Source organism: Capra hircus, assembly GCF_001704415.2.
Source record: "Capra hircus breed San Clemente chromosome X unlocalized genomic scaffold, ASM170441v1, whole genome shotgun sequence".
Lineage (NCBI taxonomy): Eukaryota > Metazoa > Chordata > Mammalia > Artiodactyla > Bovidae > Capra > Capra hircus.
The window spans coordinates 32704626-32765573 of NW_017189517.1; the positions used below are offsets into that span (position 1 = coordinate 32704626).

General features: G+C 40.2%; 1 protein-coding gene across 1 annotated transcript; it reads left to right on the forward strand.

The window, feature by feature from the left end:
• Positions 1–19408: 19408 nt before the first annotated feature.
• Positions 19409–59347, forward strand: DCX (doublecortin). Its single transcript, XM_018044095.1, has 6 exons — positions 19409–19577; positions 24236–24390; positions 27459–27561; positions 29548–29685; positions 44328–44422; positions 58152–59347. The coding sequence occupies exons 1-6, from the start codon at positions 19409–19411 to the stop codon at positions 58206–58208; spliced, it is 717 nt and encodes a 238-aa protein (XP_017899584.1). The 3' UTR covers positions 58209–59347.
• Positions 59348–60948: the final 1601 nt, after the last annotated feature.

The window sequence follows — 60948 nt, forward strand, 5'->3', positions numbered from 1 at the left end:
CATTCACTGAGGGACAAAAACAAGTCAGATATGATAAGGGTAAACCCTGGATTAGCATTGTGTATTGTAGCTGTAAATTTTGCTGTAAATGAAAGGTACAAATGATTTGAAATCAGTTATAGAGGAAACAAGAAGCTACAAATGAACCTTTGATGGAAAATAACTTGTTTATTTCCTTAGCTGGGTATTTGGGATTGGTTTATGTTTCACATTTTATAAGGAGATAGTTCCCAATGGACCTGAAGATTGGGTTTATAATAACAGTTTAAGAGCTTAGCTGAAATTAATAAAACCAAACTTCAAAAGGTATAGAAATAAAAGCAAGAGTTTGAAGTCTAGCTATTTTAAAGATACTGACAATTTCCCCTCTTAGAAGCATGAAACTTTTTAGGGCCAAAGACTTTACTCATCACCCACTTTCATTTTCCATGCAAAACAAAACCTCTTCTTATTGTAAGTTATCTTTTAAACTTTGAACATCTCCCAAGCAAGAAACTCATTGCTTTTCATTGTCTAAAAAAAACACATAATATGTTAGCTCATTATCATTTCTGGGTGATTGAAGCAACCCTAAAGCATAAATAGAATTTTGTATTTATTTATGTATTTTTTTTTAGAAAATGAAATTAAAATATTTTAATTTTGGCAAAATCAAATTTATTATTGTTTCTATTTTATGGCTACTGTGTTTTGGGTCTTGTTGAAGAAGGCCTTCTTTACCCAAAGATGATAAAAAGTATTCTTCTATATTTTCTTCAAACATTTTTTTTTCTTTTATGTTCATCTTTTTTGTGTATTTTTGGTGTAAGCTGGGAGGAAGGGTCTACCTTTTTTCAAATAGATAGGCAAGGTCTCAATCAAATTTATGAAATAATTACTTGTTTCTTTATTGACAAGAAATTTCATCTTAACTATCAATTCATCTATAAGTTCCATTTATATACTAATTTCTCTGTTCCTGTCCTAATATTACCCTATTTCAAATAGTATAGTCTATTTTGACATCTGATATTATAAGTTCCCACTTCTTGGGAGTTACCCCCCAGTATCATTTGCTATCCTTGTACATTTTATCTTCTATATGAACTTTAGAATTGGTTTGTCAATTTTCATACATGTTTTATTGAGACTTTTATTTGCATTGCTTTGAATTTTATATCTATATTTAGGGAGATTTGAAATGTTTAAAACCTATTTTTAAATGAAAATCTCTTATTTTATTCAATAAAGACTTTATAGTTTTCAACCCAAGTAAGTCCAATGCATTTCTGAAATTTATTCTTTGTTGTTGTTCTGTTACTAAGTAGGTGATACCATCCAACCATCTCATCCTCTGATATCAAGGTATCTTATAATTTTGCTTGCTTTTGTGAGTGGAATGCTTTTATTATAACTGTTTATAAATGACTATTCCTGGAGTCCAGAAAACTATTATTTTTGTAAAGTTGATCTTGTTTGTGGCCACCTTGCTGAACTCTCGTTCTGGAGCAAATGGTTTTTGGTTAATTTTCTGAGTAGACAATCATACAGTATGAAAACAGTGATAATCTTTTCTCTTATTTTGCAAAATTTATTCCTCATTTTCTACTCTTATTGTAATCTCATTACTTTGTAAAGCTACATGTTTAAAAGTTGCTTCTTATAAGTCAAAATCTCTTCTGAAATTTTTTTGTCCAATAGTTCCAGTTCAATTTTTTAGAACTAAACAGAATAAGATAATTCCTTCTTCTATAGGATAACCACCCAAATATTTGAGTATGTTTATCATACTCTCTACATCTTCAGTTTTCCAAGAAAAGCAAGTCAATTATTTTCAATATATATACCTTTCCCACCCTGAGTCATCTTTCCTTAATTGCACTCCATTTTGTAAATGTCCCTCTTAAAGCATAATGTCCAAATTGGAAGAGAGTTCAGATATCGTCTGACCCTTGCAGAACATAGAGAAGCTATACATTGCAATGTTAAAGCTAAATGCTTTATTTATTTATTTATTGCAATGGAATCCTTTTATAAATGAAGTCTTAGCCAGAACCCTAATCCTTAAAACAGCTAACTGTGAAGTTTCTCTTTGTTGAAACGAAAGGAGGGTGAGAAGTTATAGAACCTTTATCATTTCAACTTCCTTTTTGTTTCCCAAGTAGCCAGCCCAAGGAGATTCCTGAGAGTCTGAAGAACATTTGAAACCACGAATTGAGTCCACCTTCTTCAGAGACGATGTGGACTAGAAAAGAGAAATGACTCACTAAGGCCACACAGTTACTTAGAAAAACTGATAGAACTAAACTTTAGGTCTCTTAACTTCCATTCCATAGATCTTTTAATGATGTCATACTGTTCCTCACTATTAGCCATCCCCCACTGTAATGACTCATATTAACCTTAAGATCAACTAAAATCCTAGGGCCACTGTTAAATCCATTTTGTTCCATCTTATACTGTTGAATTTGGAGATTTAAACGTGGAACTTTATTAAATGCCTTAAATATACTCTCTCCTAGAACTCAAAGGAGTGTTAGAAATCCTTTGTTTTGGCCCATCAGTTCTGCCTTTAAACTTTTTTCTAAATCTTGATTCTGTCATCCAACATCAATCTGTTTTGGCAAGGCCCTTGACATAAGACTTTAACTTGTACTGATATTCAACCCCCAGTTCTTCAATTTACCAACAAATACAAAGACTTACAAATACAAGACTTAACTTCAAAAACTTCAGACTCACATTTTATTTTTGTGGCATTTCTCCTCCCTTACCTGGAGAATTCCTATTCATCTATTGAGACCCATTGCAATTGCTACCTCCTCTGTGAAGTGTTGGGGCTTACCAGGTGGCTCAGCACTAAAGAATCTGCCTGCAATGCAAGAGACACAGGAAATGTGGGTTCAATCCCTGGGTGGGGAAGATCCCCTGGAGGAGGAAATAGCAACCCACTTACGGTATTCTTGCCAGGAAAATCCCATGGACAGAGGAGCCTCATGGGCTACAGTCCACGGGGTCATGAAGAATTGACATGACTGAGGGGCTGAGCACTGTGAAATGTTACTATGTCCAAATTCCTCCTCCTTTAAGCAATGTTGACAGGCCCCATTTCTATACAGTATAATTATATTAAATAACATACTTCCTCTGCTATTTTATGAATTCCTTCAGGTCTTATATATTCTTTGTATCCCCAGGACCTGAGCCTGGGTCAGCAGGTGGACTGTGGTGACTGTCTACTGAGGAAGACTGTGAGGTTGGGTAGGAGCTCAGTGCAAGAGTGTTGTGAGGCATGAGCCATGAGCTCAGGAGGCAATGTTTTGCCAGCCCTGGCCCAGGGCATAGTCAGTACTCAAGTATGTTTTTAAATGTATTTTTGCATCCACACCCTGAGATGCCTACTTTATCAAAAGAAAAGTAAAGTGGGCATAGCTTGTGTCAACCCCTGTTTGTGTCTACTATCATAATTTCTCTTGAGTATTCACAAACAATATTCTAATAACTCTTTTAAGATTTTTTTTTTGGTACCAACATCAAGTTAATTATTGGTTTGTATTTTCTGAGATATACTTCTTGCCCTTTTCAAAAACTAGGACAACATTTTCTCGTCTTTAGTCTTCTGGCGCCTCTTCCATTTTCCAAGAACTTTCCAGGTGGTGGTGACTCATTTGGAGAAAATGGCCCTTTTCACTCGGACCTTTCAACAGCATTGTTTGTAATGGTCAGGGGCCATGACTAGGAGAGCTGTTTCTTGGAAAATGTCTATTTGAATTGGGCAAATCAGAGGCTGAAGTCAGGATGGCCAATAAATGTGTTATTGACAGAGGCCTGGCCTAGAAAGACAGCCAAGTCTAGGGAGGCAGTTTTCTCTGAACCTTGGCCCAGCAAGCATTTCAGATGGCTCTTCCTGTCTCTCTTCCCTTCCCCTTCTCTTGGCTCTATATTCTCCTCTTGCTCTAGTTTGTCTCCTCTGAGCTGAATTTGGATGGCTAAAGTGTAACCTCAGCACAAAAATGACCAGAAAAATGCACATCTGCCCTTGAGTTCCAGATGAGGACCTAGGTCAGTGACTGTTAGTGACAGAGAAAATAAACAAAACAGTTGCAAGAAATTGCAGATATTAGGTTAATAATAGATACACTGCAGCTGTATATATGTGAAAAAGAATATCAGCTATGTAGATACACACAAAAAGTATGGTAAAATGATGATTCATTAGAATACTAAAAGCAACAGATTTTTTCTGAACCTACCATGTGTCCAGTCCTGTGCTAGACACTGAGAGAAGACAAGGAAATGATCTTAAAGATGTTGCAGTAATTTTGTAAAATCTTCTGCCTTAATAAGTCTTCCCTCGTAGCTCAGTTGGTAAAGAATCTGCCTGCAATGCAAGAGACCTGGGTTCGACTCAGAAAGACCCCATGGAGAAGGAAATGGCAATGCACTCCAGTATTCTTGCCTGGAGAATCTCAAGGACAGAGGAGCCTGGTGGGAGCCTGGTCCATGGCATTGCAAGAGTCGGATACAGCTTAGGGACTAAACCACCACCTTAATAAGAGAGTGGCAAATAGCCAAAATCCGGTGTTCAGGCTTTTTTTTTTTTTTTTTTTAAGAAGGCTTTTCTTGAACAAGATTGGAACCAAAATGTAAGTGAATTTTTAAAAAGGCTAACCTTCAATGACCGGAAAATGAAATTCATCTAAACTCTTTGTTCCAACTATGAATTAGTTAAATGACCCTTGATCTGTGTACACACAAAGAAAATGACATTGCTGTGACTGCAGCTTGTCTCCCCACCCAGCACTGCGATTGCTTTGCAGAAGCTGCAGCATGTCTGATTTTTATTGGGACTGGGAAATCTTATCATGCAGGTTCAGCCCAGCTCAGGTTCTTGTCCCTGTCAGTGTGAATCTTACTACTTATTTGGTCCGAGGTACAGTGAGAAGTGGGCCTTCAGCCCTCTAAGGGGCTGTGCCCTGTTGCTATAAACCACTGAAAGCCCGATTCCTGATCCCAGCAGCTCATGCAAGGGACAAATGTAAACAGAAGCTGCTTTGCTCTCAGTGGAAAGGTTTGAGTTGATCTCCTTCCAGGCGATCACACGGGCTGCCATTTTATACAGTCTATTTCTGTCTTCCTGTACACATCCCTCAATTTGCATTCCTGCTTAAACTTGCCACTAGTCCTGCCTCTCTGTGTGGGAGGTGGAATGGATTTGAAGAAGGGAAAAGAAAAGCCTTTTTGTGAGGAGGGGGAGAATACAGGACTTTCACCGGCTGTTCCTCCTGGATATCTTGAGAGAAGCATTTTGTCTCCTGACTTCCTTGAGGGTTGTCATAGAAGCACTCATTTAGCATGGGTATAAGCCTTACTTCTTTATGCATTTGACTTTTGGCTGAGTTTGAACCGATTTGGCTCATTAAAAAAATGGTGATTTGTGTAATGGGAAGGTGAATGGCAAGAAAAAGGTGGAAACAACTTTAAAGATGGTTTACATGAAGAGAGTGTTTCAAGGGACCATCAAAAGCCCTCAAATATCTTTCAGCAGATTTTAAGGAGTATGAATTGTCTACTATTAGAGCTTTATTCCTAAGGGTTCAGTTATGGTCTTCTCTAGGCGTTACCTCCAAGGCTGGGTGGGATGCACTATTAAGCTATGAACACTCTAGCATGATTTAGCTTATCAGAAATTTGCAGGCAACTGATCCTTTCCCAGCAACCAGTCGGCGTTCCTTGCCAGTACATTTGACTTGGATGATGTCCCCCATTCTTAAGGGAACTAATTTAATTGTGTAAATTCGCAATCTTAACAGACTCAAAACGCAATTGGTTTGAGTAAAAACTTGGAATGGCTATGCAGTTTAAATGCTTGTATAAACAAGGTCCAGAAGTCAATTTTTCAGGCCATTAAATGTAGGTCAGATGCAAGAAGAAAACTAAATTGTGACAGAAGGGACTCAACCCAAAAATGTCTACCAGACTAGCAGCTCCTTGAGGATGGGAGCTGTGTCTGTTGCTTTCTGTATCCCTGACAGTTACCATGGTGGCTGCCTTCTCACAAGCATTCAGTGAGTGCTATTCAGGAAGTAAACACAGTCAGAACAAAGAACAATTTTTTGATGGAAGAGTTGATTCTGGAATGTATTGCCAAATAATTTTGGGGAGCCCTGTATTGCAGAGATTTTATGAAAGAAGGTAGTTACTACTATGCACAGAATGTGAAAGTAAAGTGCTCTGTGTTTCCCTGAGTCAATAAATTATTTTCTTCACAAAAAAAGGGCAGAGAAAAACAATGGATTTTCCTTCTAGTTCTTGAGTGCTATGAAATAGGGTGAAGATAGTTTGTATCGGGTGTCTCTTTTTGTCTGTCTCTCTCTGTTTTTTGTTTCTTTGCCAAAACCTAATTTACTTTACCAGCTTTTCTTTTTTTAAATTTTCTTTTAATTAAACTACAGTTGATTTACCATGTTGTGTTAAATTTTGCCTACTTTTCTTGGCCCTACCTTATTTCCCCTTAGGTCACACAGCTTTTGCAAAATAATTATAATAATTTGCATTCATATAGCATTAGTGCTTTTCAAGGCATTTTCATACACACTTTCTCTTTTTGTTCTGAATTTGAAAAAAAAAAACCACTATGAAGCAGTCAAAGTAGTATTAGTTCCATTTTTCAGATGAGGAATCTGTGGTATAGAGTATGTAGGTGACAATCATGATCACATTGCAATGTGTGACTGAACCAAAACTAGAAGTAAATCCCTTGGTGCAATATCACTCCAAGTCTCAAAATTCAGGAATGGAGGTTTGTTAGGAAAACAGCAGATAGTGCTACTGTCTTCATGGTTATAATCCTCATACTTTTTATATTGTTTCAAATTCCTTCTTTATACTCCTTTCTAGGCCTATGAGCCTGACATTTGAGAAATTGCCAAATCAGACATTATAGCAACTGTAAGGTATCAATTTATCCTCAGCTTTTTTCCCTTCAAATATGAAGTGCACACTTAAATACATTTCAAACAACATTGGGTAGGACATCTTTCTGTCTCTGCTTAAGCCAGCTGACACAGAAGTCTTCTGAAATGTATTGCCCTAGAGTATATCTTCTCTTTCTCTTACAGCTTTCTTTGACAGTTATGGCAAGAGGACCTCTTGCTGATATTTCATTGAGTCTTTTCCTTCCTGGAGTTGGCAACTTTCTCACACAGATTCAAGAGGCAGCAGGTCTAGTGTAATTACCAGTCCAAACTCTATTTGGTGTCCCAGAATGGAATGAGTAAGGCAGTGTTGTACTGGAACCATGGATGAAGCTGGACCTCAGAGCCTGTGAAGGATGCCAGGACTAGAAGAGCCAAGAACTTTGCAAAAACCAGAGGTCTAGGCAGGCTGTGAGTCATTAACCAAAAAAAAACAGTTAGGAACTAGGAAATAAGCTTCTTACTGGGGTTAAAGCAAGGCCAAGTGTCAAAAACTCTAAACAGCAATGAACAATGGTAACAACAACAATACCACCCTAGAAAATGAGATAAATTCGGCTTTCACCCAGAATCCTGCTAAAATTGAACTGATTTTAGGGAGTGGCCAGCCTGAGATCCATAGGTGGGAGTAAGGAAGCCATCTTTACAGGTGGGGAGTGGAGAGTGTGGTGGTCACAGGAAAGGTGCTACCTTGACTGTCAAGAAATGTCCTAGAGTATGGTTTCTCAACCCTGGTACTATTGACATGTTTGGTGCAGGGATAGTTCTTCTGTTGTGTGGAGTTGTTCTGTGCATTGTTGGATATTTAGCAGCATCTCTGACCTCTACCCACTAGATGTCAGTAGCATCCATCCAACCTGTCACAACCAAAAATGTCTCCAGATAATGTCCTTGGGGAGTTAGGAGATAAAATGGCCCTTGGTTGAGAACCACTGCTCTCGAAGCTATGGATTGTGAAAGCTTTTTGGTCTGAAGCCTTCTAGGGTCCACAGACTTCTAAATTATCTTCAGAGCAGGAAATCTAAGGTAGCAGGTCTAAGGATCTGTTGGGAAGTTAATCCCAACACATGTTCTTTCACATCCAGTGCCAGGCTCAATCTCTCCCATTAGGCACTATTGCAGTTCCTAAGAATATTGAGCCCTCAGAATTTTCTTAAAATCCTACTTAATTGCAAACTGAAGGGTAGATTTCCTCATGGTTTTCATTCCTGGTTTACATGCAAATTGGGACAAATGTGAAAATACTTTTTGCAAATGAGTTCTAAAAAACATGTTAAGTTCCTGTACTCATTTTGCCTTGAACTTAATTCCTTCATTTCCATTTCTTTTTACTTTCATTCAACCATATCATTTACAGTGGAAGTATATAACTGATGAGGTGGAACACCCAGAGGCTAGGAATAAAGGAGAGAGGCTAGAGAACTTTGACTGGGGTCATTTGGTAAGAACTAGGTCTAAGAACCTCTGTTCTGGGAAATACTTGCAAAGAATATTGTACTCACTTCTCTGTCTTCCAACTCAGCCTATTTTCTTACCACTTTTTTTTTTAAAGAGTAAGGAAGAACTCTATGCACTGTTTTTCCTCATTTTTGCTCATGTGGTGGATTTTCATGTCTATCAGAAGTAAGAGTCCTCTGAAGGCCTGTCAGAACAGTTTTGTGGACAGGGTATAGTGGAAATGACCTTGGACCAGGAGTCCAAACCTAGGTTCTAGTCTCTTTCCCTCTTTATAGATATTTGATCTTACAAATCACCTTCCTTTGGCTGAACCTCAGTTTCCTCACATGTAAAATAGAACTACCCGTTTGCCTCCATGGTAACTATATGGTTCCAAAGAGACAATGGGATGGAAAGCAGTACGCAACATGGAAGAGCTTTTACAAATGCAAAATTATATTAGTATTATCACATAATTATAGTTCACACATCTTCAGTTATCCTTCCCCAAGTGTCACAGTGCCCACCAGATAGATGTCATAGTCAAGGCTATAATAACAGTTCTTTTCTCTTACCTGCAGCAGCAGACCTACTCTCTAGGCCTTCCTCTCCAGATCTACTCTCTCCTTTCTACCCTATTCCACCCTGCTCTGTGCCCTGCGAGGCTGCCCCATATCAACAGGCTCCCTTGTCTCCAAAATTCCGGTTGTGTTTGGTCAATGGGAAACATTGGCAAGGAAGAGAGCAGTGAGGTTAGGCTGTTTATTCCCTGGTACCCTGCCAGCAAGGGTGCTGGTCATCCCTTCACTGAAGGTCACAGCTCCTATCAGGAAGCTCTCTTTGTATAATTGTCATGTTCTCTCCTGGGTTCTGGTATCTATTACCTCTCCTCTATCTTTCAGCTCTAAAGGTGGTAATGGATCCCATTATTACTAGTCCTGAGATACTTCAGCATGTCCTATGGTTTCTTTATACCCTGCCCAAATCTGTTGCCTTTATTAAACTCTATCTACTCTGATTATGTCATGTGTTTGTTTGTTTGTTTTTACTAATATCCTGACTGATATACCCACCAATCTCTTTCTTTACTTCTCCCCTGACTTTTTATTGTAGTAAAATATATACTTATAAAGGATTGAACATTATAGAAGAAAATGCAGTAGGTTTCTGGTTGTTAGTATTCTGTGCAGCCATGTGGAGAGTTAGCTCCTAAGTCACCACCTCTGAGCATCTATAATCAAGCTATCTGTTCCCTACCAATTGCACCATGCATTCTCTTTGTCTTATCCACAACCAACTACAGAGGAACATTTAGAGGCCACAAGTCTCGTGCCTACACTCTCCCACAAAGTTTGTATCCTTGCTAAATTCCAGCATCCTGGGAGGCAACTGTCTGATGCTTACTCCAGACTATGGTTTGCTGTAAATCAGCTTGCACCCCTTTGCTTCCCTTGGACTAAGTTTGCAGAGAATGAGCTTATATCCTTTTGCTTCCCTTGGACTGGAGTCTCAGGAAGCCTGGGAAGGGGGGTACAGTTAAGCCTCTGGGATTCCATGACAGCTGCCAGCATTCTGGCCCTGATGTCTCTGCTTATTAACCGTGTCCAACCTGGAATGTTTTGTAGACTGTCAGAGCTAGAAGATACCTCAGAAATCAACTAGTCCAGAGGTTCTAAACTTAAGGTCTATAGATTGGCCACAGGGAAATCCTCAAACTCCCTACATTATGTGCAAAATTAGCTATTTCTGTACACACATGTATTTTTCTGGGAGGAAAATTCATAGTTTTAATCAAATTCTCAAAAAGGCTTATAACAGAAAGAAACATAGACCACAAATGGCTCTAGAACAGCATGCTCACCTTATAGGAGAAGAAACTGAGGCCCAGAGAGATAGCAACTTATTGGAGATTTTAAGTTGAGTCTAAGCTTTAACCTTAGAACCAAGGTGGAGATTACGTATGGCTCAGGAAACTCAAACAGGGACTCTGTATCAACCTAGAGGGGTGGGATGGGAAGGGAGATGGGAGGGAGGTTCAAAAGGGAGAGGATTATATGTGTACCTATGGCTGATTCATGTTGCAGTTTGACAAAAAACAGCAAAATTCTGTAAAACAATTATCCTTCAATAAAAAATAAATTTTAAAAATGCAAACCCTTCCTTCCTCTACTTAATTCCAAAGCCATATTCCCATTCTACTTTGTGCCCAGTAGACACCAGATAACTGTTAACATGCAACTGATAATTGCAGTGGGCCCTATAAGTACACTAGCTTCTCTTAATTGACCCTACTGAACAGAATCTGGTGCTGTGTGGGGCTCAGGGCCAACCTGAGAGCTTAGTGGTGCCAAGGGATCAGGCAGGGTTTTTCCATCCCAGTTCCCTCTGATGAATGGAGTTCTGTCTCGTCCCTGTTTCTCGGAGCCAACTTGTCCCCAGGGCCCTGTGGAGGGGCAGGTGTCGGTCTTGGGCATGGACTCAGAAGCCCAACTCCAGAGCCTCTGCAGCTGTTCTCATCCCTGTGAGGCCCCAAGTGGGAGCTGACACAGAGACTCTTGGAAAATGGCAAAGAAAAGCTAAGGGAAAAACACCCTTTAGCACTGAGGGGTTGCCAGGCTTCCAGGGGATCTGGCACAGCCTTGCTCAAGTTATTAAATCACACTAGCGCCTGGTAAAACAGAGGATAAAGTCTTATTCCTTCCCATGTCCTCTTCTATGGCTCTCCTTCCCAGGTCACATTTCTTTTTCATACTATCCAGGATCCCCTACTGTATTTCCTTACCTCTGTCTCCCCATGTAGGAAATGAGTACCTTTGCCATTTAGCTTAGATACCCAGTGTAGCAGAATAAAAGCAATCTGGAGTTCTAGTATCAGCTCTGTAACTAACTAGCAATGTGATCTTGTCCAAGTTGCTTAATCCTGATGGGCTTTCATGCTTCATTAATAAAACATGAGGCTGATGAACCAAATGAAGTAATGGAGGTGATATCACTTGACAAATGCAATATACCAAAAGATGTGTGGGGTCATTATGACCTCTCACCACTCAAAGAGAAATTATTTTGAAAGTTGAAAAGAATAACCCTGAGGGCTAGTAGCCCAGCAGAGATCTGGCTGCCTTGATTTCAGTCTAACTGGGTTTTCCGGGGGGAAATTCTAGAATAAGTGGGATGAAAAGTCACCATTGGCTTTGAGTCCAAGACCAGTGGAAGGAGTCAGTTGACAGAAGTGTGATTTATTCCTAGAGTTTCACATGATACTTTACTTCCTAGACACCTGTGAGAAGAGCTTCTAAGGACTAGTCACTCTTCACCAGGAAAAGAAGAGAGATCCAATCAGATCTGGTGCTGGAGTCGATAAGAGGGAGTCAACCTTAATATGACTTGCCATAGGAGTAGTTAAACTAGCTTGCAGAGAATTTCCAGAGGGTGGCGCAAGATAGCGGGAAGAGACTATCAATCCTTCCCTGCACAATCAGCCAGTCCACACTGTTTCCTAAGGTGTGCCGTGCTTTGCTCAGTCATGTCCCACTCTTTGCGACCCCATGGACTGTAGCCCACCAGGCTCCTCTGCCCATGGGATATCCCAGGCAAGAGTACTGGAGTGGGTTGCCATGCCCTCCTCCAAGGGAGCTTCCTGATCCAGGGATCGAACTCAAGCCTCCTATGTCTCCTGCATTGGCAGGTGGATTCTTTACCACTGAGCCACCAAGGAAACCCTAAGGTACCACAAGGCAAATCATGGTCAGTGCCTTCAAGAACTTTTCAAGTATCTTTCAGGGAACTCGCCTCAATACTCTGTAATGACTTATATGGGGGAAGAATCTTAAAAAAAAACAACAACGAGTGGATCCATGTATATTTATAACTGACTCACTTTGCTATCCAGCTGAAACTAACACAACATTGTAAATCAACTATACTTCAATAATTTTTTAAATGAAAAACAATATGCATGAATAAAACTTCTTGAAAAAAAGAAAAGAAATGCATGCTTTGATGGCTGAAAGAGAGAGAAAAGATAAAACCCACAGGGTAACTAAGGTGCTTAAAGAAATGGTCTTTAGTCGGGGAGGGCATTGACATTGTGTTTCTTAATGCATATAATTAGAACACAAATAGATCTAGAATTTAGTAAACAAGTCAATCTTTTATCTCTTACGATTTTCTCTAATAAGTGGTGCTAATGGTCACTAGTAGTCTAGAATCACCTTATTATACTCTAATATCCTTAATTATGACACTAAGTTTTAATTATCATGGTTCTTAGACTTTTCCTACTCTTGTTATTACAAGATATTACAACAATATTTTTTAAAATATTTGACATTTTAAACTTAGTGGAGATACAACAGTGAACAAGACAGATGAGGCTCTACTCACTTAGATCTTATATTGTGATGCTGGTAGTGGTGGTTCTCTTAGACTGGTAGATAAGGAAGACTTCACAATTGAATAGGTGAAATTTGACTTCTGCTTCTGCAATATGGCAGACTAAGTATTCCACAAATCTTCCTGCTACAACTAAATCCTGGATAAATTATAGAAAAATTTTTCTTTACATTTCTCTCTTTTTGACAGCTTTATTGATATATAATCTATATAATATACAACTCATTTAAAGTAAATTCAATAGTTTTTATATACTATATGATTAATGTTTTTAATTCTGGTAAAATGTATATTATAAAAATTTATCATGTAACCACTTCATATGTACAGTTTAGTGGCATTAGTTATATTCACAGTGTTGTTCAATCATCACTACTACCTAGTCCAAGAATTTTTTTCATCACCCAAATAGAAACTCTATTACCTTTAAGCAATAACTCCCCAATCCCCTTTCTCCTAGCCTGTACTAACCTCCAATCTATTTTGTGTCTCAATGATGTTGTCTTTTCTATATATATCACCTAAGTAGAATTAAATATAATATTTGTCCTTTTGTGTCTAGTTTATTTCATTTAGCATAATGTTTACAAAGTCCAATCTGCATGCATCAAAACTGCATTTTTGTGGCTGAATTGTATGAATACATCAATACAGTACAACTCTATTGTATGTATATGCCACATTTTGTTTATACATTCATCTGTTGGATATTTATTTCTACGTTTTGGAAATTGTGAATAATGCTATAATGGACATTACATACAAATTTATATGGAGTTACTACTTTCATTTTTTTGATATATATACCTAAAAGTAGAATTGCTGGGCCTTATGGTGAACATTAACATTTTAGGAATCAATTAACTAAAATGGACTGGAATGGGTGAATTTAATTCAGATGACCATTATATCTACTACTGTGGGCAAGAATCTTGTAGAAGAACTGGAGTAGCCCTCATAGTCAACAAAAGAGTCTGAAATGCAGTACTTAGGTGCAATCTCGAAAACAGTAGGATGATCTCTGTTTGTTTCCAATCACAGTAATCAAAGTCTATACCCAACCACTAATGCTGAAGAAGCTGAAGTTGAATGGGTCTATGATGATCTACAAGACTTTCTAGAACTAACACAAAGAATGATGTCCTTTTCACCATAGGGGACTGGAAAGCAAAAGTAGGAAGTTAAGAGATACCTGGAGTAACAGGTACATTTGGCCTTGGAGTCAAAATGAAGTGGGGCAAAGGCTAACAGAGTTTTCCCAAGAGGGCACACTGATCATACAAACACCCTTTTCCCAGAGACGACTCTACACGTGCACATCACCCGATGGTAAATACCAAAATAAGACTGATTATATTATTTTCAGTTAAAGATGGAGAAGCTCTATACAGTCGACAAAAATAAGACCAGCAGCTAGAGCTGACTGTGGCTCAGATCATGAACTCCTTATTGCCAAATTCAGACTTAAATTGAAGAAAGTAGGGAAAACCACTAGACCATTCAGGTATGGCCTAAATCAAATCTATTATGATTATACAGTGATAGTGACAAGTAGATTCAAGGGATTAGATCTGACAGACAGCGTGCCTGAAGAACAATGTGCGAACATATGTAACATTGTACAGGAGGCAGTCAAGATCATCCCCAAGAAAAAAATGCAAAAAGGCAAAATGGTTATCTGAGGAGGCTTTACAAATATCTGAGAAAAGAAGAGAAGGTAAAGGCAAAGGAAAAAAGGAAAGCTATACCTATCTGAGGGCGGAGTTTCAAAGAATAGCAAGAAGAAATAAGAAAGCCTTTCTAAGTGATCAATGCAAAGAAATAGAGGAAAACAATAGAATGGGAAAGACTAGAGATCTCTTAAAGAAAATTAGAGATAACCAAAGGAACATTTCATGCAAAAATGGACACAATAAAGGACAGAAACAGTATGGATCTAACAAAAGCAGAAGATATTAAGAAGAGGTGGCAATAATACACAGAAGAACTGTACAGAAAAGATCTTAATGACCCAGATAACCATGATGGTGTGATCACTCACCTAGAGCCAGACATCTTGGAGCGTAAAGTCAAGTGGGCCTTAGGAAGCATCACTATGAACAAAGAAAGCTAGTGGAAGTGATGGAATTCCACCTGAGCTATTTCAAATCCTAAAAGATGATGCTGTTAAAGTGCTGCACTCAATATGCCAGCAAATTTGGAAAACTCAGCAGTGGCCACAGGACTGGAAAAGGTCAGTTTTCATTCCAATCCCAAAGCAAGACAATGCCAAAGAATGCTCAAACTGCCACACAATTGCACTCATCTCACACACTAGCCAAGTAATGCTCAAAATTCACCAAGCCAGTCTTCAACAGTATGTAAACCATGAACTTCTAGATGTTCCAGCTGGATTTAGAAAATGCAGAGGAACCAGAGATCAAATTGCCAACATCTGTTGGATCATAGAAAAGGCAAGAGAATTCCAGAAAAACATTTATTTCTGCTTTATTGACTATGCCAAAACCTTTGACTGTGTGGATCACAACAAACTATGGAAAATTCTTCAAGAGATGGGAAGGGAATACCAGACCACCTCACCTGCCTCCTGAGAAATCTGTATGCAGGTCAAGAAGCAACAGTTAGAACTAGATATGGAACAATGGAGCCGTTCCAAATTGGGAAAGGAGTATGTCAAGGCTCTATATTGTCACCCTGGTTATTTAACTTATATGCAGAATACATCATGCGAAATGCCAGGCTGGATGAAGCACAAGCTAGGATCAAGATTTCCAGGAGAAATATCAATAATCTCAGATATGCAGATGAAACCATCCTTATGGCAAAAAGCAAAGAGCTTCTTGATGAAGGTGAAAGAGGAGAATGAAAAAGCTGGCTTAAAACTCAACATTCAAAAAACTAAGATCATGGCATTTGGTCCCATCACTTACTTCATGGCAAATAGACAGGGAAACAATGTAAACAATGACAGAAGTTTATTTTCTTGGGCCCCAAACTCACCGCAGATGGTGACCACAGCCATGAAATTAAAAGATGCTTGCTCCTTGGAAGAAAAGCTATGACCAACCTAGACAGCATATTAAAAAGCAGAGACATTACTTTGCTGACAAAGGTCCGTATAGTCAAAGCTATGGTTTTTCCAGTAGTCATTTCTGGATGTGAGAGTTGGACTATAAAGAAGGCTGAGCACTGAAGAATTGATGCTTTTGAACTGTGGTGTTGGAGGAGACTCTTGAGAGTCCCTTGGACAGCAAGGAGATCAAACCAATCAATCCTAATGGAAATCAATCCTAGTGTAAATCAATCCTGAATATTCATTGCAAAGATTGATGCTGGAGCTGAAGCTCCAATACTTTGGCTACCTGATGTGAAGAGCCGACTCATTGGAAAAGACCCTGATGCTGGGAAGGATTGAAGGCAAGAGGAAAAGGGGACAACAGAGGACGAGATGGTTGAATGGCATCACTGACTCGATGGAAATGAGTTTGAGCCAACTCCAGGAGATAGTGAAGGACCGGAAAGCCTGGTGTGCTGCAATCCATGGGGTCACAGAGTCAGACACAACTGAGTGACTGAACTGAACTATGGTTCATAGTTCATATTGTGATTCATAATAATAAATGAATCTTTGGTTTTTGTCCCTGTTTTTTTTTTTTTTCAAGGAGCTCTAAAAATTCTTGGAATTTTCCAAATGGTGAGAGCTATAAGGATGTTTCTATCATGTCAATGAGGTGACTTTTTGAAAGCAACTGAGGTTGGGGGCTTGTTGCTAGGAGAATCAGTCATGTGATTAAGGGGTTGGAATTTTCAGTCCCACACCCAGACCTCTTGGGAGGGGAGAGGGACTGGGGAATGAAAGGATATCCAATTACCAATGATTTAATTAATCATGCCTATGTAATCAAGCCTCCATGAACACCCAAAAGAGAGGGTTTGGAGAGCTTCTGGGTTGGTGAACACATGGACAGCAAGGGAGATTGACACCTTCAGAGAAAGCATGGATACCCCATGCCCTTTCCCCATACCTTGCCCTAAGCATCTCTTCCATCTGGCTGTTTCTGAGTTATATTCTTTTATTATAAACTGGTGATCTAGTAAGTAAATAATTTCTTGAGCTCTCTGAGCCACTCTAGCAAATTAAACACACGGAAGGTCTTGGGAACCTCTGATTTACAGTCAAACATTTAGAAGTACCCATGACCACCTGGACTTGTGATTGGCTCAGGAAATGGAGGAGTTGGGGGCAGACTTGTGGCACTGAGCCCTTAACCTGTAGGATCTGTTACTATGTCTGGGTAGTAGGTAGTGTGAGAATTGAGTTGAATTGTAGAGCACCCAGCTGGTGTCCAAGAGTTGTTTGTTAGTGTGGGAAACCACCCCGTCCCTGCCAACACACACACACACAGACACACACAACAAACACACACACTTTAGGATTGATGACTGGTGTCAGTGAAGTGGGATTTGCTAAAAGAGCCCTGGCTCACAGAAACTTGTGATTTGGAAAGAAAAAGGATAAAAGGATAGGAGAACAATGTGGAATCAAAGGTCATCTGGTCACCCACAGTACAGAGCAGCCACCATGCTGCAATCATTTCCTAAAGGTAAAAGTTACCAATGGAATTTAGAGATGGATCCAACTCTTGGAATTTAGTCACTGGACGCATAAGGAAATGTAAGCTAGTAAGACAGAGGCAAAATATTCACTCCCTTGGTTATTGTGATCTATAGTAGATAAACTAAAAGTAAACAAGAATAGTGTGTCAGATTTTGATGCTAGACGAAAAGCAGATTTCAGTGACTCAGAGCTGCAACTGCACCACCACCGTCACCACCAAGGTTAAAAATTGTGCAAGGACAACAGAAAGTACCTTCTAAGACCTCTGGCTACCAAGACAGGTAGTCAGTGTGGAAAGAGGGAAAAACCAAGAAACTACTGATACTAGGAAGTGTAGTGTGAAGGAGTTGTCTCATTTTATGAATCAGTATCATCAGCTTCCTGAAAAATCTTTACCAAAATGGATTATGAGAGTGACTAATTTAGAAACTGTGTCTTTGTCTTTGGTTTTAGTGGAAGAGCATGCTTGCGTTGACACAGGACCTACAGGTCACTATGAAACAATCACCAATGTCTATATGTGATTCAGACAGAAAGCAGGTTCTTTCCAAGGGAACAGCCATTCTGGTGAACTGGGTAAAGTGCACTGTAAGGTCCATTTACCCTGAAAAAAAGGGCTGTCCATCTCCCCCGTGAATGTCAAGTAGAGTACTCCAGATTAAGCAGCTGATGCTTGTATGCAAGCCATGGAGGACTGGCTTTGTGATGACAGGAATATCCATTAGCTGATTATGCCCATTATCCAGGGCTCTTTCACATGGATACCCCTTATAATCTTACTGTTGAAAAACTTACAAAAACAGTTCTGGAAGCCTTATGGAATTTTCTGCCTCAGTTTCCCCGCAGGGGTATTACAGATGCTAATAAAAACATTAGGTTTGGGCTCCTCGGTGGCTCAGTGGTAAAAAATCCACCTGCCAATGCAGGAGACATGGGTTTGACCCCTGGTCTAGGAAGATCCCATATACTACAGAGCAACTGGGCTTATGTGCCACAACTACTGAGCCTGTCCTCTCGAGCCCAGGAGCACAAGTCCTGAGTCCCTGTGCTGCAACTACTAAAGCTCTCGTGCCCCACAGCCTGTGCTCTGCAACAAGAGAGACCACCTAAATGAGAAGCTCTCACACTGCAACTAGAGAGTAGCCCCTGCTCACCCCAACTAGAGAAAAGCCCGCACAGCCACGAAGACCCAGCACAATCAATAAAGAAAGAAAAAAAATTTTTAAATCATTAGGTTAATTAACAAGGGATTAGAGAGGGGCTGAGGGGAGAGTCAAGGGACTCTTTCCGACAAGGTGAACATTTTGAAATGGTTATTGAGAAATGAGATGTATAAAGTAAATATTCATAGGAGTGAAACAAAGAAGAGACAGGAAGGTGGAAATCTTTAGATGGTCATTAAGAAATGAGGCTGACATTGATGGGGTCAAAGTGTCCTCCTGCTGGTTCCCCAGCATTAGAAGACCCCAAACAAGTCTGCTCTGTTTACTCCAATGGGAAGAAATTTAACCCCTGACCTATAGCCAGTTGGTCAGAAGTATAGGTAACAACAACCTGGGCTTGTGACTTATCTCTGAGGGGTTAGGGGCAGTCTTGTAAGACTGAACCCTTAACCAGTGGAATCTGATGCTATCTCCAGATAGTGTCATAATTGAGTTGAACTGTAGGACACCATGCTGGTATCCAGGTTTTACTTATTGGCGGTATGGACAAACAAAACACACACATACACACACACACACCCTCAGAAGTTGAAATTGGTTTCAGGAATCCAGTTGTATGTAATTCTATGTTTAGTGTTTTGAGGAACCTGCAACACAATTTTAAAAATGTTTTTCTAAACTTTCGGGAAAACAAACCAAAAAAAAAAAAAAAAAAAAACAACCCAGGAGAGGGAAGCGGCAAGAGATTTTAAAACCAGAACAGCAGGCACTATGTAAAAGTTTAAGCGTCCCTGAGGGTAAAACCCCCATCATTGGAGCCAGTGCTTTAGATATTATCGGAAATGCAGGACATGCAGGTGCAAACTAAAGAATGTACTTATCATCTGGGTCTACAAGGGGAGTCATTAGCCACTTCAGTCACTGACCTTCAACCCACCCTAAATGGAGTTCCTGACAGAGATCAAGATGAGGCATTCAGTGCTCCAGGAAACTGGCAGATCAAGCCTTCAGGTAGATTATTTTCATGAGCAACTTTTTATGAACCTGGCTTCTTGCATCTTTTTGTTTTTAGAAAAGCACGAAAACCATTAACTCTCTGTTCCTTGTGACTAGCAGCAACTTTCTACCAAGATGTGTGCATAGTTGCACATACCTCCTTCCCTGAAATCACCTATCTGCTAACCTCCTCCCTTACCTATTTAAAATAATTTCTCAGAGCTGTCTGAGAGGCTGTCTCCTGGGCTATAGTCCTCAGTAAGATACTGAATAAACTTGACTCATACTCTTATGTTATGCAGGGACTGTATTTTTTTTTCAGTTGACACAAGGTCCTTGAAAAGTGAGGGACCTGAAGCTGCAATCTCTGCATTAATCAGGACCCTTAAAAGTGAATACTCCCAAAACCTACACATAAACTGTTTGTCTCTGTCATGACCGTATGTAAGAAACAAAATAAACAAGAGCACTACTCTTACTGCTGCTGTGACTGGTGCTACTGGAAGTACTCACTTGAGAATTTGCAGCCCAAAGCTTGCTCTGGCTCAGGTCTAAAACAAATTCATACTATTCATGTCACTAGGGAAACCATAGGTGAATAAAAAGTGCCCCCACATTGTTAGTGCCCCTGGCACCCAGCAGAAATAAATTGCCATCTTTTTCAGAGGAAAGCATCCCCAATCTAGACCCCTCAGGGGTCCCAAAGATTTAACTTAATCAAGTGGGAGCTCCACATTTTAAAAGTATCAAACACACAAGGAAACAAATCAACATGAGGGAGAGTTAGCAGAAACAACAGATTTCGGTTCTGTAGGACCGAAGATACTAGAATGATCAGGTAAGGACCTAAAGGAACTTAATATGGATTGTTTAGATAAACAAAATATGTAATCAAAATGGGATAAGAAAAAGGGACTCACCTATGACCTGGAAAATCTGGGTAGAAAAATAAAATAGAATTTCTAAAAGTCAAAATTATTGTTGTTGAAATTTGAAGCTGTTTGAGTGGGTTAAAACAGCAAGTTAAATATATCTGAAGACAGAGAAAACCTCAGATTTGGAGATATTTTCCAGAATGTTGCCCTAAGAGTTAAGAAGATGGAAAATATGGTGAGACTCAGATATGGAAGATAAGAGTAGGTAGGAAGGTCAAACAGGTACATAATTTTAAAATGGCCCCAGAAGAAAGTCCTGAGGCTTAACAATAAATGGTGATCAAATAAACTGGCAAACATGTATGTAGATAAATTTAAACAATATTAATTATTTAAAATAGTGACTAATTTGTGGGGCTAAATAAAAGATCTGATACTCTAAGCGAGAATGGCATGTGGGCTGAAAAATAAAAGTGTTAGTTGCTGAGTTGTGTCCAACTCTGTGACCCCATGGACTGTCACTCCCCAGAGGAGCCGCTAGGCTCCTTTGTTCGTGGAATTCTCCAGGCAAGAATACTGGAGTGAGTAGCCATTCCCTTCTCCAGGGGATCGTCCCAATCCAGGAATCAAACCTGAGTCTCCTGCATTGCAGGAAGATTCTTTACCTTCTGAGCCACCAGGGAAGCCCCAAATTGAGGGTTGCTCAGGCTTAAATATAGTATATGGTACTTTATTTTTTCATATATATTTTTGTTGTTTTTGTTTTGCTCTGGCTGAGCCCCTCAGCTTGTGGGATCTTAGTTTCCTGATGAGGGACAGAACCCAGGCTTCCAGCAGTGGAGGCTCTGAGTTCTAACCACTGGGTCACCAGGGTAGATTTGCTGGTGAAGAGGCAGCTAGGTCTGTGACTATCTGGGACGAGTACTTTCTACATAGAGGGACCTGCAAGAGGGAGGCTCTGAAGCATGAAAGTTCTTGATGTGTTTGAGAAGAAGAAAGAAGGCCAGTGTGACCAGAGCTAGCTAGCACATGTGATGTAACAGACTGGATAATACCGAGCCAAGATACAAAGTGAATTTTATTCTACCTCTGGTTGACAGGCTTTGGAGGATTTTTCACAGAGAAGTGATATGCCTTATTAAAATTTTTAAGTATTACTCTGCCCACAGTAAGAAGAGTTGCGAGTGTATGTCTACTGGGTGGTGGGGGTGTGCTGCCAAGAGTGGGTGTACAGAGGCTGGTTACAAGGCTACTGCATTGTATCTTGGACTAGAAGAGTGACAATGGACAAAGGTAAAATGTGACTTCTGGTCAAATGTGACTCCCAGGTTTCTGGTTTGGGAAGCTAGGGGAATTGTGGTACCAGTGCATGAGATGAGGAAAGCGGAAAGGGAAGTAGGGTTTGGAGAGGGAGCAATGAGAGTTCTGTCTTGGGCTTATTAAATCTGAGATGCCTCTCAGATAAACAAGTGGAACTATCAAGCAAGCAGTTGAATATAGGAGTCTAGAGATAAGGAACAGCATCTCAGATCACCACACCAACCCTGTGCCAGCCTGTGATTGGAGCCCATCCAAGGCAGGCAGGCAGGAAATGTTCCAGAATGAGAGTTAGCAGTAACTTTTAGAAAAAGCCTCACCCGTAATGTTTACTGAATCTTTCATTAACTCATTTTGGAAAGCTTGCCAACCACACTATGGGCAGGGCACACTGTTGGCAAGACCAGGAAATCAGTGTGGTTTGACTTCCTCGCCACAAGGTTCCCTGTTGTTCACCACTGGGGACACTCCTCTCCCCATAGACACTCTCTCTTCACCCTGAATTCCACCAGTCGACAACTGAATGTTTTGTCTGCGCAGAAGGCTGGCAGATGGGTCTGGGCAATTGTGCCATAGAGAGTAAGAATCTCTGTGTCTCTAGAGGACAAGATTCAGTTCTTTTTCCAGGGCTAAAAGGAAAGAGAAAAAGGCAGGTTCCTGCTTCCTTGCATTTATTTCTGCAGTTATCTGGAATACCTTTTACTCCTCTCTCATCAATCTCTATGCCAACCATCTTCCAAGAGTCAGACTTCATGTTGTCTTCTCTGGCAGCCTTCCCCAGTTCTCCTGATTAGAATTCTTCTCTTTGTCTCCCATACTCCACTTGCTCTGAGTGCCTCTATAGTGCTAACAACAGTCTGCCTTGTAGTCCAATTATTTGTGAAGTTCTGACTTCCGTATTATGCTGTCAACTCGGAACACAGGGGCCTTTTATTGTATGTTTCTATATCTCTCACATAGTTCCTTTGCCACAGTAAGTAATTTATGAATGAATATTAGTGGAATTTAACTTTCAATGAAAATATTTTGCATGTTCAAAGTGAGTCTCATAGACAAGCAAGGCCTTAATTCCTGAGATAACCTTTCTTTCTGAACAGTTAGATAGTGAAATGTAGAATCTACCAGCAGCAGACATGTATGAGAACTAATAATAATTGCCAGCATCTGTAATATGTGGATGGAAAATCTAATCAAGCTTATATCGAATCACAGAGTGAAATTCCCATTTGCAGCTGATGGACTCAGGCTGCCCACACACAGTGATCTGTTGTCTCCATTTCCCCAGTTGTACTTCGACATTGAAGCCACTGGATGGTCCATATAGTCTATTGTTCATGCTAATGCACAACCAAGCTAGCCTCTCTTCCCCCAACTCAGGCTGGGTTTTTTTTTTTTTTTTAAGGAAGAACAGGGAATAAATGGTTTAATGTTAATAGGAGTTGATTGATTTTATTGATTTTGTGCTGGCAGTTGATTAATTACACAGACAGGTGTCAAGCTTTTGTGTTCCCTTCTCTGACTTAAATACCCAAGTGTGTTTCAAGCAAAAGCTGATGTCAGCAAGACCCTTGATCTCTGAGGATTCTGTAAGTGGTATCATAATGATTATTATTTTTACCACTTTCATTGCCCCTTCACGACAGAAGTTTTATCACAAAAAAAACTGGCTTGCAAAATTAGATATTTGCAACGCAACCTAAAGTGTATTTGTATTATGTTAACCAAAGAGATTTTTTTTTTTTTTGGTTATGCTGGGTCTTCATTGCTGCTCAGGCTTTTCTCGAGCTGCAGCGAGCAGGGGCTAGCCTCTAGTTTTGGAGCTCAGGCTTCTCATTGCGGTGGCTTCTGTTGTTGCGGAGCACAGGCTCTAGAGCACAGGCTTAGTAATTGCGGTGCATGGGTTTAGTTGCTCTGAGGCATGTGGGATCTTCCCAAACCAGGGATCAAACCCATGTCCCTTGGGTTGCAGGCAATTTACCACTGAGCCACCAGGGAAGCCCCTGAATGAAGTTTTGAAAAGCAGATATGAATGTGAGTTTGATTTGGAAATTATTTCTTACACTCCATTCCCCTCCTTTTTTCCTTCTTCCTCTTTGTTCTTTACCTCCTCCTGTCCTTCTCTACTGCATACTCAGTTACCAGTTATGGTAATGAAAAGGAGTTTTCTTATCCATAGATTAAAAATGTGATCCATGAAGATGTTTTTTTTCTTCAATCCACTAAAACATTCTAATATATATCGGGCATTGTATACAAACCTTTGAAATCAGGGCTTAGGGGCATGTCCTCTCAGGCAATTGATTTGTTTTGTCCTGAATTAAATCAGGATACCTGAGTGCTAGTCTCAGCTCTGCTATGATCCATCTGGGTGTCCTTCAGCCACTTTGACATTCTATGTTTTTGGGTTCCTCATATTTGACATGGACGGCTTTCTATTTTCCCAACTCTGTAACCAAGCAGGGAAGGGTTGTTGTGTCTCAGTATCCAAGGCGTTTGGGAAAGCTGGGTATCCACATGTACCATGTGAATTTGTCTACATTCAGGAGCCAGTAAAATGTGGGGTGGGATCACACACGAAACCTGATGCTGAACAGCTGGATTGCAAAATGAACGTGTTTGAAGCCAGCCACACCATTGTGAGTTTGTCAGAAGCATAGGGGCTTTGCCTTTCTTAGAAGCTCCCCAGAGAAGAGGTTATCCAAAGGCTTTCCCAAAGCCTGGGTGGGGGCAGAGAGGCTTGGAGTTGGAGAAGGGTGGGTCATTTTTACAGCAACCCCAAGAGCAATCCATGAAGGCTTTGTTGTTCTACAATAGGATAGCATGCCATGCCAACACAATGGCTGCTTTTGAGTTTTGGGGCTTTCTCCTGGGGAAATGATTTTCACAAGTACCTCCAAAATGAATGGTCTGGTACCTTTGGGGGAAGGGTTGCCGTTTGAAGTATTTACTAAATTCTTTTTATGACCAGTAGTTGGTTGAGGTTTTCCATTTCTTTTTTGCTAATTTCTTTATTTGTGTTTTCCTTTAAAAATGATTCATTTCATCTGTCTTCAAAGTAATTGGCATAATGATACAAAGAATAACTTCTTAATTCACAGTCATTGCTCCTTTCTTATTCTTAAATTTTTGTATTTCTGTTACCTGTCAAAACCTTTGAATGCTAGGTCGCATTGTCTGTCACTGTTGAGTTCTTGTTTCTACTTTTCTGCCTTTCTGTACCCTTTCAAAGCCTCCTTCTTATTTTCTGTACTTTCAATTGAGGCAAAAACAACCCTGACTAAATTCTTACTATGTGATTAAGTGCTCTACCAGGAACCATGGGAAGATACAGAGGGAGGGATTAAATTTGGTCTTTACAGTCGGGGGACCTGTGATTTAATGGGAAGGAATAGGTGAGTACTCATGAAAATACAGGCAGGTTTTGAAACAGAGTGCTAAATGCTAGACACCACGAATGGAGGGGTACCCAAGGGAGAGGCTTCCCTCACTCATGACCACAACTAAATGAAGCCAGTCGGGGGCAACCTCAGATACAGAGTGTGGCAGAGATCTTCAAGGTCAAGAGGCAGCAGGGACATAAATAATTCAGAGACATACAATGTTTCAAAGTTAGTCCAAGATGTCAGTGGGAGTCTGCAAAAGGGTTCGAAGCCATGTGTGTAGCCTCTATAATTGTCTCCACTACCGGGACAATATGTGTGTGTATTCTCTCAGTCATATCTGACTCTGTGACCCTATGGACTGTAGCTTGCCAGGCTCCTCTGTCCATGGGATTTTCCAGGCAAGAATACTTGAGTGGGTTGCCATTTCCTCCTCCAGGGGATCTTTCCGACCCAGGGATCAAACCCATGTCTCTTGCGCCTTCTGCCTTGGCAGGCAGATTCTTTACCACTGAGCCACCTTGGAAACCCACCAGGGAAATAAGCAGGCTGCTTATTGAACTAACATGCCAGCTAGTGACTGGGTCACTTGGATGTGGTACTAAATAGCTCTTATGGCACCTGCAAATATTCCTAGCACTCCTGACACAATATTGAAATGCTCTATTTCAGTGTATCTCATCCATCAGATTATGAGCTCCATGAAGTCCGTGGCCTAAGTCTTACTCAATTTTTTCTCCCCAATGCCTGAACCACGTGTAAGTGCTTTTATTACTGAGTGGCTAAAAGCACAGGTTAGGATCACGTCAATTTGTACTTATGTGACTTCATCACATTCCACCTGACTCATTTACTTATTGTCTCTGGACCTCAGTTTTCTCATCTGTAACATAGTGATGACAGTAACATTGACGGAGAGTAAATGGGATGACAGTTTTGGAAGTACTTAGCAGAGTGCCTGTTCAGAGTAAGCATTCAATTAGTGGTAGCTCTGTTTGTCATTACATGATTGTGGAATGAATGGGTGAGGATGAGTGGGCTAAAGAAGGATGGTGGCCTATTTGATGAGATCAGGACCCAGGGTGGGAAGAGGCTTAATAGGAGCAAACTTGGCAGTGCTCCAAGTCTCCCTCCCTTCTCTTGGCATCCTTTGGGTGATTGGGAGGCTGAGACAATGGGGATAATCTTTAAGCCTCTCTTGCTTTGTGTAAGGCTTGCAATCATCTTGGCTGGGGGAACAGGGATTGAATAGATCCTGGGTGGGGAATGATGTTATTAATATAAACATTTTTCAAATGTAACATATTGCTCTCTGCACCCAGCAAGCTGTTGTTAGTTTGTGAGCACTGTGCCTTTGGAAAACCACTGAAAGCAGCTTGAATGGGTAGCTTAAAACAATTAGAAGCTTTGAACACTTTCAAGCTAAGGATTGGGATAAGAATGTTTTGACTCTATGGTTTCTCCTGGGGTTTCCCTGGTGTGCTGGACTAATTATCAAATGTAATTAGGAAAGCTGAGAAGTGGGGAGACTGCAGGGAGTAGCATACTTTCCCAGGGACCCTCATTTGTTTGTGCAGAAAGGAGTTGGGGGGACTGTCTGTCTACTGTGGAGAAGCAGCAACGCATAGGACACAAGAGGGTGGGAAGGATCCTGGGAACATCAGTTTACCAGCAGAGCCTCGTGCCTACAGGGGCCCATTGCTCTTGATTAAATGTTAAGTGGTCAGGACAGGTTTTCCCTCCCTTTTCTTCAGGAAAGGATGGTATTTCGGGCCACTACTAGGTTTTTGGTACACTTTTAGGAAAAGGTCCAATTTTGGGTGGGTCCAGAGAGGTTAAAACCTGGTCTCCTAAAAAAAAAAAAAACCTGGTCTCCTTCCTTCAAAACTCATGAAGCTGGAGAGAGGGACTTCCACATCTCAGTCAGCCACGGAGTCAGACTACCTCAAGCTGCGGAAGATCTTTCTCATCTTCCTTGGCCTACACCCTTGACTCCAGAGTTGAGTTAGCAACACTCCATCTATGAAGCACTGAGGAAAGGTGACATTTACAGGGCTATCTATTTGCTGACTTTTATTCAGAGGGGAACATTCCATTTGACATGGTCTTGAAGTTAGTCTTGATAAGATGGAAATAAAATACCACACATGCACCATGAAAAGAAAATGGCTCTCTGTGTATCTTTTACTCGCCAGGGGCTATGGTGCAGACTATGAGCCTGGTATTTTGAGAAAAAGGAGATCCCTGGGGACTTAAAATGATGTATGAAGTTCATTGTCACAAGACCATCGAATATCAAATCACTGTCTCTGCTTTCTCTGTAGGTAACCTGTCTCCATGATTTCTTTGGTGATGATGATGTGTTTATTGCCTGCGGTCCTGAAAAATTTCGCTATGCTCAGGATGACTTTTCTCTGGATGAAAATGGTAAGGACAACCACTGAATTTTATTGTTTCATTGTTCTCACTCCTTCTATACCTTAGGATTTTCATGGGTTCATATGACCTGGAGAACATCCATGAGTGGTCCCTCTGTCCCATATATTTGGATATAGGAGCCACTAAGTGAAAGTTGATTGCCTATCTCAGATGCATTGACCCTCCAAACTCAATAAAACTCACTGCCTGCCACCATAGTGACCGTGTTTCTTGAACCATATATTATTTCACCTGGGCTGACAGGCTCAATCAGACCATGGGAAGGAACATTTGGAGTCAGAAGTTAGTTATTGTATGTGTATATATTTTTTTCTAGTCAACATCCTCCAGCTATTTGGCCTATGTTTGTAGTTCCATTTTAGAACTGTTTTCCACTGTGTTCCTAGTGTCAAACATTTTCCCTCTTCCTACCTCCTGGCTTACTGCCCCATTCCTCGCACTTTGTGACTCAAGATTCCAGAAGATTGTGAATCTCAGGAAGGAGGTGAACATCTGCCCATCTCCCTTTACTTGAGTCCAAGCTCTGTGAGTAAGTTATTGGTGAATTAGCTCACACAGTCACAGAGTTAGGGGATGATCCTGATGGAAAAACACATTCAAAACATATTTCCCAATCATGAGGAGAAAAGTATGGGGAAAATATCAAGTTGCACTAATACAGACTTTACAAACAGCTCAAGTGACAAGGACCCTGAAAGAGGTGGCATTTCTGCTGTGTTCCCTTTGAGAAGAGGCAGATGACCATAAAATAGGTAAACAAATCCCAGACTGTCCAGTTTCTTGTATCTTGTATATCTCCAGCTCTGGACAGTGATCACTAAAGTTTGTCAATCAAAACAAGAAGTAAAAAAAAAAAAAAATGAGCTTTCTGCTTAATTCAGTTTCCACCAAAGCTTAATATGCCAGAAAAGATCTCCTAATCTTTCAGAGAACCAATATTTTTGGTGTGTCTTTAAGTAGAAGGTGATGAGGTGGTGTCCAATGAAGAGATAACCCAGTGCCTAGCTGTTTGGTTCCACTTTGAGCATGATCACATGAGGTTGGAGAAAGATAGTGGAAAGAGCTCTAGACTGGGACTCAAGAAGCTTGACTGTGCATCCTTATTTGCTGTTTTCTTCCTTTGTGGCTCTAAGCAAGAGGTTTAAGCTCTTTGCATTCTCATCAGCAAAATGATTATAATAATCCTCCTAACATATTAGCACCATCAGTGTCCCAAATTACCATGGTAGGGATGCTGAGTGACCTGCATAGAAAGGGTATTCCAAACATGTCAGACTGAGCTTGGGGGAGTAGCAGAAACATTTGGCAGACTCTTCTACACACCCAAGGCCTTTTTCTCTCTGTAAGTCACGGGTGGCATAGTCTCTACTGGTCCATTTATTCATTAAACCAGGAGAACGGATTATGATGAGATAGACTGACAATCATAAAGAACTCTATAAATGCAAGGTGGTGGTGGTGGTGGTAGTATTGCTTACTTATAAAATGACATGGCGTCCTTAATATGCCTATTGCAATAAATGACATGTGATGAATAATAAATAGTGGCGCCTACCCCCTCCTTTAAATTATTCATGAATATTTCATCTGTGTGGCTGCAACCTCTGAGCTGTCAATCTCTTCTCCAAGGAAATCAATTTTGTCAACAGGTGCTGTTCTGAGCCATGACTAAGTTGTCCAAAAATGATTGACCATTGACTATTTAATTACCTGCTCGGACTACTTTTCAACTCCTGCCCTTGTTTCCATGATCCAGGAGTTGAAACATCTGGCTTAGCCCAGGTGCCTTTGAAAGTTTCTCCCTTGCCTCTCTCTCCAGAGCCATCATTCCTTCAAACATTGAGGACCACCTTGTAGTCCTGAGACATGAAGTGCTTTGGCATGAGGTGCTTATTCCAGTTTCCAGAAGTTGGTAACATGCTGAGTCTTGGTTCTCCCCAGCTCTACTAAGCCATCTGTGTCCTTTTCCACCAGAATGCCGAGTCATGAAGGGAAACCCATCAGCCACAGCTGGCCCTAAGGCATCCCCAACACCTCAGAAGAGTTCAGCTAAGAGCCCTGGCCCCACGCGCCGGAGCAAGTCTCCAGCTGACTCAGGTAACGACCAAGACGGTGAGTGCTCTTCTCCTAACTGTGCACGCTGACTTCATTTATGGAGGGCAGTACCCTCTGCATGCAGAGGAATGAGTTCCTCATGAACACCACTGTGTCTCCGTGAGACCAATCCTATCCGTTCAGAGACTAACCAGTTCAATTTGTTGGCCTCATGGAGATACAGTTATAACCCCGATTCTACTCAAATGGGTACAGACCAGAAATCTGGCCCACTTTCCATGCTTGCTGTAATGCTGTTTGTTATGGTTCTCTTCATTGCCATTATTGTCAACGTCATCCAGCAAATGCATCGTCAGTGATATAATCAAGTCAAACATAAATTTGGAATAGAAAATCAGAATCAAAAATAAGAAGGTTAAAAAAAAAAGAGCTACTTACCTCAAAGTGTCAACATGGTAGATGCCCTTGAGCTTTAAATGTAACTTTGAATTTTTTAGAAGTCAAAACAAAAAGGGAAACAAAATAAACTGCATCATTCTCACAGGAGTAAAGGACATATAGGTCAGGTTCCCAAAGGAAATAAAGAGATTTGATATATAGGATTTTATTTAGTAGATAGTTCATGATGTAAAAAATGTGATCTAGGGGTCTAGGGATCACTGCTGACGCATGAACTATTTATCAGTCTGTGAAGAGACTGGAGCTGGTGCCAAATGTAAATCATGCCACTGAGCAAACCATTTACTTCAGCCAGCTCTTTTTTCATAGTATGATTTTACTGATAAAGGCAGCAGTGTGTTGGTTTACATTCTGGTGCAAGGCCTTGCACCCACATTTTAAGTGGTACTGATCTAAAAAGCAAAAGGGCCACAGAAGTCCAAGTGTAGAAGCTCAGTAGACTCATGCACTGACAATTTGAATTCTTCATGGATAAGAAATTCTATGATCCGGAAGACTTACACATTTATCCTCCCAAAGCTCAGGGTTCACCATGAGAATTCTTCTAGCCAGAGAGCCTTGGGGCAGAGAACAAAAGCACTCCTTATCACATCTTCAATTTGAGGCAGCTTGAGCAACCTCTCTTGGCTTTGAAATGTCCATGGCCTAGAAAAACAGCTGGTCCTGCTGGCCTCATCTTACCATGCCTATCATTGGGCATCTCTTTATTCTCAGGAAGAAGGAACCCAACTGTGAAGAGGCAACTCAAGCTTTTCATACCTTCATGTCTTTGCATACCCTGTTCTCCTACACCTGGAATGCCATCCCTCAAACCCACCACTCTTCTTTGCTTGAAAACTATTAATCCTTCAATACCTCAAGTAGAAATAGTTGTTCCATTTTCCACAATATCATAGCATGTTGTTCATATCTCTGGGGTAATAGTCACAGCTGTGTTGTAAAGTATGTATTTGCTTGTATGTATTTACTTCCTCAACCAAATCCTGGGTCCCTCAAGGGCAAGGTGTCACGTTCATTTTTGTATTCTTAGTGCTGAGCACAGTACCTTTGTCCTAGTAGATGTTAACAGTGTTTGTAAAGCACAAGAGCACCTATTTCACCCTGCACAGTGCTAGAAACCCAGTAGACATGTAGGTAATACTTGCTGAAGGAATTTTTAAAAATACAGCTGTTTTGTGATATTTTGGTTAAACATAAGAATAGCACATGAAACTATATAAGCAAATTCATATTGCTCAAACTACAAAGACTTAGATTTTAACACTTGGATTGAGAATGAAATTGTTTGTAAAGGTCCTAAGCAGGGCCTTGCAAAAAAATGTACTTGAAACACTTGATCAAGATTCATGAAGTCTGGGGACTTCCTTGGTGGCCAAGTGGTTAAGACTCTGCCCTTCCACTGCAGGGGGCACTGGTTCAATCCCTGGTCAGGAAACTAAGATCCCGCATGCCGTGCAGTATAGCCAAATAAATACACGAATAAAAATATTCATAAAATCTGGCAATAATCACTTAGCTAATCAATTTTTCAGAGTATCACCGGCTATTTCTGGGATTTTTTAACCTGTATTACTTATTTCTTGCTATAAAACAAATCACCCTAAAACATACTAACAAACATTTATTATCTCACGTTTTTGGTGAGTCAGGAATTCTGGGGTGGTTTAGCCGGGTGGTTCAGGATCTTTCATGTAGTTGTCATGTGGTTGAGGTCAAGGTGTCAGGGGATGCAGTCATTTGAAGACACAACTGGGATGGTAGAATTAACTTCCAAGATGGCCACTGGCAGGATCTTCTTCCAGACAGTGATTCAAGAGAATGAAGAAGAAAGAAGATGTGGTTCCTTTTATGATCTGTTCTCCAAAGCCATATACTGTCGCTTCTGTTTTAGCCTTTTTTTAGGAAGCAGTGACTAAGATCAGCCCACATTCAAGGAAGGGGTTGCAGCCTCCATTTCTGGAAGGGAAAGATATCTGAGAATTTGTGGGGCTGTTCTTAAGCCATCACATAATCCATTAGTTAGAAAGGTTGGGGTGGCAAAAGTTTGAAGTAAGTAGATTCTCTTTGCAGACTATCCAGTTGGGTTACCCAGCACACATGAATACGACTACCTGTAATTAAACACAGTTTATACATACGTCAAATAATTGATCTCCAACATGCTACCTACAGAATTTCCCTTCTAAAATAGATGCGCCTCACTGAGTATAATGTGTTGGAGACAGAGAAGGAATGTATTTAGGACTCAATGAACATGTATTAAATTGAGTTTTAATAGATCCCAACCTAGACTTAAACAGGCAAGACCTATTTTTAGGTCTTGAACTCTTTCTTTCAAAAGTCCCTTGCTAAAGAGAAGGAATGAGGATGCACTCACACATACAAGATAAACAAAGTAACCAATTTGAGGTAGGAAAAATGGGACCTTACTTGGTATCAGAATTATTAACAGCCCTTGTTTCTTACCAGTAAAAAACAAACAAACAAACCTAAAAAACACCTAAAGTGGTATCCTCAGTAGAGACTATTTAAATCTTCATTTCAGATAGTTCATGAACATAAGTGAAGTCAAACTCTAATCTAGCCAGCCTTCATGTTCTGGCAATTTTCAGAACATTTGCACTCATCTTAGATGATGTGTTTAGGGCCTCCACATGATTTCAGCCCACAAAGGTAAAAGGGAGTTTAGGGTCAAGAGTAGGACATCCGCTCAGTGAACATTCCACAGGGATAAAGCCAATCTCAGGCAAACCAGTACTTTAGGTAAAGTTTGGAGTTGACATACCCATTTTCCTTTTTCCAGCTCCTCCTCACTCAGGACTATTCCGAGCTGGGAGGCGTAGGGGGATAGGATATGGAAGAGGAAAGAGAGACATCCGTCTAGGAAAACCCAACTCTACCACTTCCCAGCTTTGTGACTTGGTTCAAGTTTCTTACCTTCTCTAAGACTTGGTTCCCATTTTGGATAAGACAGAACTTGCATGTCTAGACAAAAATCATTCTCCATGGTTATCAGTTATTTCCAGAATTGTTAACCAGATTCCACAGAATTAGATAATAAGAAGGATGAGCTATAGACAATACACAGGTTTTCATAAAGCATCAAGGTTTTCTGAGCTGTCAGCGAAAAACATATACAGATTAATTTAGGGGCTCAGATGTAAAGAAGCTGCCTGTGATGCAGGAGACTGGGTTTGATCCCTGGGTCAGGAAGGTCCCCTGGAGAAGGAAATGGCTACCCACTCCAGTATTCTTGCTTAGAGAGTTCCATGGCCAGAGGAGCCTGGGAGGCTACAGTTCATGGGGTTACAAAGAGGTGGTCACAACTGAGCGACTAACACTTACTTCATTAAAGAATAATGGCATTGGGTTGAGCTGAAATACTTTGTTCTTTTTTAGGACTTGGTAATACTGCCCTGTTTCTGTTCTCTGTCAGTCTGTCTTGGATCTGAGACTTGTGGATGGATCCACATTTCTTCATTTAGCCTGAGTAACTAAAGGTTGTGGAAGATAGGCCATTTCCAGGGAATTTTAACTACCTTCCTTTGATGGCAAATGAAAGCCAAAAATGTTCCTCTTTAGTCGGGATTCAAACCAAATGAAACATTGGCTCATTTCAGGTTCAGTTAAAGGAATGTTTTGATGTTCTAGTTCATTAGAAAATATGTAGGTTTGATTTTGGTCTGAACAAGTTTTCTAGCTTTACAAACATATGTGTGTGTGTGTATATATATATATAGTCCAATTCATGATTCAGTTAATATCTGCGTTCAGTTTGAATTGAGGTTTAGTAAATTGATGCTATTTGGTCTGTAATGTGCATCATAATTTGATTCTTTGTTCCTTAGTGTTTAAGTTGTCTCTTTCCTCTTCTGCCCATGAATAAATCAATATCTTTCTACTTTATTCCCCTCGAGTTCAGTCTCACTCCTGCCTGCCAATATTGATGGCAGTATTGCCCCAAATGGGATGTCTGTTGCTAAGCCTAAACTTGAGTTAAGGAAAAACCTGATTGTCTATATAATATAGCTATAAGGAGCGCTCATTCTCGCTGGACAAAGCTGATGGACTCTGAGAATATAAGTCCCATTAGCCAAGTTTGTCTTTAAAGTAGGGCAAGGGACTGTGTGGAAAGCAGGTGAAACCTGAGCCCAGAGGACTCCTGTGGAATGTGTGAAGGAAGTTTATGCAGTACTCCATTTTGATTAACCCAGGACTTGCTATTTGATGGGCAAAGGTAAGGCTGGCTTCAGAACTAAAGGAAGATGTTTCTGCGCATCTCTCTCTATTTTTATTTCAGCCTTTAATGTGTTAATTTCTCTCTTTATGCAACTACCTCCCAATTGAATTGGATTGGATTGAATTAAAAGGACAAATTCAGCCAGATGCTGGGAAGGAATCTTTTCTTTTTCTTTCTTTTTTTGAGGAGCCTCCAAGGAGGCTAATTAACCACCCTGGTAGGCTGAGAGGATTGTAATGTAATAATTAGTTTGCTATTCTTCAACAGTGAGTCATTGTTGTAGCAACCCAATATTCCCCACCCTTTGTCCCCCAACCTATGAGCACCTATTCCTGAAAATCAAATCTTCCCTGTTCCCAAATTCCCTAGAATGAATGTCTTCTCTACCAAAATACACATCTTTTAAAAGGGGAGATCAAGGACCACAAAACAGCCAGGTTGGAGGGAGGATGTCCATGGGACTACTGTATCCAGGAGTCCTTCTTTTCTGAACTAAACAGGTTGCTTTGGGTTGCCTAAGATGGAGGAAACCGAATGCTCTGACTGTCCTGAATGTGACTGGGTGTACCAACTCAGTCCAATAAAAATAAAATGCAAGCCACAGATGCAAGCTTTGCATGCAATTTAAAATTTTCTAATAGCCACATTTAAGATCAAAGAAACAGGTGAAATTAGTTTTGATAATTTATTTTATTTAATACATCCAAAATCTTATCATTTTGTCATGTAACCAATGTAACAAATTATTGAGGTGTTTTACATTCGTTGAAATGGGATTGTATTTTATACTTACAGTACACCTCAATTGACTAGCCACACTTCAAATGCTCACTTGCCACATGTGACTGTGTGTGTGGGCTCAGTTGCCCAGTCATGTCTGACTCTTTGCAACCCCATGGACTATAACCTGCTCTGCCAGGCTCCTCTGTCCATGGAATTTCCCAGGCAAGGATACTGGAGTAGGTTGCCATTTTCTTCTCCAGGAGGTCTTCAACACACAATATCCTTCTTCTGCATCTGAGAGAAGTTCAAGATAGTGATCTTTTATGTGACGTAAATGCTCTGCACTTTGCAAAATATTTCCAAATCCATCATCTCGGTTGTCACTCATAATAGCACCATAAATTAAGTTGGGAAAAGAAAATTATCCAGTTGGTTTTTTTTAGATTGGAGAACAAAGATATAAAGAGGTTCAGTAAATCTTGCAGTCTTCCCAATATCTATTTATGACTCAAGAATGAGAGCTCAGCTCTCCTGACTCCCATGAAAACAATCCTTGCATTTTCCTTGAGGCAGGGTGTAGAGGCTCCAGAGTGGTGAATAAACAGTCTCTCTTGGATGGCCCTTGCCTCTCTGCTCCTTCTACCTTCCTCGGCTTTCAGAAAAGGGCTGTAGGGAGGCAGGGGTGGGGGTGGTATGTGTGACATTCTCTTTGTGCAGCATAGAACACAGCCATAAATTAAGCACCTTTGTTTCCAGTTCCCATCATAGACCCTCCATCAGCTCCCCTCCTGTCCATCCAAGGGGAAGTGGTGCTCTTTGTCTGTGCCCTTGGTGAAGCCATAGGAAGAGAAAAAGACTTCCCTTACCTCCTCCCCCATTCTGGTTCTTTCTAACACCACGACTTATGTCTAGTTGAAGTGGAAGAACTGTCCTATATCTAAGGCAACTTTTCCATTGCTTAGGAAATGGTTGGAGAAGCAGTATAATGGGGGCCCAGAGCACACCACAGGCCATGGGATGTGGTGGTGTTGACCCATATCCCTGAAGTAGGAGTCCTAGCAACATGTTGCACATTGGGATTTGTGTTTAAATACAAGTGATTCTCCAAATTTTTGGTGGAGTACAAACATTGTTATTTACAAATACTCACACAGTTATGTGTCAAGCGAACATTCTAATCATTTTACATATATTAACTAATTTAATTCCTACAACAACCTTATGAGGTAGGTGCTATTGTCCCCATTTTGCACATGAAGAAACTAGGGCATATGGAAGTGGACTGACCTACCCAGGACCACACAGATAGGAAGTAGAAGAGCTGGGGTTTGAACCCAGGCAATCTGGCCCCACACTCTACAATTTAACCGTTGAACTGTGGTGCTGAAAATGAGACTTAATGATTTGTTTAGATGCCGAGTACATGAGAGACACAGGCAGTAAGTGCTGTTGGAAGTATTGGAGTTTGTGGGAAAGTGAGTTTACTGTGGGCTAGGGTGCTACAGCTTCCTGAAAGAACTGGGGCTTGAAGGAAGATTTCAGTTGATAAAGAAGTGGATGTTTCTGGCAGCAGAGAAAACATGAACAAAAGAGCAGAGATGGTAATGAGTATAGCATATTGAGGTACAGACAGGCTGCCATTGAACCTACATCTCCAGCCCCCACCTTCCTTCTGGATATCAGCGCCATGAATGCTGACCAGACAATTCTGCCTCCATGTGCCAAATGCAATGTGTCTACAAAACAAAAATATTTCCCTTCCCCAACCCCCTGACAATAGAATCAATTCTATTCCCTAGGCCCAGCACCTTGGCATTATCTTTGACTCTTCCCACTCTTCAGTCCTTCATGTCTACCATATCCTGTGCCTGTTGTTGTTGTTGAACCTTTAAAACATCTTCACCTTTCTCACAAAAAAATCCCTTCCTTTCCCTCATCACCTGATGCCTGAATTGCTCAACATACTCTTACATCGTATCTCTGCTTCAAATCTCTCTCCACTTAGGCATTTGCTGTGGTGCCACCACATTTTTCATCCTAAAACACAGCCATTGTATAACTTCCCTGCTCCGATACCTTCAATGGTTCCACATGGAGTTCATTGACCACCCTACCCCCATGGTACTGCTGAGAGAGTTGAGAACCAAGGGCTCTGCTTTGGGGAACACGGCCATAACCTGCACAAATAAAAAGTAATGGGCTTCACTTAGGAAAACTTCAGTCTTCTAATGTCTGACCTGCTAGCCAAAGAATTAGTCCTCAGCCTCCTTAAGTTGATGAATCACACACCGTGGAAGGGGATTTCCTAACTCAATGCTTCAATTCCTTCCATTTTTAGTAGTGGCCAGTAGTAATAGCAAAGGAAGATGTCATTATTGAGCCCTCTCTATCTGCTAAGGCACTTTACTAAGTGTTTTATATGTAGTCTGTCATGTAGTGCTCAAAACAACAAGAATTGGCATCCACATTATTTTCATTCAAATGTTACAGATGAGGAAACAGACTCACAGAGGGTAGGTTCCACCTGAGGTCACACATCTAAGAAATGGCTAAGCCCGGATTTAAAACCCTGACTGATTCCAAAGCATATGTTCTTTCCACAGATTAAGGGCAGTGTAGTTTTTTTCTAGTTCCTGCCCCATAAAACTGGGAGTGAGTGTTGACAACAGGCTTGCTCCACCAGAAACATGTTCTCAGCAAAACCACCTTCAGCTAGGAATAAATATTGTCAGCTTTATCAAGTCGGAGGAAACAATCCTGGCACATCTATCAGTCTTCTTACAGTTGTCCTCTTCTTGAAGGGAACTGATCTGTGTCAAAATAGTGCAGAAATGCGTACACACTGTTTTTTTTGCTATAGGGAAGACTCTTACTTTTCTCCTTTATTTAAAAGATCCACCACTGCATGCTGTCCAAGACTCTGTAGGGAATTGATTTAAAATTCAAATTCCAACTTCTGAAGTTACAGAGTCTTACAACCTATGATTGAATTTGGCCTGAGAACCAGGCTTGTGATCAAATCAGTGAAAAACTGTTGTTGGGCCCTTAGTTTTTGCTTCCCTATTAGATGAGTCTGGGGAGAGGGACAAAAGCTTTCCCACTGAGCAGAAATAATTAGCCAAACCGATCCACGCACCCCGCCCAAGGGCTCTTTGGAATGAGTGTATGAAAACCACAGGCTCAGTCTCTTGGCCTTGTTCTGAAGTAAGTTGAAACCACCTTGGTTCTACTTGGATGGCCTTCCAGAAAACCTCCCTGTATAAGTAGGAAGAAACCAGGGTGTCTTTGGACTGGAAGGAAGGAACATTAGAGCATCTCAGTATGAGAAAAGAATGAGGAAGTGACTGAATTGTATATTGAGATCTCCCTCTTCAAGACATTAGGAAGTTAGAAAAGACAAGACAGAGAACCAATCACTGAAAAGTCATGGTGGTATGTGATATGCTAACTTTGGGGGAATTTTGAAATAAATCTGTAAGCAAATCCTGAAGTCCACCATCCATTGAGAAGAAGCAGTTTATACCCTGTAAGCAAGTCCTAAACTCTCTGAGGCTCTTCTTATGATTAAAAGGAGACCATTAATTCCTGGCTACCATCTCTTGGGCTTATCAGGAGAATCATGTGAATTCATATAGTGCAAAATGCTTTGAAAACAATTGTAGAAATACATCTGTAATTTTAAAGGTGGCTCTGAAATTATTGTCACAGCTTTTTTTGTAGACTGAGTTATTTATTTTCAGTGAGCAGTATTTCAAAATAGACCTCAAACCCAAACCAGCCGACTTGATTTTGAATTGAGCTCAAATGTGGAGATTCGAATGGGAGGGAAAAGCCAGAGCTAAGTGAGAAGTAATACTAAATCAGTTTGCTCTCCAGTCAAAGGCTGGGTGAAAAGCACATGTCAAACTGACCCTTTTCTTCCTGTACCATGCAAACTTGAACCCAGAAAGTAAATAACTTGTTTAACTCATTGCCCAGACAAATCTTTAATCGCTGTACCTGGGGCTACTTATACCCACCTTTCACACGATTGCATCTTGATTTCCAGGAAGCAGTCCAGCCTCCAGACAAGGGAATTCAGAGTCTAAGAGCTCAGCATCAATTTGCCAGGCTGGTGACCATACTCTGCCCTTGACCACCCATGCCAGAAACTGAAATTTCTCCTTGTTCTTCGGGAACTGACTCCTTCTACCTTGTTCTTGACTCCTGGGAGCTCCTATTCCCCTACACATTTAGGTCCCTATAAATCTAGTTAATTCAACTTAGCTACCTTACCCACCATCTTTTGTTGGCGCTTGTCTTTTTCCATTCTGAGGGAGCCAAGGATTTAAAGACAAGCACTGGGAAATGGGCAAGCATGAGCCTTCAGAGAAGCTAGTAAGCCAAGATTGTGCCAAGCCAAGCTTGGCAATTATGCTGCAAAGCTGAGGGAAGTGGCAGACAGGGCGCAGATACCATCTTCTCAGAGGATTCTGTGGCATGAGGGTAGTTACATGGCTGGCTGGCCACTCTCTCTGCTATTGTTTCAGGACATTGTCTATGAATGTTGGCAGGGTGAATGAAAGATAGCTCTTGCTAATCACTTTCCAATCTAAACTAGATTGAGTAGGATAAAAAGCCTAGAAGATGGGTGTAAGCTCTGGTGTCTGCTTCTACGTGCTCCTATTTCTTTCTTTTTTTTCTCTGTTACAACTCTTCTCCCTCCTTCCTACCCATGTCAGAAAGTTGTCATAGGAAGGAGCCCCAGGAGCAAAGTGTGAAAAGGGAAGAGCAATGTAGCAAAAACTGAAAACAAACTGAAATATACATAGGCTTTGGAATCAGAAAGACCTGTGTTCAAATCCTGGACACAGGATTTGCTGTCTCTAACTGGAACAAACCTCTGTTTCCCTATCAGAAATTAGAATATGACTAGACGAGGTTGTGTGTATGTGTGTGAGAGAGAGACAGAGGGAAAGAGAGAGAGAGACGAGAAAGAGAGAAAAAGAGTTCCTGGCTTATCACAGACACAAAATAAGCATTATTATCCTGGTTTTTGTTGATAAGATTGTTAAAGCAGCCTAGGAGATTGAAAAGTTCCTGATGTGCCTTGTTGTAAAGGAGTAAAAATGAACTGTACAATGAGAAGAAAGGGATGAAAGGATTTGGAATATGAGTAAATAAAAGATGCCAACAGCGAGGCTGTGGTTATGAGAAGGGAAATGAGAGAGACCAGTGAGAGATGGCAAAGACTCCCCCAGTACATTCTCAAATTGCAGCTGAGAAATGGAACCTCCAAGACAGAAGCTAAAGATGTCTGAGCAGAATAAAGTAAAACTGAGGGTTATCAAACTGGTGTTATTTCCAGTCACGCTCAAAATGATGTGTGACAGCCTTCCATGTGGATTTGCCAATCCCAAACTAAGCACGGTTCATCAGACCCTATTTTCATCTTTTCCTGCTACTTCTTTTACTTGACATTTATATGAATTGGCTTAATAATTCAAGTCCAATGGCACTCTTCCAGATCTTTTTTCCCACAGAACCCATAGAAGAAATGCATAGAAGAATATGTTTTGCGTCCTCTGTAGACGCAGGAGCTCCTTCAGCTTGTAGGGAATTGACCTTTGCCTGAGTTGTGTGCTGTGTGTTCTCAGTCGTGTCTGACTCTTCGTGACCCCATGGACTGTAGCCTGCCAGGCTCCTCTGTCCGTGGAATTTTCCAGGCAAGAATACTGGAGCAGGTTGCCATTTCCTACTCCAGGGGGACCTTTGCCTGTTCGTGTTTACATTTTCTCATTGCTCTGTGTCCATCTTTGGGTTTAACTCCATCATGAAAGTCTGGGAAAGTGTCTGCCGTGTTTTTCCCCAACAATTAAATTGTTAATTGTAGTTAAATGGTTACAAACTGATTTTCAAAATGCTTATTGAATGCTGATGACAAAACTAAATCCTTTATTTGCGGGTAGCTTAAGATTGATCTGGAGATTGATTGATTGGGAGAGTGGCAGTGGAACATATATAAACATACACAGACATACAGAGAATAGAGAGAGAGGTATAGATGGAACCTTAGTGCTCTAAAATTTTGGGGTGAGAGAGTTACAGAGAATGTTGAGAAAAGAACTAGAAATTGAAAAGAAAAAAAAAAAAAAACAACCTGTGTGTGTAGCTCTATGGCCAATAAGTGGGAACTGATTCCCATGCAGACATGCTATTGTTAATAATTTCCCCCATTTTGGCAAGACCAGTGGGCTCATTCTCAGGTAAAAAGCTAGATAAAAGGGTAGGTAAAAAAGACAGTTTTCACACTGGAAGTATAGTAGTCATCCTCTTGTACCATGGCTGAGGAACGCTGGGAAACTTGCTTGCACAAGGACAGAGCAACCGTGTAGAACAAAATGGCAGAACTTACCTGGGGATACCTACATCTTTGAGACTTCCTGGCTGAGGTCAGGGCTCTTCTGAAAGACTTGCATTATGTCAGTTCACATTCATGACCAGGATGGCTCTGCATCTTGAATTCTCGGGGGCCAGGTCCTGCTTGGAGACCCTGAGGCACTGCAGGTGGTGTAGTAACTCCTTCCTTTTCCTGCAGAGTATTTGACTCCTTTGCCACGTTGTCTCCATGGACTCTTGCTTCCTCCAAAGTGTCTCTTTTATTCGCCAGAAAGCCTAGTGCCCTGGCAAAGCCTACCTCCCCCACTCTGTGCTGTTTGGTACAAGTCGTGTTCCTCTTTGGGTGGCTTGCATCGTATGTGCACATAACACCCTAAGTTTGCCTGACCTCTAGGTCTCTTTTCTTCTCCCAGTCCATGCTTTACCTCTCCAGTGCTTTAATTTAAGCCATCACCACCTCTCACCTGGATGAATGCATTGTCTTTCAACCAATCTCTTTGCTTCTACCTTTACCCCACCCTAATCCAGTCCACCCACCACGACTGGAGTCATAGTTTTTAAATGTAACTTTGATGGTCTCAAACTTGTGATGTATTATCAAATGTACATTTGACAATGTATGATTTCTTTCACACATCAAACCCAAACTTAACTAAAGTCCTCACAAGACCAGTCTCATCTCTCAGAACTCACTGCTGGCATGTATGCTTGAGCCATTTGGAGCTGTTTGTACTTCTGTAAATGTACTGTATTCTTTCACGCTGCCATTCCTTTTGCCCCTCCCAGTGAAATTCTGATCTAGACTACACTTTCTACTCTCTCTGCCTAACTAGCTCCAATTCCTCTTCTCTTAATGGCTTTATTGAGATATAATTCACACAACAAACAATTCACTCAGTTAAAATGTACAATTCACTGGATGTTGATAGTTTAGTTATAGAGTTGTACAACCATCAGTATTTAATGCCAGAACATCTTTATCCACCTCTCGCCAAGAAACCTTGTACCTGTTAGCAGACCCTCTCCATTCCAGCCTCCTTGCTTCCTGCTGGTCTGCCTGTGGCAACCATTGATCTATTGGACCTTCTGTCTCTGTAGATTTGTCTATTCTAGAGTCATCTCTGCAGACTTTTTTCAGGTGTTGCCTCCTCTTGTTTGCCTCCTAGTTCCCTGATTTCCAAGCATCTCTGCTGGGCTCCAATAACACCACTTGTCTGGCTCTGTCATAGCACTTATTCTACAGTATTCTTATCTGCCTCCCCATTTGAAGTGACTTACTCATCTCTGAAACCCCAGTGTCTAATTCTTGGCTCAGTTTAGAGAAAGTACTCTGGAACTACTGGCCAATTTAATGAATGACTCCCAGGAAGCCCTGACAGGGAGAAAGGCCTCTCAGTGAGTGGGTTAAAGACCAGTGAATACACAGGTAAAACCAGATGGTGGATGCCTAAGTGCCCATTTTTCAGCTCACTTGCACTTGGATAAATTCAGCTACCACCACACTGATGTCTCTTTCATCTCTATAGTTGATGTGAAGGTTCCAGAACCTAGGGAAACATTACCAAAGTGGTGCAGAGGAAGTATATCTTCAGGAAATATTCATGATACATCAGTTTAAGCTTTACCTATGGGATCAACAGCAACACTCTCAGGCCATCTTCTAGCTCAATTTTTTCAATTTCCTATTCTCTCTCTCTTCCTCTACCTGCTCTCCCCTGTCTTCCCTTCCTCCTCTTTCTCTTCTCCTCCCCTCTCCCCACAGTGCCCTTGGGATATTTGCCTTTTTTAAAAAGCACATTTCAGAATATCTGAGGAACAATGTAGGTCCTTAGATTTTAAAATAAATTAACTTAAGCATGAGATGTCTGAACATGAATTCCCTTTGAAAGCTGTTTAATTGTTCCACTTCAATGCACCACATTTCTTTTTACATGATTGGATCTTTTAAAAATCTGGTCAGCAAGGGAATATAAGACAATTTGCAACAACAATGGAATATAGAGATGTTAAATACTAAATCATTTTATTTTCAACATTTTACTGACTAGAGACAAATGGAGGTGCACCCTGACTCTGGCTATTAATGCCATCATCCTTTTTCTGTCTGTAAGCCTTTCTCCTGATTTCAAACTTCTTCCTTCTCTTTCCTAGCAACCTCTTGTCTCTCGTCTCCTTCACTCCTGATCTCTCTCTCATTCTCAATTCTCTCCTCTGCCCATTTTGCTGTATGCACCTCTCTTTATGTTTCCCACTGTTTCTCCTCCATTTTCTTTTCCATTCTGCTTCCTAATTAGCTCTCTCTCTCTCCTTTTTTCCTTCTGGTCTTTGCACCCATAATGAGATAGGGAAGAGAGAGTGGGGGGAAAGATGAGCGGGAAAATAGAGAGGGGAAGAGATAGATAATAGGGCTGTCCTGCACCACATCATCTGCCACCAAAAGGGACATGCCCAAATCACCCAGATGCCTTCCCCTTTAAGGTGAGGCATATGACCTCTTCATGCCTTTTTAATGTCATTTATAAAATTGAAACAGAGTAACATGTTCCCGGACTACCTCCCAGAGATGCTGCTAGGGTCAGACTTGGGAATGAATATGAAAAAGGTTTGACAAGAACCAGATCCCTGTAATTGAAAGTACTTGGGAGGAGTTGAGGTGGGGAGAAGGGGGGGCGGGAGTTAGATTACTGCTTTGCACCACAAGGGGATCTAATTAACTGAGGATTGTAGTTCTTGCCTTTCTGAGGAATGTGTTTCTTTTCACCTTTGTTGTACTCATCAAATCACTTGGTCGTCTGTGTAGCGCGTTTGAATGTTCTTAGTGTCTTCAGAGGGGAAGGATAACATGTTCCTTTGTATGCTGTTGATTTTTCTCCCTTCCTTTTCTCTTGCCTTGGGCTAGCAAACGGAACCTCCAGCAGCCAGCTCTCTACCCCCAAGTCTAAGCAGTCTCCCATCTCTACGCCCACCAGTCCTGGCAGCCTCCGGAAGCACAAGGTATTATGTCTCTTATACCTTACTAAACCCCCTTTCACTTGGACTTTTTGGTCCATTAGCTTGAAGCCTCAGGAATCCCAGCAGGGGTCAAGCTTCCAATCATTGTGTTTATTCTTCTGGCCCCTGGCTTAATTCTATTTACCCAAAAGGAAGTGGTATGAAGGACCCAAATATCCCCATTCTGAGCTAATCGTGTCACCAAATGATGGCCCAAGGGATAAACTGAGCTTTGTCCCTCTGATTCAGAGGCACAGCAAACAGGATGGTGAGGGCAACTTAAGTTCCTAGGTCCAGTAAAGGTCATAAAGAAAGTTAGTCCTGAGTTACTCCCTTTAGATTCGTGGGACATTCAAATATGAACAGACCCTAATTTCACTGTGTATTCTTCATGCTTAGGCCAATTCTGGTACACTGTGGGAAGAGAGGGCATATATTCATTGCACTGACCTTAGGTACCCTTTACACCTCTGAGTTAGCCCCAATAAATATACCATTAAAATAATAGATGTTGTAGAAATTCTCTACCTCCACTTTCCAAACTGATTTCCACCTAGAAATCTCTTCTGTATCAAAAATATGCAGTGGCCATTGCCTTCCACCTCACTTCAGGCCACATGGATGTGGTTTCTGCTCTGATTGTTGTTGTTTACTCCTGAAGTCATGTCCAACTCTTTTGCAACCCCATGGACCATAGCCCACCAGGCTCCTCTGTCCATGGAATTCTCCAGGTAAGAATGCTGGAGCAGGGTGCCATTCCCTTCTCCAGGGGATCTTCCCGACCCAGGGATCAAACCCTCATCTTCTGCATTGGCAGGTGATTCTTTACTGCTAAGCCACCAGAAGCCCTCTGCTCTGATTACCACACCATAGAGTGGCTTCCTCTAGGATTCTCTTGTGTTCCCCTGGCTCACAAGACCTGGCATGAGATGGAGAAAGGCAAAAAGCCACCAATGTGGCCAGTTCCATCACAGAACCATAGAGAGTCAGAGGTAGAAGAGATCTGAGACAGAGGTAAATTTGTTTAGTTTGATTCCTCAATGATCTTGTGGGATTGATATTTTACACATGAGGAAATTGAGACCCAGAATGGTGAAGTTACTTACTGGGGTGACATGGCTAGGCAGCAGTAGACATAAGGTCCTAACCAAGGTTATGACCCTTGGTCTACTGGAGCTGTTTTACACTAGCTCATGAGAGCTGACTGTGTACACTGCTTCCCAGCTCTAGTAACTAGAGCTCAGCCATGATGGGAATCTTTACACAATGGAATTCAGCAAATGCTATAAATCAGAGTTGTTGTTTTCTCACACAGAAAGCTGGTTGTTACCCATTTAACAGCACACCACTACCTGACACCCATTTAAATTTCTATTTCTCTACATCAGGATTTTAATTTCCTGGTTAACTTGACCATCACCTGCACCATAATTCCTAATGCTCATTCCATTCCTTTAATGACTCTTTTAACTTCTGCTAGTGCCCCTGGCTGGAACCTTTGGATTGTTCTCTTGAACTACTTGGTTTTAACAAAGGAGGATCTGCTGAACTGTCTGTGTAGCCAATGTTACCCCGAGATTGTGAGATGGATGAGAACTGCTTTAGCATTCAACTTTCAGTGATTCTTCTGAGCAACAAGGCTTGTTCATGTGGACATACCAGGATGAGGAATAGCCTACTTTGGTTGTTCTATTGTCTACACAGAACCGCATAGGGATGCTCCACTGTTTCCTACTATGTCCTTGTTCCATGCATTTCTGCCCTTACTTTCCTTCTGGGAAGTGTGACCTATCCCAGTACCTTCCACCAGTACCTTTCTCAAAGGGCTGGGTGGGGGTGCAGTCTAGGCATTTATTTGGCCCATACACTTGAGTCTTTCCACTTTTTAATTGATATGTTCAGTTCATTTAGGCTGAGGCCCCACCACCCATAAGCCCACTGGATGAGTGCATTGCTAAACTATTTCTTCTGGTTGGGTTTTCAGGCTTTGGGGCGGGGGGGCATTCTTTGCTGTATTTCATTTTGCTTTTGTTTTAGATTCCATTCTAAAAACAAATTTCACCATTGAAGGACTAGAATAAGCTACAGATAGCAGCCTTGTCAGAGCCTTGCTATTTTCTTTGTATCATTGAGTTCTCAGTGTATCACTTTATTTTTCAAATTGCCCTTTTTAAGGTCATACATCATGACCAAGCGGGCTTTACCCAGGGATGCAAGGATTCTTCAATATCCACAAATCAATCAATGTAATACACCACATTAACAAATTGAAAAATAAAAGCCATATGATTATCTCAATAGATGCAGAAAAAGCCTTTGACAAAATTCAACATCCATTTATGATAAAAACTCTCCAGAAAGCAGGAATAGAAGGAACATACCTCAACATAATAAAAGCTATATATGACAAACACACAGCAAACATTATCCTCAGTGGTGAAAAATTGAAAGCATTTCCCCTAAAGTCAGGAACAAGACAAGGATGCCCACTCTCACCACTACTATTCAACATAGTAGTTTTGGAAGTTTTGGCCACAGCAATCAGAGCAGAAAAAGAAATAAAAGGAATCCAAAGTGGAAAAGAAGAAGTAAAACTCTCAATGTTTGCAGATGACATGATCCTTTACATAGAAAACCCTAAAGACTCCACCAGAAAATTATTAGAGCTAATCAATGAATATAGTAAAGTTGCAGGATATAAAATCAACACGCAGAAATCCCTTGCATTCCTATACACTAATAATGAGAAAATAGAAAGAGAAATTAAGGAAACAATTCCATTCACCATTGCGATGAAAAAAATAAAATACTTAGGAATATATCTACCTAAACAAACAAAAGACCTATATATAGAAAACCAGTGTTTTATACACTGGTGAAAGAAATCAAAGAGGAAACTAATATATGGAGAAATATACCATGTTCATGGATTGGAAGAATCAATACAGTGAAAATAAGTATACCCAAAGCAATCTATAGATTCAATGCAATCCTTATCAAGCTACCAATGGTATTTTTCATAGAACTAGAACAAATAATTTCACTGTTTGTATGGAAATACAAAAAAACCTCGAATAGCCAAAGCAATCTTGAGAAAGAAGAATGGAACTGGAGGAATCAACCTGCCTGACTTCAGGCTCTACTACAAAGCCACAGTCATCAAGACAGTATGGTACTGGCCCAAAGACAGAAATATAGATCAATGGAACAGAATAGAAAGCCCAGAGGTAAACCCACGCACCTATGGACACCTTATCTTTGACAAAGGAGGCAAGAATATACAATGGAGAAAAGACAATCTCTTTAACAAGTGGTGCTGGGAAAACTGGTCAACCACTTGTAAAAGAATGAAGCTAGAACACTTTCTAACACCATACACAAAAATAAACTCAAAATGGATTAAAGATCTAAACGTAAGACCAGAAACTATAAAACTCTTAGAGGAGAACATAGGCAAAGCACCCTCCGACATAAATCACAGCAGGATCCTCTATGACCCACCTCCCAGAATACTGGAAATAAAAGCAAAACTAAACAAATGGGACCTGATTAAAATTAAAAGCTTCTGCACAACAAAAGAGACTATAAGCAAGGTGAAAAGACAGCCTTCAGAATGGGAGAAAATAATAACAAATGAAGCAAATGACAAACAACTAATCTCACAAATATACAAGCAAGTTATGCAGCTCAATTCCAGGAAAATAAATGACCCAATCAAAAACTGGGCCAAAGACCTAAACAGACATTTCTCTAAAGAAGACATACAGATGGCTAGCAAACACATGAAAAGATGCTCAACATCACTCATTATCAGAGAAATGCAAATGAAAACCACAATGAGGTACCATTTCACACTAGTCAGAATGGCTGTGATCCAAATGTCTACAAGTAATAAATGCTGGAGAGGATGTGGAGAAAAGGGAACCCTCTTACACTGTTGGTGGGAATACAAACTAGTACAACCACTATGGAGAACAGGGTTGGAGATTCCTTAAAAAATTGGAAATAGAATTGCCTTATGACCCAGCAGTCCCACTGCTGGGCGTACACACCAAGGAAACCAGAATTGAAAGAGACACGTGTGCCCCAATGTTCATTGCAGCACTGTTTATAATAGCCAGGACATGGAAGCAACCTAGGTGTCCATTAGCAGATGAATGGATAAGAAAGCAGTGGTACATATACACAATGGAGTATTACTCAGCCATTAAAAAGAATACATTTGAATCAGTTCTAATGAGGTAGATGAAACTGGAGCCGATTATACAGAGTGAAGTAAGCCAGAAAGAAAAACACCATTACAGTATACTAACGCATATGTATGGAATTTAGAAAGATGGCAATGATAACCCTGTATATGAGACAGCAAAAGAGACACAGATGTATAGAACAGTCTTAGGGACTCTGTGGGAGAGGGCGAGGATGGGATGATTTGGGAGAATGGCATTGAAACATGTATAATATCATATGTGAAATGAATCGCCAGTTCAGGTTCGATGCATTATACAGGATGCTCGGGGCTGGTGCACTAGGATGACCCAGAGGGATGGTACAGGGAGGGAGATGGGAAGGGGGGTCAGGATGGGGAACACGTGTACACCGGTGGCAGATTCATGTTGATGTATGGCAAAACCAATACAATATTGTTAAGTAATTAGCCTCCAATTAAAATAAATAAATTTATATTTGAAAAATTGCCCTTTTATGGCAGTTAATGAAACCAACATTAAGTAACAAATTATATAATTTTCTAAAGCAAACTTTAAAAAACATTTAGATTTTGGTATAGTTTTCATAAATTTTTTTACTTTTTACTTTGATATTTCAAATTAAACAGTTACAAGAATAATACAGAGAACTTCTATGTACTCTTTATAAAGACTCACCAGTTGTTTATATTTTCCCCATTTACTTTGTTTTTGTGGGTCTTCTCCCTCCTCACTATGCATACACTTTACTAAATTTTTAACCATTTGAAATTAAGTTGCATACACCATGCTCTTTTACCTCTAAATACTTCAATCTGTATTTCCTAAGAATAAGGACATTTTCTTTCATAACCATAGTACAATGGTAAAATCAGGAAGTTTGCATTGATTCAATACTGTTATATGCTCTCTCATCCATATTCAAATTTTATCAGTTGTCCCAAGAGCATTCTTTTTTTGGTCCAGGATCCAACCTAGGATCGCACATTGCTCTCAGTGGTCATGTCTCTTTAGTTTTCTTTGATTCAGAAAAGTTCTTGAGTCTTTTCAAAAATCTTTTAGGGAAGTATATTATAGAAGTGAAGAGCACAGGCTAATTATTTGGTGCAATGTCTTTTGATTTAAGTTTATCTGATGTTTCCTTGTGGTTAAATTCAGACTGCGTTTGGAACAGAAATGTCATAGAAGTGATGTTGTATCTCACTCGGTGCATCCTATCAGAAACAGTAGCCTCATGCTTACACTACCAGTGATAGAGGACAAATTGGTTTTTCTAAATAAGCTAAAAAGTGTTGTGACCTTGACTCAGTCCTCTTGGGGCTCAGGCTCAGCTTTTTGCTCCTCCTTTCACAGTTACCTGAGCCTTAGCACCATCGAGGTCCTTGGGCAGTGGGCCTGAGCAGATTTCATCTGAAATTCCATCCAAGTGGACCTGAAAGGTGTGAGTCATGGTGGAGACAGGAAGCAGGTGGCTGAGGCCATGACTTTCCTTCTGCACAATTGGAAACAAACTTGAAGTCCCAGCATCCCTTTGGTTACTTTTGATGGCTGTGTCAGGGCCCTAAGCTGTAATCAGCTGCTTGGCTTCTCCTCTTAAGCAACTCATGGAGAATCCTTTTTAATGCAGCTGTGATGAGGTTAGCCAAAGTCCGCATACTCGAATGCTGCAATATGGACATGAAGTAAATCCTTGTATAGTTAATGAGAACAACATTTTGCATTTTCATCCTGCTTTATCTTTTTTGCATATCCATTTTCTCATTTACCCTTGTGATAACCCTGCAAAAGGGATAAGGCAGATTAGTGTTTCCATTTTACAGATGAGAAAAAGAAAGTGCCCAGTCATAAAGACAACCCCAGTATGATTCAACCCTTCAGAGAAGTTACTATATAAAAGGGGGTTTCCCAGGTGGTGCTAGTGGTAAAGAACCCACCTGCCAATGCAGGAGACATAAGAGATATGGGTTTGATCCCTGGGTCAGGAAGATCTCCCAAAGGAAGGCATGGCAACCCACTTCAGTATTCTTGCCTGGAGAATCCCATGGAAAGAGGAGCCTGTGGGCTATAGTCCATAGGGTCGCAAAGAGTTAGACATGACTGAAGTGACTTAGCATGCACACACCATATTAAAGATGTTAAAAATGCCTAGAAGCACAGGGAAACTTTTTCATTTATTTAAAAAAAATTTTCCAGATTAGTGATCACCATCATAGCTTTAAACTTGGAGGCATTTTGCTTGCCAAGTTGCCTGGAGATTGAAGGAAAATGTATTTGACATAGTATTTGAAAACATAACAAACATTATTTAAATATACATTATCCTCTGTTTCCAAACTCTTTTCTTCTGTCATCCTGGAAGTGCTTACAGAGATAGTTTGATGAATAAAGCAGGGTCCTGAACCTTAAATCACAGACAGCACTCTAAGTGGATTTTGGTAGTGTAATCAAGAGTGAAGAAAAAGCTGCAAGAGCACAAAGGAGAGGAGGAAAGACATCCAACTGTGGGAGACAGAAAAGCTTTACAGACTAGGTGACATTGGAACCTTAACGCCTGGGTAGGCTTTTGATGGCTGGTGAAGAGAACGGGCATTCCAGCTTTAAAAAAAACAAACAAAAAAAAAAACACAAAAAAATCAGCAAGAACAAAGCCACACCATCAGAAAAGCACAGGGCACATTTGGGAAAAAGCAAACCCAAACTGGAAGCCAGGTTTCTCAAAACTTCTCTCTGACTTCCTTTGGACTATAAGCTTCTTGGACCAGAGACCAAGTTTTTGTTTTCTCTAAAGCAATAGTATCGCCAGCACAGCTGTATTTGTTACAAACATTTTGTTCTGTAGGGCTCCAGGGGACTAAGCAAATGAATTTCAGGTGCAAATTATTTGTATTGTTAAGCAATATGTGTGTTTCTGTATTTCTACATATCAATCAACAATAACAGAATGTTGAGATAATTTCTTTCCCTGAACGGTGTTCTACTCATACAAGAAAATATATTTTGAATACTAAAGAAATTGATGGAGGATAGAAGTACGGAAGTTCATACCTAGGCCTAGTTCTCTGGGTTTTCTCCATAGCCTACATCTCACCCCGCCCATTACAAGTCACAGCCTCCCATTTCTACCCCAGGCCTGTCTCCTCTTCCTCTGAGATAACAGTCTGGAACAATCTTCTCATATAATTATTTCCACTAGCCAACCAACTACACTAAAGTGTCTATTACATGAATGATTCAGAGCTACACTGAAGTCCAGTGGTTCAGTGTTCAGTGTGGTGGGACTCAAAGTGACTTCCATCATGAAAAGACCCTTGTGTGCTGGCCTGAAGACTGCCCAGGGAGTTCACTAACTTGGCGGGGCCTGCCTCCCTTCCCCTGGCTTTGGTATAACTAGAGAAAAGCAAAATATATGTTATATTTTATAGAATTTTAGAGCTAGAACAAAACGTGAAGATCTCATAGTCTTCATCTTCCTCAATTTTCAGATATAGACGCAAAGATCCTGAAAGAGGAAGTTAGGCTTAGGATGGTTGTCCTGGTTCTTAATCCTGTGCTCTTTCTACTACAGTGGACTTGCATTTATGTGTAAATTTATGGAATTCATCAGTGGTCACAATGTAGTCATAGAGCAAAACTACTACAAAACTGTATTTTACATTTGTACATATCACTACACACTGAATATTACTGTATACACTATATACCAATATATGCATATTGCTATATAGGGTTAGCTGCTCAGGAATCACATAAACAAGATTCAGAACCTATCTATGAAACAGAACCAGAAACATAGATATCAGGCTGGTGTTTGCAAAGGAGGAGAGGGGTGGGAGAGTTAGATTGGGAGTTTGGGATTAGCAGATGCAAACTGGTGTATATAGAATGGATAAACAACAAGGCTGTACAACATAGGGAACTATATTCAATAACCTGTGATAAACCATAATGGAAAACTATGAAAAAGAGCATATATGTATAACTGAGTCACTTTTCTATACAGCAGTAATTAACACAACATTAAAATTCAACTACACTAAAAAGTAAATTTGAAATATATAGTATTCAGTTGTCAATGTGAAGGATTTTTCAAAGGTACTACTTTTTAGAACAACATGTTACTGAGATAAAATTCACCTTTTTAAATAAAATGCCCAGTTTAGTGGCTTTCAGAATAATCACAAAGTTATGCAAGAATGTATTCATCACCTTCAAAAGAAACCCTATGCCTGTTAGTAGTCACAGCCTCTTTCTCCTCCACCCACATCCCTGGTACTACTCTCTGTTTCTATGAGTTAGCATCTTCTGAACATTTCATGTAAATTTTCCTCTGAACACTGCTTTAGCTGCTTCCCAAAACTTTTGGTATACTGTGATTTCATTTCCCTTTATCTCACTGTATTTTCCAATTTCCTTTGTGATTTCTGACTATTCAGCAGTGTGTTGTTTAATTTCCACATATTTGTGAACGTCCCAAATATCTTTCTGTTATTGCTTCCTGATTTAATTCCACTGTAGTTGTAGACGTACTGTGTATGATTTTAAACCCTTTCATATTTATTGAGACTCATTTTATGGCCTAACATATGATCTGTCGTGTTGAACGTTACATGGGACCTTGAGAATAAAGTGTATTCTGTTGTTGTTGGACAGAATAGGTTAGATGTGTAATTTCTTGTAGTGTCTGTCTTTCAAGTCTTCTCTTTCCTTGTTGATCTTCTGCCTAGTTATTCTATCCATTACTAAAGATGGGGTATTGAAGTTTTTGACCATTACAGTTGAATTCTTTATTCCTTACTTTAATTCAGTAATTTTTGCTTCATGTATGTTGGTATTCTGTTGTTAAAGCACAGATATGTTTTAATTATATTTTATCATTATGAATGTCCTTCTTTGTCTCTAGTAACAGATTTTGCCTTAAAATCGATTTTTTTCTGACATTAGTATAAGCCACTCCAGCTCTCTTTTGCTTACTAACTGCATGATAAATATTTCTCATCATTTTACTTTCAACCTATTTATGTCTTTGAATATAAATTATGTCTCTTTCAAACAGCATAGAGCTGAATGTTTTAAAAACCATTCTGTCAGTCTATGCCTTTTCATTTGAGTGCCGATTTACTTATGTTTAATTTAATTGTTGGTAAATTAGTAATTACATCTGCCATTTGCTATTTTGTGTATGTCTTTTTTGTTCCTTCACTCCTGGATGTTTGTCCTTTTTGTGTTAAATAGATATTTTTCCAGTATACTATTTTAATTTCCTTGCTGTATTTTTACTAATTTTATTTCAAGTTATTTTCCTAGTGGTTGCCCTGGGGATTACAATGAACATCTTGACACAATCTACTTTGGATTACTATCAACTTCATTTCAATTTGATATAAAAATTTTGCTATTGTATATCTCTGTGCACCCTCCACCCCTTTGTGTTCTTATTCACATACAAATTACATCTTCCTGCATAATAAGTCCACCAACACATCTTGATAATTACTATTCTATGCAGTTGTCTTTGGAATTGGATAATAGAAGAAAAGAGTTAGAAAAATAAGTTTATAATAACTTCTTTTGTCTTGACCTACATATTTACCTTTATCATTCATTGTTCTTTATTTCTTATGTGGGTTATGTGTGTTACTTATATGGGTCATGTGGGTTACTGTCCTTTCATTTCTCCCAGGAGGATTCTCTTTAGTATTTCTTATATGACATGCCTGCTAGCTCTGTCTTTGTTTATCTGGGAATGCCTTGATTTCTCCTTCATTCTTAAAGGATAATTTTGCTAGATTTCCTTAAATACTTTCATTCAGTAAGTCTCCCGGCCTCTGCTGAAGGGCTCTGTGTGTGTGTGTGTGTGTGTGTGTGTGTGTGTGTGTGTGTGTGTTGGAGCCTGATTTCAATGCTCTGTCAGGCGGCTTGCCTTAGCCTTCACTTGCTGTTTGTTCAGGGCTTCAAGGCCAACCAGAGGTGAGAGATTAAGAATTTCTCAGGTCTTTTTTGAGAATACACCCTGAACATGTGCCTGGCCCTAGAGGTTCCTGGGAATATTGTCAGAGCTTTTCAAAGTCCCCTATGAACATGAATTCTCCAGCTTTTCCTTTTAAGGTTTTGAGCAGCTTCATTTGCCCCAACTGTTTCCCCCACATCAGGCAGCTGTGATTTTAAACAATTGCAATTGATTAATGCTCCCTGTAAAGGCTGTTCACAGTGAGTGTGCTCTGAGTCAGGTCAAATAAAGAAGAGCCCCATAAGTGGGAATCAACCAACAGGTCAAATAGTGACAGTTCTCTGGAAAGATGGCATTTGGGGGAACTCCAGTTCCATTCTGCATCCTCTGGTGGTGTCTAGATCGCTGTTTTTCAGATACTGTAGTTCTGAGGCTGTTGGTTTTCAAAGACATCCTGGAGCTGGGGAGAGAGAGAACAGAAATAGGACCTGTTAAAGCACCACAAACTTTGGTATTCTTACTGAGAGTCGGCTATTTTTCTTGAAGAAATACTTTTGGGGTTGTTGCAAGCCTTTGGTTAATTTCTGGAGTTCTGAAAAAGTTGATTTTGACATTTTTTTCCAGTGTTACTGCATTTATGCAGGATCAGATTTTCAGAGAGTCTCTCCACTATTCTTAAAGTCTAAGGCTCAAAGATACTTTGACTATGTCCAATTTTCACTCTACTCAATTTCTGGAGAACTAAATCCCTTCAGAGATGCCACTCCATAGTATGCCACTTTGCCCCAACTCCATTCTACATGTTTTTATTGCTCTCCTCTTGTCTCCTCAGTGTTGTACTCCCTGCCTGTTTATCAGTATTCTAAGAAATTTTGTTTGGTAATTAAGAGCAGGAGTACCAAATCTTGTGTATGGCCTGATTGTTTTGGATGGCACCCCAATATAAAAAAATGTTTCTAACATCTATAATGGGTTGTAAAAGAAACAAAACCCAAAATAAGTGTGTGACAGAGACCATATGTGACCAGTAAAGAGAGCCTAAATTATTTACTATCTAGCCCTTTACAGAAAAGTTTTCCAACCCCTGATTTACAGTGTAGGGATGGCAGGTTGGTGAGAAGTGAATCCATTTGCTACAGTTGCCTTTGTTGTGTGTGTGTGTATGTGTGTGCGTGCGTGTGTGTGTTAATGATTCAGTCTTTCTTTGAGTGTCCTCAGAGCTGGTAGAGACCTTACAGATTGTACATTCTGCATTTTTGTGATGAAGAAACCAAGACATAAAGATTTACTCAGTGTCTGAGTACTACTTAACTACACCCTCTGATTTCTGAGTATACTTTACTTCTGTTTCCATTCTAAGTGGCCTAACAGACTTCCTATCCTTTCTCAGCAAAAAGCATTCTCAATGTTAGATAAATAAGTCCCTCTCCTCCCTATTCTTGTCCCCGTTCATCATCTTCACTTTTTCCTTTACCTCAAGAAGTTGCATTCTCTAATTCTCTTGGACAGTTCTCTACTGAAGTTCTGTGTTTATACCAAAGACAGCCTCTTAATCACCCAGAGACTTGACCCTCAGATTTCCAGTTTCCTTCAGTATCTTGCTGATAATGTAAATGAAAACAGTGGTTTTCAAACAGTACTTCATTTGGAGATGGGTGAGATTCTGCCTCCCTCATGTCTGATTTGACCAAAATAACTACGCTTCTATTTGTCTCATGTATTTGGCTTCCAAGAAAAATTTCATCTGAATAGAAAATTTAAACGAGAAGTGAGAAAGAGAGAGACTGAGAATGAGAGAGATTTGAAAAGCACTGATTTAGACCATATGGGAAGTAAGTCTACAAGTAATCACAAGGATCTCCAAATAGAGCTCTGGGAACAGTGGAAAAAACCTTTGCTATATCATCCCATCTCCTCAAGACATAGACAAGACCTGGGGCAGTATTGGAGTCATGAATCCTAGTTCTTGGTGGAAAATGAAAGTATTAAGAAATAAATTGAAATTAGGTGACGGGGTACATTTTTTGAGTTATCCATTTGTTCAGGGTCTGGCATCTCTCTGGAAGTCTGAAATGAATCCACTTATATATCTACAACTGATTTTTTACAAAGGTACGAAAGTCAATGAGTGGAAGAAAGATAGCTTTTTCAATAAATAGTGCTAGAGGAACTGGATATCCTTAGGCAAAAAAAAAAAAAAATCCCAACTTAGACCTCACATCTTACATAAAAATTAACTAAAAAATGGATTATAATTGCAAATGTAAAACATTTAGAAATGAAATTCAGGAGGAAATCTTCTGATGTTTGGATAGAGTTCTTAGATATTACAACAAAAAGTGCAACCTGTAAAAGAAAAAATGATGAATTAGACAAATTAGACTTCATAAAAATTAAAAACTTTTGCTCTCAAAGGCTATGCAAAAGTTATGAAAAGATAAGCTACAGACTGCAAGCCATGTATCTAACCAAAGCCATATATAGAATATAAAAATAACTGTTAAAACTCAACAATAAGAAAAATCAAGTTAAAAATGAATAAAAGACATGAAAAAACATTTCTGAGGAATGTTTTCTTCAACTGAACTCAGGAGGAATTATAGATGTCAATTATGCACATGAAAAGATGTTTAACATCATTAGTCATCAGGGAAATGCAAATTAAAACCACAATGGGATATCATTACAATCCCACAAGACTGGCTGAAATAAAAAGTGGTGAAAACACCAAATACTGGTGGCAATGTGAATAAACTAGATCACTAATACTTTTCTGGTGAGACTGTAAATGGTACAGTCACTCTGGAAAACCTAATATGGCAGTCTTTACCAAACTAAGCATGTAACTAATACACAACTTGGAAATTGTACTCTTGAGCATTTCTCCCAGAGAAGTGAAAACTATGTCAACACAAAAACCTGTACATGGATGTTTATAGCTGTATTATTTATAATAGCCTACAACTGGAATCATCCCACATGTCCTTCAACCAATGAATGGTTAAATAAACTGTGGTACATCCATGGAATGTTGCTCAGCAGTATAAAGGAGTGAACTACTCTTACAGGCAACAGCTTGATGAATCTCCAGGGAATTATGCTGATGGGAAAAGCCAATCCCAAAAGGTTATATACTGTATGCTTCCATTTATATAACATCTGAAATGACAAAATTGTAGAGATGGAAAACAGAACACTGTTTGCCAAGGCTTAGGGATAGGGGAGGAGTGGATGTGGCTATAAAGGGGTAGCACACAAGAGCCCTTTGGTGAGACTACAGTTCTGTATCTTGACTGTCATGATGGTCATACAAATATACACATATGATAAAGTCACATACAACTACGCTATACACACACACACATACACATACATGAATGCATGGAAAACTGCAAGATTGTTACCATTGGGGGAAATTGCTACCTATTTGTACTTCAAATTCCTGTGAATCTATATTTCAAAATAACAATTAGAGAAAATGTTAGTTTTTAAAAAAAGCAGTCACATAATCTTGCCCATTGCAGAGCCCAAGATGTTAAGAAAAGGAGAGTTAACTTTATCTCTTATCTTCTTACAGGACCTGTACCTGCCTCTGTCCTTGGATGACTCAGACTCACTTGGTGATTCCATGTGAAGGAGGAGAGAGTCCAGAGTACAAATGCAAGCTTACCGTTACAATAGGGTACTTCTGCTCAAGTGTCCAACAGGGCTATTGGTGCTTTCAAATTTTTATTTTGTTGTTGTTGTTGTTACTTTTAAAAACACACTGTAATATGTTGGGTTTATTTTCCTGTGATTTCTCCTCTGGGCCACTGATCCACAGTTACCAGTTATAAGAGATAGATTGATAACCATCCTTTGGGGGTAACTTTCCAGGGATGCAAAATGTACTAGTCCGTGATCTTTCTATTGGATACTTAGGCACCTGCATTATTTTCCCCCATCTCGCTTTCCTCATCCGTGACAGTCTTCCCTCTGCAGAGAGTTGTTTACACACATAGCACTTAAGATGTGTGTGGGGGTGGGGAGGGGAAAATCATTGGCAAATCCAAGAGTGACAAACATAAGCGTCCCTTGTCTCCCCATCTCAAGAAAGCTGGAGGATCCTGGGAGGACAGCAAGGCAGCTCCCCAGCCTGACACTTCCTGATTGAAACTCTAGTTTGTTGTTTAGCACTAATTCTGGCTGCCAAGGGGGAGAAACACCAGCAACTTGTCATTCTGACACCAAAGGCTTAGGACCCTGGTGTAGGATAGCTTAAAGAGACTAGGCAAAATTGGAAAACACTGTAGACATTTCAATAGTGTTTATAAAGCACAGTGAATTCCTTGTCAACATCTCCACTGGGGCAATTTAGAGTCAGTAAGCAATTAATAACAGTTGGGGGTGAGGGGCTTTCATATACCTGGGCCCTCTAAGAAGCTGTCTAACCTAGTGAGTTAGGACACAAACTGTACGGTATCCATCTATCTCTGTTCTATTGAATGCCTTGTAAACAGCCAACACTGAAAACACTGTGAGAATTTGTTTTCAGGTCTGACACCTTTCAGTCGCTTTTTATAGCAAGAAACCAATATCCTTTTTATAAAACCTTGTGTCTATATTTCAGGAGCAAACTCTTCAAGCTCCTTTTTTATAAACTGGTGATTTTTCTTTTGTCTAAAAAACACATGCAGAAAATTTACCAAAAAAAAAAATGCAGAAGAATAACGTAGTTTAGAAACCATGCTGTCACTGCCAAACAGAAACTTCCAGGAAAAAAAAAAAAAAAAACAATGAATAGCAGAGGCCAATTCAATAGAATCAGTCTTTTGATAACTTTTTAACAGTTATGCTTACATTAATAATTTCAATGTGGACCAGACATTCTAATTATATTTTAAATGAAATGTTACGGCATATTTTAAGCAGCTTTTTTATCTATATTCCTGATATTTCATACTGAAGACACAGAATCCTTTCTCTTTGCTATAAGGACTGATCATTTGAAATAGTTCTCAGTCTTTGAGGTACAGGTTCATAACACTGCTTTTTGTCTATAATCATAGCCCATAATGGCAAAGACAACTAAATTTAAGTGAAAGCCATGCATGCCAATTCTGTGTTTGCTTTTAGCAGATATGAAGATATCCTTATTTCATTGTAATTGTTCAGATAGTTGGAAAGGGGCAACATTCAAAGTCAAGCTGCTGTTTGGCTATTGAATGGCTTGCATTTGTTCCTCTGCTTTAACTGGAATGAGCTTGGGGTGTGTGTGTGTGTGTGTGTGTGTGTGTGTGTGTGCGTGCACATGCATGCATGCATGCATGCATGCATGCACACACACATAGCTGATTCATATTTAGGAGATATTACAGGACACCCTGACATGAATCAGTGGCAACTTTATGGCATTGCTGATGTGCACTGTGTAGGAGGAAATGCACTGATGGGAGGGGTAGATCAGATGCCCCGAGACAAGCTTCAGATGTCCTTAGCTACAAGGAAAATCCAGATAATGGTGGTACTGATTCCTGGTAAAACTGGTCATTGAAAAACCCCAAAGTATGAGAATCTCTTTTTGCCCCCTCTCCTTTGTTTGTAAGCTGTTAGAAATCATTAAGAAGCCCATTTTACTTACCTGCTACTTCTTTCTGGAAGCTAAAGTTTTGCTTAGTGCCTCCCAGAAAAATTTGTAGTTAACTGGGAAAAATTGGTACTTGGGTTGGAGGCTGTAGAGAGGGGTAGGAGGTCAGTATCTAAATTGCAGACCAGATTCCCCAAAGATTCCACCCACAGTCTTTCTCTAGATATCATTTAGTCCAATTCCTTCAATTTAAAATGAAAGGCAGGCAGAGGCAGCCAAATGACCATCTGGTGAAGAGCAGGACCAGAGAAGAAACTCAGATTTCCTCATGTCCACACCCTAGGCTACCTCTCTGAGCATTCCCTTGCTTGTGCCACATGTATCATTAGAAAATATTCAGTGGCCATATTTTCCTCAGAATGATCTTTCAACCTTCTATAATAATCAATGCATTTCTATTATTATCTTCTATAATAATAATAGAATTTCTATCTTTAAAAAAATAATCAGGAAATGTTTCTGTACTGCCAATTTAGGGGACTTTGGTCTAGTTTAACCTTCAAGCCTTTAACAACTACATTTTAAATTGGCCCATTTTCAAGGCAAAAGAGAAAAAGTCTGGTTGTTACTGAGCTCCTTCAGTCCTGTCATTCACAATTTTACCCAATCCAGTTTTACCACAAATGTCCCGTTGTATTACCTTCTGCACAGTCAGCAAATAGCAAGTCAGTCAACAAGGATTTGCCACCACTCCCCCTATTCTCCCTCCCTCTTAGACACACATGCACACACACAATCCATCTATTGC

Coding starts and splice junctions, on each gene's coding strand:
- DCX (XM_018044095.1), top strand. CDS start 19,409: ATGCAGGACATGCAGGTGCAAACTAAAGAATGTACTTATCATCTGGGT. Junction 19,578..24,235: donor CTGGCAGATCAAGCCTTCAG/GTAGATTATTTT, acceptor GTTGTGTCTCAG/TATCCAAGGCGTTTGGGAAA. Junction 29,686..44,327: donor CTCAGGTAACGACCAAGACG/GTGAGTGCTCTT, acceptor GCCTTGGGCTAG/CAAACGGAACCTCCAGCAGC.